General features: G+C 38.7%; 2 protein-coding genes and 2 pseudogenes across 2 annotated transcripts; 3 read left to right on the plus strand and 1 right to left on the minus strand.

The window, feature by feature from the left end:
- The first annotated feature begins 26,254 nt into the window (after positions 1–26,254).
- On the plus strand, positions 26,255–26,920 carry LOC138831404 (ankyrin repeat domain-containing protein 49 pseudogene; annotated as a pseudogene).
- Positions 26,921–34,934: 8,014 nt separating this feature from the next.
- LOC138831418 (U6 spliceosomal RNA) lies at positions 34,935–35,033 on the minus strand (annotated as a pseudogene).
- An 18,101-nt stretch (positions 35,034–53,134) lies between these two features.
- LOC138831405 (PRAME family member 8-like) lies at positions 53,135–54,259 on the plus strand. The gene has a single exon (XM_070028504.1). The coding sequence runs from the start codon at positions 53,135–53,137 to the stop codon at positions 54,257–54,259; it is 1,125 nt and encodes a 374-aa protein (XP_069884605.1).
- Positions 54,260–54,484: 225 nt separating this feature from the next.
- On the plus strand, positions 54,485–60,254 carry LOC138831406 (PRAME family member 12-like). Its single transcript, XM_070028505.1, has 3 exons — positions 54,485–54,492; positions 58,727–59,408; positions 59,523–60,254. The coding sequence occupies exons 1-3, from the start codon at positions 54,485–54,487 to the stop codon at positions 60,252–60,254; spliced, it is 1,422 nt and encodes a 473-aa protein (XP_069884606.1).
- The last annotated feature ends 9,043 nt before the right edge of the window (positions 60,255–69,297 follow it).

The following is a 69,297-nucleotide window of genomic DNA, read 5'->3' on the forward strand; positions in this document are numbered from 1 at the left end:
TATCTATCTATCTATCTATCTATCTATCTATCCTATCTATGTATCTATGTATCTATCTATGTATCTAGCTATGTATCTAGCTATGTATCTATCTATCTATCTATCCTATCTATCTATCTATGTATCTATCTATGTATCTATCTATGTATCTATCTATGTATCTATGTATCTATCTATCTATCTATCTCTATCTATCTATCTATCTATCTATCTATCTATCTATCTATCTATCTATCTATCTATCTATCTATCTATCTATCTGTCTGTCTGTCTGTCTGTCTGTCTGTCTGTCTGTCTGTCTGTCTGTCTGTCTGTCTGTCTGTCTATCTATCTATCTATCTATCTATCTATCTATCTATCTATCTATCTGCCTGCCTACCTACCTACCTACCTACATACATACATACATACCTACATACCTACCTAGCTATCTTTTTGCCTGTTCTTGGGTTGAACTCACGGCCTGGGCACTGTCTGTTACACTCTACAACTTGAGCCACAGCATCAATTCTAGCTTTTTATGTGGATGTGCTATTGAGGAATTGAACCCAGGGCTTCTTGCATGCTAGGCAAGCACTCTCTCACTACTCCACATTCCCAGCCCCCTCTTCTCTTTTTGTTTTTTTTTTTTCTTTTGTGAATTGTTTTTGGGTCTGGTCATAGGGCCTAAACTCTGGGCCTCGGCACTGTCCCTCAGCTCTTTAGCTCAAGGCTAGCGCTCTACCAGTTGAGCCACAGCACCACTTCCGGCATTTTTTTTCTTTTTGCTTATTTGGTTATGAGGAATCAATCCCAGGGGGCCTGGTACATGCAAGGCAAGTGCTCTACCACTGAGCCACCTTCACAGCCCCCCCCCTTATCTTTTTCTTAATGGTAGTTTTTACATAAGTATGCTACCATTTTACTTCTCCAAGTTTAATTTTCTGAATACTGGTTACTTCTGAGAAACCTGATATTTTCTTCCCCTGCCTGGTTTATGACTGTTCCTGCATTGGTCTCATAATAAAATGTAAATAAAGGCTGCTGTGTGTGACCTGCTTTTTCCAGATGGCTGCACAGATTTCTGTGTATGTCTTTTTGTTGCCAGTCCCAGACCATGGACGCAGGATCTGGGCACAGCCCATGAGCTATGTTTGGTTAAGGCTAGCCCTCTAACACTGGAGCCACATGGCTCTACTTCTGGCTTTGTTGGCACTAAAGTTGGACATGGGTCTCAAGGACTTTCTTGCCTAGAGTGACTTTGACAATGATCCTCCTATTACAGCCTTGTAAGTATCAAGGAGGACTGCTGAGAGCCACTGGTGCCTGCCTAATCATCGGTCTTGCTGTTCTTGGAAAGACCAATGAATTCCCTGTGCTCAGGTTAATGTGGTAGGAGCTGGAGCCCACAGTTGGAATCCTGGTCCTGCCACCTCCAAATGGCAGGAGATACTAAGAAATTCATTCATATGTGTAGAGAGCTGTGAGAGGCCACACCTGGAAGATGGCGCCTGCTTCTGCCCTCCGCCTTCCCGATGGCGAGTGCTCTCTGTGGTAAACAACTTCTTATATGGCTAAGGCAAAGAATCTGGCTTGCTTCCGCGCACCTGAACCTATTGGTGATTCCCACGTGGCGTATCAGGGTTGGCTACCCAGTGGGTACTTAAGGCTGTGGAGAATTCTCCCCGGGGTTGGGGTCAGATGATTGTTCAAAGGTCCTGAATAAACTGCAGAGAGAAGAGTTAGGTGTCGCGTCTTCCTTGGTGGTCAAGGCGGTCGTGACACACATGTATTTGAATACCAATGGAATGTGATGTATTTTATGATTGAATGGGCACTTCTTGAATGATTCTAGGATAAAATTAGTCCTCTTCTCACATTCCCCATTCCCTTCATGAGAATAATGCACAATGTAAGGAAATATGTTTTGGAGAAATAGGTTGATTTTAGACCAGTGTGTTACTCTATGTTGTATTTTGTTTTCTTTATATCCCTAAAAACTAAATTCTTACTTCATCATTTTACTTAAGCTTTATACTGATGGGTGACAAATAAAGATGTAAACATTTTTTAACAGTGGCTAAATTTAGGCTTAGTAATCTAGGTACAATGATACTCATACAGATAGGCCTCATCAGTCATGGGACCATGATATCAAAATGTTAACCAATGCTAACCTGTGTCATACTTATGAGATTTTGTGTATTGTAAACAATAGTTATTAGAATTTTTGTTATTAATATCATTTCATGGGACAGGAACTGAAGTGAGTCATTATACCCCGAACAAATTTTAAGGAAGCAGCCTAAATTAGTTACCAAGCTATACATCAGATATACAACATGTAACAGAAAGTTTTAAAAATGCAAGCTAACAGAAATAATTTATGAAAAAAATCAACATTTGCAATAAATATAGAATCATTATGACTGATTTTTCTTTTACTCCAGTTGCAATACTGCTTACATGATGACTTTTTGGATTATATGTTTAGTTAAGTCTTGATATTTAGTTGGAGAAATTCTGTTCTTTCATATATTCATTTGTCAAATTAAAGAGGAAATGAATTACATGCCAAAGTCAACATCCATAATAATGTTACAGATGTATCCTGTTACTTTGCCAAAGTTTCAAAACAGCTCGAGGAACTTGGGTCTTTTTTTTTTTTTTTTTGATCTATCTAAATGGGTATGCAATTTTGTCAGTATTAGAGAGATTATTTTCCAGAAACTGCTTCTTTATTTTCATGAGATTTTTAATTTCATTTATATCATGTGTTGATATTTTCCTTTAGATAAGCCACATTCAATCTTCTACAAAGTATAATTTGGAGTACTTTCAAATTATATACACTCATGTACACTGCTCAGATTCGGTTATTTGTATATTTTTTCTTCTTAAATAAGTAGGAATTAGTTCTCAATATGGATATTATTAGACTTATTCGTTGCATTTCTGAATTTTTTTAAGTATGTCATTATTTAGTTATTTTATTCTTTTAGATATGTGCAGGTCTCAATCCGCCTACAGTCACATTTGTTTTAAACAATTTGATCCATTCAATGGATTTGCTATGTTAGGTTCATTTTTATGAATTTAATTACAAATTAACACAACCGTATTTCTTAGACACAGTTATCTTTATGGCTGTACTCCAATGTATCATGTAATTGAGGTTTTAGTGCTTAAAAAAACTGGGCACATGTTTTTGTTCCTGGAGATATTCTACTTTGTTGGTTGTTTTTCCAGTTGTGGTGACTTAAACATATGTGTGCATTTTATTTCAATTGTTTTGTGTCTATATTTTGTTTCATATAAGGGAAAGTAAAAAAAAAAATCAGTGATTTAGAACGTTTCCAAATAGAATTCTCAAAGAGAGACTTGAAATTTTGTGACAACTGGGAATGGGCAGGTCTTCATAGTGGAGGGAGTAGCAGAATAAGAGAGTTATTTTGTGAAATGGTATGAATTCTTCCTCCTCTTGCCTCACTATTTCCAATAGTATTAATTCAAGGTCTTTAGTGTAAAGAAAATAATTTTGTCTGTATCAACTCTGAATTTTTGGTTCAATTGGGACACAGTACACATTCATATTTGATTTTAACTCTAAAATCTTCTTTCCTTCATTTAAAAAGCCCAGATATGAATTGATAATGCTAAAATAATATCTACTAATTTAACTCAAATGGTCCAAACTATTTTCACTTCAAACTATATGTAATATAGAGTGTAATAATAATTGTGAGTAATAGAGTATGTAATAATTGACTTTGGGGAAAGTCAATTACAGTGGATTTTTGTGAGATACTGAGTAATAGTAAAACATATTGGATTCTATTTAAAAATTCACAGTTACATATAAAAATAACTCATAGTTATAAACTAATGCTGAAAAAGTAAGATTATTTATTGGAAAAACAAAGAAGTTTTAATAAATTTTGTTTTTTTTAATTGTCTTGGATCTGCGCTTTAGTGGCTCATGCCTGTAATCCTAGCTACCCAAATGTCTGAGATCTGAGGATAGTGGTTCAAATCCAGCTTGGGCAGAAAAGTCTTTGAGACCCATATCTCCATTATATGTATTAAAAACTAAAAACGGCACAATGACTCAAGTGATACACTGGAAACCTTGAACTGAAGAGCTGAGGGACCATGCCAGGCCCAGATTTCAAGCCCCAAGACCGACAAAAAAAATTGACATGATTTTTACTTTATTATTTCATGATTTTTTTTAATTTTGAAACTACATACAGAAGGTTCACAATTACTTGACAAGGTAATGAGTAAATTTCTTATCAAGCATTGTTGTCTCCTCCTTTGTTTCTCCTTCCCATCTCCCCTTCTGCCCACCCAAAGCCACACCAAAGTTGGAAATTTCGTTTTTGGACATAACGTCTTCTGCATGTCATTGTTGCAATGGATCCACCTGTATCCCAATTTGTTTTTACCTTGCCCTCCCCAAATTATACCAACATCAAATACAGTGAAAACAAGGGTTATTCCATGGGGGACAAACATACAAATCAACAAAGAAATAATCTTATAAACATGCTAGAAACAATAGCAAGAAAGAAAAACCATTTGAGTCTGTATCTTGGTGTTCATTTCACTGAACATTAACCTGTCTGAAAGATTGCCTTTGTCTCAGACTTACGTTTCTTTGGGCCTGGCTTACTTCACTTAATATAATTTTTTCCAAGTCTTTCAGTTTCCTAACAAATGGGGCAATGTCATTCTTTCTGATGGCAGCATCGAATTCCATTGTGTATATATACCACATTTTCTTGATCCATTCATCTACTGATGGGCTTCTGGTTTGGTTCCATATCTTAGCTATGGTAAATAAAGGTGCAATAAACATAGTTGTGCTGGTAGCTTTAGTGTGGTCTTGTTTGTGAACATTTGGGTAAATGCCCCAAAGTGGAATTACTGTGACATCAGGGAGCTCTATGTAGAGTCTTTTGAGGAACCTCCATACTACTTTCCAAAGTTGTTGAATAACTTTGCATTCCCACCAACATCTTCTCCAGCTTCTCTTCTTATTAGTTAGATTATAGCCATTCTACGTGTGGTGAGGAGGTATGTCAGTGATTTTTAGATTTGCATTTCTTTTATGGCTAGGGAGCTTGAGCATTTCTTCATGTGTCTATTGGCTATCCTTCCTTCCTTCTCCTTCAGAGAAGTTTCCCTGTAAGTCTTTAGCCCACTTATTTATTGAGCAGTTGTTTCTTTGAGGATTTCTTGTTGGGGGATTTAATGTTTTGAGTTCCAGGTATATTTTAGATATGAGACCCATGTCTGTTGTATTTCTAGTGAAGATCTTCAACCAATCAGTGGCTTTCCTTTGAATTTTCTAGTTTTGCCCTTTGTCATGTTGTGTTTCTGGGTTGCTATTAAGAAAAATTCAGCCTGTTCCAAGGAGAGTTAGGATATCTCCTATTTTTCCTGTAATGTTTAGTTTTCTACAAATGATTAACCAATTTTGCCTGCACCATTTACTGAAGAGGCTGTCTTTCTTCCATTCTATTTTTTTAGCTCCCTTCTCAAAGATTAGGTGGCTATAGATCTGTGGGTTCATTTCTCGGATTTCAATTCTATTCCATTGGTCCTGAGGTCTCTTCTTATGCCACTAACAAGCTACTTTGATTACTATGGTTTTGTAGTAGAGTTTAAAATTTGGTATTGATATTCCTCCAGCACTGTTCTGTTAAGGATCATTTTTACTATAGGGCATCTTTTATTGTTTTATATAAATTTTTGGATTGCCTCTTCTATTTTCTTGACGAATGAATTTGGAATATTGATAGGTATCACATTGAATTTGTAAATAGCCTTGGGAAGTTTTGCCATTTTCACGATGTTGATCCTTCCAATTCAGGAGCATGAAAGGTTTTTCCACTTTCTAAATTCCGATTTGATTTCCTTTTTCAGGTTTTCATAGTTTTAATCATAAAGATCCTTCACTTCTTTGATTAAGTTAATTCTTAGGTATTTTATTTTTTGTGTGACTATTTCGAATGGAGTTGCTTTCCTGATTTCAGCCATGCTTTTCTAATTGTTGGCATACAGTACAAAATGTCATGTCAAAACCAGCTTTACAATGTCGGTGTGGAGGGGGGAGGGGGGTATAATTGGGTGGGGGGAAGGGGGTAAAATTGGGTGGGGGGAGGGGGGAGGCGGGGAAGGGAAGTGAAGGGTAAACAAAGGAGGAGGCTGCAATGCTTGGTAAGAAATGTATGCATTATCCTGCCCATGTAATTATAGCCCCTCTGTACAGTATGTTCTCAAATAAAATAAAATAAAATTAAAAAAAAAATAAAGAAAAGTCATTGTTTTTGAGAGTTAATTTTATACCCTGCTACTTTGCCAAAGTTTGAACCAGCATGAGTAATTTGGGAGTGGAGTCAGTGGAATTCTTTACATAGAAGATCATGTCATCTGCAAAGAGGGAGAGTTATACATCATCTTTCCCTATTTGGATCCCTTTTATGTATGCATTTTGTCTTATTGCTGTAGCTAGGTATTCTAATACTAAATTGAGAATTGGAGAGAGTGGACATCATTTTCTTGTCCTGAGTTAAGAGGAAATGGCTTTAGTTTTTCACCATTAAGTATAATCCTGGCTGTAGCTTTGCCACATACAGCCTTTATTATATTGAGGAATGTTCCCTGAATTCATAGTTTTTCCAGCGTCTTCATCATAAAGGGGTGTTGGATCTTGTCAAAAGCTTTTTCTGCATCTATTGAGATAACTATGTGGTTGTTTCAAACCGCTTGTATTTTTTCCTTGTACTTAGAATACTGACTCAAGCCCGGTGCCAGTGGCTCATATATATAATACTAGCTACTCAGGAGGCTTAGATCTGAGGATCACAGTTCAAAGCCAGCCTGGCCAGAAAAAGTCCATGAGACTCTTATCTCCAATAAACCAACAGAAAACCAGAAGTGGCACTATGACTAGCCTCGAGCTGAAGAGCTGAAGGACTATGCCCAAGCCCAGAGTTCAAGGCCCACGACCAAAACAACAACAACAAAAAGAATACTGGATCCAAAAGCAATAGTATTAAGCAGTCTTAAAGATAGGCTCAAGTCTAAAATTTAAGTATTATCTTAGATACCAACAGCCTTCTAGTCTAATGAGCCATGAGCCCTCAGAATGTTGACCAAATTTTTTAGTTTATTTACACAATTATAATAAGTAGATATTTGTATTTTCGCATCTATCTTTCTTTCATTTCACCACGGAATCTGTATATACCCTTTATGTCATACTTGAAAAGCAATACCAATGCCTTTGGAATATAATTCTTAATTGGTGTATATTAATTGTACGAAGAAATCTTATTGAAATACTTTACACACTCTCATATTGATCAAGGGCCTGATTAACCCGTTTCTGTCTTGCTCCATTCCCATTGCCCTTTATTTTTCAACTGTTTTCTGTGAATATTTTGTGGTATCTTCACACAAAGTCAAAAGGTATTAAAGTTCTGTTCACCCACCGTCATTGAAGATTATATAATGCTGAATATAAAAGCAAAAATCTAAATAAATGGAGACATATAATATTTGTGGGTTGGAGGATTCAATTGAGAAAAAATATAAATTGTCTCCTCCCCTTTTTTGGTCATTCATGGGGCTTGAAATCTTGGCCTGAGAATGGTCCCAATGCTCTTCAGCTCAAAAAGAGTGCTCTACCCATTGAGCAACTGTGTCACTTCTCTTCTGGTTTTCTGGTGGTGAGTTGCACATAAGAGTCTTATAGATATTCCTGTTCCAGCTGGTTTTGAACCGCAATCCTCAGATCTCAGCCTCCTATGAAGCTAGGATTACAAGCATGAGCCAACATTGCCCAGCTTCAATAAAAACACCTGAAAAGCACTCTTTAACTCACTGACAAAGGAAAATAAATATGGAATGTATTTCTCAGTCCAATATTAAACGGTAAATGTATAATTGTTATATTTGTAGAGGAAAGATTATGCGTCTCAATGGGTCTGTAGGATACGATTAGCTCCACATGAATATTATCAAGGAATATATAATAAGGCATAAAACTAAACATTTGTGGAATGACATTCTCTTTAATAAGTGGTGATAGGTTAGACAGTATTGTGGAGAATTAAAAAGTAAACATTGACTTAAACATAACAACTTATTCAAATATTAACTTGAAGCAGGATTAATACATGGCATATAAAACAAAAAGAGTGATGTAAATGTACAGCAAAGAAAGATGTCTTGACAATTTTGGAGAAGAAGCATTCTTAAATTTGGCATTAAAATCATAGACAAGGAAAACGATATAGTAGAACTCAATGAAAGTGTAAAAAAATTTGGTCTGTGAAAGCTCATATACAAGTAGTGAATAAAAGTTGGGAACAGGTGCCTCATGTATCTCATCCTAGCTACTTGGGAGGCTTTGATTTGAGTATTGCTGTTTGAAGCCAGCCCCCACAAAAAAGTCCCTGAGAGTCTTATCTCTAATTAATCAGCAAAAAAGCCAGAAGTGAGGTATGACTGAAATGGTAAATTGTTAACAAATTGCAACAAATCTCAGGGACCCTGAGTTCAAGCCCCAAGACCATACATGCATGTTAAAAAGTAATAGCAGTAATACTAATAGTGATGATGATGTTGATCATTATAATAATGATGAAGAAGTGTACCCATAGTCAAGGATATAATATTTGCAAATCCTATATCTGAAGAATGCCTCAAATCTAGATTCTACATAAAATTCTCAAAACCTAATTTTTAAAAGAACATCAATTAGAAACCAGCAAAATACATCTTGTGAAAAATAAGCACAAGGAAAACATCATCAATCATCAAATAAATGTATATTAAAACTAAAATGACATCATAAAACATGTATGAGAATTACTTCACATAATACAATAATGACCATACTGAATGCTATCTGGAAAATAGAGAAAATGGATCCTGGCAGAAATGTCAAATAGGAAAGCCACTTCTGAAAACAATTTTACAGTTTCCTAGAATATGAAATAAACAAATACCCACTGTATAGCACAGTAATTGACCTCTCCAGGCTTTGTCACATAGAAATAAAATGTAACATTCACCCAAAGGCCAAAACACAGAGGATTATAGAAGCATTATTTCCTCTAGTCAAAGAAATGGACATCAATTTAGGCCTTCTTCAGGTGAATAGGAAAGGAATTGTGCTACATTCTCTAATAACAGAACCAAAAGGCAACTCGAGTGAATACAATACAAGATTAAGGCATACAATAAATGGGAATAATTTACCATAGATTTGAAGGCAATCCTAAAAGTTTATTTACTGCATGATCTAGAAGTCAGAGAAAAAAATATATATTGGTTGCCAGGATGAAACAGGTTTGGGATGGGAGAAAGAGAAGTAGTGGGTTTAATTATAAAAGGGAAATACGAGTCAGACATATTTTTGGTAAATAAACGTATATGTAATTATTGTATATTCATATAGATTTGATAAAATTATATTGGAATTAATATGTGCACAAAATAATTAAAATAACTGGTCTGTATAAGGTACTTGTAACATATTAATGTCCTACTTGTAATATTATACTAGAAATATTTAAATAAATTGAAAAAAGTATTCAAGGGATTTATCTTATAACATCATAAAGATCCATACTAACCTCATATCTAGAAAATAGAAGTCAATACTGAATATTTATATTGACAAATAGTGTGGGTCCAAGCTTGAGATGAAATATACCTTGATAATTAGAAGGCAGAGATTTAGAAGACTGATATCAGGGCCAGTTTTGAAAAACAAAAATTCATGAGAAACTACAAAAACAAATAAAGCTAGATATAGTGTAATTTCCCTGTTTTCTCGCGTTTATGGAAGCCTTAGGTAAGCGATCATTGCTCAAGGTTGGCTTGGCCTGAAAAATAATTTTAAGTGGTTAGAGCCTTTGCAACAAAAATAAGTCTGTCTCATGCTTCCCTTTTATAATTAAACCCAAAAGCACTGGTTATTTTAATTATGTGATAGAGGAAAGTGGAAGTATATTTGTGTTAAGTGTGCAATTTTCAAATGCAAGTTTGAATCAACTTGATATAATGTAATTGTTAATCAATTTTAACAGTTAAATCAATAACTATTACACATTCCCACAGAAATATAATTGAAAATAAAAGAAATAATTGTTCTCCTTTTTCTTTTTGTTTAGGTCCAGTCGTGGGGCCTGAACTCTAGGCCTGGGCACTGTCCCTCAGCTCTTCAACTCAAGGCTAGCACTCTACAACTTGAGCTACAGTGCCACTTCCGGCTTTTTTATTTTGCTTATGTGGTTCTGAGGAATCGAACCCAGGGCCTTAGGCATGCAAGGCAAGCGCTCTACCACTGAGCCACCTTCCAAGCCTGCATAAGTGTTTTCTTAAAACAAGTAATAGAACCATTAATTTCTTGCAATTTACAAATCATGTTTTATATAACTTTAATTAGCAGACTTCTATGACTAAAAGTAAATCTATTAATTGTATACCACAAGAAGCAAGGCGATTATAGTTAAGAATAGATATGTCATCACAACCAGAAGAAAAGTTTTTGAGCATTCTTACTAAAAATAAATGTTACATGCAGAAATTAATAGATATGATTTAGCTTGATCATTACACAACATATAAATTAATGGGATTACCACTTAATACTTCATGAATATGTAAAAAATAATTATGTAGGTAGGCGCCAGTGGCTCATGCTTTTAACCCTAGCTACTATGGAGGCTGAGACTCATGGTTCAAAGCCAGCCTATGCAGGAATGTCCCTGATAATCTTATCACCAATGAGCCAAAAGAAAACTGGCAGTGGCTCAAGTAGTAGAGCACTAATCTTGAGCTGAAGAGCTGAGGGATTTCAAGCCTCACAACTGACAATAATTAATATAAACAGTTACAAATAAACAATATTTTGACATAAATGTTAAAATATATTCTAAAAATTTTCAAATCCTCACAAGATATACTAGTTTATATAAATATATAGAAGTGTGTTCTGGTTTTAGTTGTTATTGAATCAATTGTTCCAATCACACATTTCTCATTCAATTCATATTTGTAGGTTTATATACTTATATGACATAAATGTAATAAGTGATACATGATAGGCAGTGCTATTTTAGGAATCCCCCTTGGCATTCTAACATTAACCCTTCTACCCTAAAATTGATATGCCCTCCAACTTTGTAAAAGGTTTCATCTCATTGGAGCAGAAAAGTATAAGCCATAATCATTGTTTGGAACAACTGAAACATTTTACATGTATTACACTTAGTTTAAGAACCAAAACATTCAAGTCATTTTAACCATGTCAGAAATAGCAAAATGTCTTATGAGCTTTTCAGTCTATTAAAAGATGAAAATGTTTAGTTATACATCTATTTTTTTCTCCCTAACATCCCATATCTTAATCAGATTTTTTTGTGTGTAACCATGTGCTCCTTATTAGAAGACTGGAACAAAGGAAATAGTGAAGGAAAATACTTGAAAACAATTTAAAAAGCAATCACAGACACTCTTGTTTTCACCGGTTTCAATGAAAATATACATTAAAGTATGACGTTTTTGTTATCATTTAAAGAACAATAATTAAACTTTAATTAACAGTGAACTAGGGAACAGAAAACTGCTTAAAGACAGCTTGACTTTGAAAAATTCAACATAAGCATAATGGTTTTATCTTGTTTTTCGATGTAATTGCCAAAATAATAGAGAGCAATACCCAAAGGTAGGAAAACACCTAAGCTAAAGCAGTAAATCTTTGTCTATAAAATAATTGTGAGGGTCTGAGTATTTCAAAGTCAGGCTTGCAAAGAGGAAAAGTGTATTTGCTTTAGTGTGAACAATAAAAAATATAAAAATCCTTTATTAATGTTTTACATATCTTGACTAAGACTTCTTGTTTTGGAGAAGAAGAAAGGTATGAAAAAGTTCAAGACTGTTTGACTATTCCCCAAGGTAATTCTTAATTATCAGCTATAGCAATGGAAGTAGCCTTGGTTACTTTATTTTCATGCTTGTTTATATTTAGAAGCATTATTTGTTGCTGGGTTATAAGCTGCAAAACCTTGAGTATTAATAATGAATCATTTCCTAAGAGAGGAAAGTTGCTGTGTAACAGACTTAGCATAGTGGGGAAACTATTTTCTAGCTATATCACAATCTGTGGGTGTAGATTTTGTTTCCTGTTGTTCCCGGGGACCCATTTTTGTTATTTTCTTTTTCACCATCTCGTGATTCTATAACATCCTATTCCATCCTGGGATTGATGTATCTTTACTGGATTCTATAATTTCTGTTGGAAACTTAGGAAGGATGGAAAATTGAATTTCTGTTTCTATTTTACCTTATTTTTTATTACTTTAGAAATTGTAACTCAAAATGACAGAAATTATCTTTATAATATTAGGAGACAGATTTCATTTCCATATTCTTACCCTATCTTTCTACATAACTTTGGTACTTTGATCCTCAAATGTGAAAATAAAGATAGAGAGCTTGTTATTTAAATATTATGTAGAATTTGAAGACTTCATTAATGCAAGGCCCCCATTAGGATGTCCATCATACATGTGTACAAAGCCAGGGGCAACGTTTTCTTATTCTCAGAAAGTAGTATATATGGTGTCTCTGTGGTTGCTTTACTAAACCAAATCAGCTTTAACAAATTTCTACAAGTTAATTGACTTGAAAAATCTGTATTTATCATTTTACAGTTCTAAAGTACAGAAATCTAAAAGAAGTCTCACTAGATTAAAATCAAGGCACCTACAGAGCTAAAAGATTTTTTAGATGATTGTAGATGAAAAGGCATTTACTTCCTGTTCCATTTTCCAGAAATTCAGAATCTGGGTTGTTGTCATTTCCTTTATCTTCTAATGTAGCATCTTTACATCTTTCTGATGGTTCTTACCTAATCATGTCCCCTTTGAACTACAGCTGGGATTTTAAGTACTCATTTGAGTTACAATTTCCCCATCTGATAATTATTTAAATTTGTGCTCCTTGGGTAATGAAAGGTGATTATTTTACACACACACATATATATACATATATACATATATATGTATATATATACATATATATATACACATATATATTGCAAATCTACATTTGAGGGATTAGCCATTTGGGGACGACAGATATTTTTGGAAGGTATTTTACTGCTTACTACAATGAGTGTGCAGTATTCTTTCTACTGTAACCTCTTAGCTGTTCATTAATATTGAACAACATATTTCTTCAATGAAATATAACTAGAAACAATTAGTTCCTGAAAGCTATTAATCCTGATTAAAACATTGTCATGTACTAGACATCCTAAATGCCAAAGAGCAGTTCCTGAAGCAGTTCTGGCACTATAACTTTTTACACATTCTGCTTACAATCTTCTCTTTTCAAGAGCAGTTGATTGTTATTATTTTGGAATTATGCTTAATATTTATTTGACTGCTATTCTTAAAGAATGCACCAATCAATACTGATTCTTTTTTCATAACTTATTGTGTCTAATCTATTTCTGAAACACAGCTATTTGAATTATATGAACTGCTTATTGAATTTGAATCAGTGTGGAGAGGAAAGAAAAAAGATATCTCTGTGGGTATATCATGTTAAAAATGTACCTACAAGCTATTTATCTTAAAATTACCTACTTTTCATTATGTTTAGATTCTGATAAAATTTAGCCTTTCAACTCACACAGTGTTAATGCAGTTTTATTTCAGGCCTCCCCAAAGCAAACAACAAACTACTATTTATTTAAAATTTATTTCTTTTAAATTTCAAAACTATTATTCATTAAACAAACGCTTTTTTAAAAAAAGTTAGCCAAGGCAAATGGTTTATTAGATATTTAGAGTCATGTTCAGATTCTATGATGGAAGCCAGAAAGAGAAAATATATCATGTTTTTATTCATCGTTGAGCCACTCTGTTTTATTCACCTATTCCTGAAACAATGAAATTCTTCATTTGAAGCGTTTTGATATCCAAAATGTATCATTCTTCCTTTATTAATAGGAGAATTTGGACAAAGGATGAGAATTCATACTAGAAAAAGGAGAAGAGGAAAAGAGAAGGATAAATCTAGATATTTTGTTCTTCCTCATCTCATTAATTAGGTCTGGAGTGATTAAAACTATCTAGATAAAAAGATAACCTCACAAGTGATCACATAGAGAATATGTATTTATAAAAAATTGTAATAATTTCCAACAGGAAATGTTATCTATTGGTTTAGTTCTTGTTTAATATTTATTAAATTCTGGTGGGCAATGATCAACTATCATAAAGGTAAACAATAATGGTAAGAAATAAACATCTTAAGAAATTAACATCTTAATGTCATATTCTAATATTAGCTTAATTCTTCTTGTTGTTATATGTATAAGGTTGTATTTGAATTTTGTCTCAATTTCACATACTATATTCTTCCAGTATATAAGTTGAAAGGAGACATTCTGGACATATGCTATTTTTGTAGCTAAGTGAAAACAAGTCAGCTGTTAGACACAGACAGACATAAATCTTCCCCTAGAAATAGACTTTGACCACATCTGGTTCCTTTTTGTAAGATGAGGTAAGTCACATGACCCATCTTTACATTGCAGAGTAGAGGTAAATCTAACCTAAAAGAAGCTGATGCAGGACATAAATAATATGCCCAGATATGCAACACTTGAGATAAAGAGGAAAAAAAGAGAACTATAGTACAATCAATCATACTTGCTATCACAAGGCTCTGTAGGAATGAAGCTATTATGTACCTTTGTTTCTAAAAGTACTGAGATCTTCAAATCATGTCTTTTATGCTTGGATGTTACAAGAATTAGAGAACATTTTGATACTGAGACAGCATAAAATCTCAAAGAAAGCTGGAGTAAGCATTTCAGTTCTACCTTTTTTTCTCATGGACAAGAAACCATTTTATAGACAATACTTTATACTTTCTTACCTAGTATTTTTTCCAGAAATGGCTTTTGATAATATATGTGACTATCCACCAGAATAAATTTCTTTATTTACCTGCATCTTGTGCAGACAGTATAGTCAATTATATGTAAGTGGGAGTTCATCAGTAGCAGTTTTTAAAAATGCAAAAAATGTGGACAGGGAGTCAATATACATATTTTTCCACCATCACTTTCCACATCCTCCTTCTTCCTTCCTAGGAAACACTCCCTATCAACAAAAGGTTTAGATATATGGCTCTTAACCTTGAAAATGGAAGCAGAATGCTATGGATGTCAGAGATGACGGTTAATAGTGTTTTACATAATAATGTCACATGCAACAGCGGGTCTTAACACTAATTCCTTAGAGATGTGATTGGAATGTCAGCCTTACTTGACTTGTATTGTTTTCCAATTCCTTTTCTACCACCTGGCCTAAATTAAAATACATAACCCAGCATTTAAAATCAACAGGATCTGTTGAATTCATGGATCCAGAATTTTATGGCTTCACATTCATATCTCAAAATTTTATCACTATGACTTTCACCAAAACACTGTCCTTATTGAACTTGTCTATGTCCTTTTACTTTTCAAATCCAAATAGCCTATTTCCTTCAATATATTCCTGCAAATTCTTTCCTTGCTTTACCTCTGTAAACCTGTGTGTATTACTTTTTGGTTTCCTTATTTATCTCTTTCTTCCAATCTTGTCCACACTGGTGCTCACATTGCTCACACTTGTGTCAGAATTTTCCTTTTCCTCCTCCCTTTAATAGTGCCCGCTGATTTTATTATCCTTTTTCATATTCATGGTCGTGGATATTTTGATGATGTGTAAACAGACCTATCGTTGCATCTTTTTAACATAAACTTTAGAACTATCTGAGAGTTTTTTCCTCTAAATCCATCATTTCCACCTGTAGTCCTTATCACCAAGAAGGTAACTAACACAGCTGCCAGCCAGAGATGTGGTTGCACTTCAGATTTCTTCTTACCTTTCTACTCCCTCCCATTAGATAAGATGAATGATCAAGATTTTCTCAGTTTCTGTCACTAATACAATTTCTATGTACTTCTTTTTGTGCGCCTGACACCAGCCTGTTTCGAGTACTCATCACTGGTCACCTAGTCCTTTTTCATAGTCTTTTTCATAGTCTTTTTCATATTGGTCCTCTCCATCACCAAATTGCTCTCCTTTTAATCACACAGAGTGAAGAGCCCAGATACGAATTCTAGTATCATTATTTGTTCCCTACAGTGACTGTTGGTCTTACATTTCTCATCTGTAAATGGATGTAATCTACCAGAAATATTGAAGAATATTTGTTGACTTCTGGAGAAAGAAAAAGAAAAGTGAAGAGTCCTTAATTTTCCACCTTAGCTTACAAATAAGGAAAGAGTCAAATTCAGTTTGATGGTATAAAGTCACAAAGTTTTTCATGCAGAAATAAAACTAAATTTTAACTTCAGGCTCTACAGATTGTGTCCTTTTATGGTATCTATAGATATGTAAGTGGTATTATATAATTTGTATCATGTCTTTACAGCTGTACTGAAGAACAGACTCTTAACAAATTATTGGAAACATTGGTTATTGAATACTACCTGTAAGAGAGTGTTATTTGAACTAATCACACAAAGTTGAAAACTATATCTTAGTCCATCAAAATATGGAAATAAATTATTTTAGTTATAAGAAAACAATACCATCAAGAAAATTGAGTATACATTAGAGAGACTGCAGGAATAATATTAGGGTTTTTACTGTCTCTACCTGTTTATGCAATTTTATGTCTTGGTATTGAAACTCTCCTCTTGTTATTCTTGTTGTATGTAATCCAATGCTGTTTATAACTATGTGTTCAATGTGAGAAGTCTAGCTTCAAAGATGTCTAAAGTTTTTTCCTTTTCAATCACAACATTGTAATTATCAGGCTACACTGTGGTCATCATCATCATCTTCATCAAAATTATTATTAGCATCATAATTGCTAATTATTGAAAGTCAGATATGTGTCTATGATTTTGCTATTATTTTTCTTTTGATTAATAATTTTAATGTTACCACTGTGTATGCATCCATATTAAAATTTTTAACAAGTAAAGAAACACAAAAATCTAAATCATATCAGGTAGCTTGACTATGTGCTTATAACAAATTATGGAATAGCTTTTGAAGCATTGCCAATTCCTAACCATTATGAATTAACTTCTTCTCTTCCCCTCACTACACAAAAATATTTAAGAGTTTGGACAGAACTTTTTCAAGAAATATACTGTAAATATTACTACAATATCATGTCTATATATAAAATTCCCTTGAAAGTAAGAAGCTCAACTTTCTATTGAAATATTAGTTATTTTATTCTAGGAAACTTTTACAAAAATAGACTATATATCTTATCTTTGAAATGTAAAAGGTCAAAATAGTAGCAAAATATTTTAGAGGGAATCTGTACTCAGAAATATATATATATATATATATATATATATATATATATATATAAATGTAATGTATAGAATTACATACATTTTTAGAGATTGTTTGACATCAGAAATACATACATATATCTAAATTGAGGTGTAGAATGATGTACATTATAGTGAAACAAAGATCTTAAAACAATTAAAATTAAAAAATACATCAAACCAATGCCAGTGACTCACTCTTATAATTCGAGCTATTCTGGGTAATGAGATCTTAGAATTGTGATTGAAATTATCCTAGACAGAAAAGTACTTGTTATATTCTTATCTCCAATTAACCACTAAAAACAGGAATCAGCTCTGTGCCTCAAGTTGTAGATTGCTATCCTTGAGAATAAAAAGGCTTAGGGACAATGCCCAGTCCTTGCAAACAACAACAACAACAACAAAATGTATCATATTAATTTCACAAAAGCATCTTTTAACTGCTGTGAACATTTCTTAGAAACATGAATACATGCCCCTGGAAAATGTTAAGTAAAAAGTATAAAATATTACATCTGTGTTAAAGGCGTGACTATGTAGATTGTTTAAGATATTTAGGTAATGATTAGGAATTAAGAATAATGATAGGTAGGTAATATATTGGGACTGGTTTCTTATTCTATTTTACGATAGTAATAGAAGATATGTATAATGATTACATAAAATTACTCTTGCTTCGTGTTTGTATTATAATAAATGATAAACATTTTTAAATGTTTCCAAAGGAAAAGAGTATCAATTCTTACGTAATCTCAAAACAATTGAGAACATTATTCCAAGGCTGGTTTGCTCTAAGACTATATTTCTTTTCTTATTCTAGTTTTCATATGTTCATAAAAATTAAAAATTCCAAAAATTCAATGGATGTTGGCATTCAGGAACATCTTCATAGATACAAATATTGGAGTCCCGTAAGTGGAATTGTTTTATTTCAATTGTTATTTTCACAAATAAATCAAGACTATTGTGTATTTTGTTTCTTTTCACTGCTATTGGCTCTTATCTTGAGAATACTTTTTTTCCCTAGCATAGTAGAGAAAAACAATTGGATTGACCGAGTACCATATGGCTTTCATAAAATGCAGTTGCATAGATTTGTGTCTTCTGTCATTTGCCAAAAGTTTTCCAGAAAATGTTATCAATTATTTATAAGTGATGCATGATTCCTAGGTATTCCAGTTATCACATACACTTTGTGATTGAGTTATCTCTGAATAAACTCAAAATAAACAGACAAAAAACCTTAAAATGAACAGAAATCATATCTTTGCAGTTTATGAAGTTTTTAAGCCACCACCGACAACATATTTTTAGGTAATCTGCATTTTGTGTGAACTATTTTTAAGAATAGTTTTTTTACTGACAGTAATTCACTTGCAATATATTATCTCCTTTTATTGTATACATTTTAGTGCTTTGGAAGTGAATCGTATAATCATAGGTTTTCCAAGCTTAATTTTCACAAACTTACATTTCTTCAAATAGAAATGCTGTCATTTTAGAACAGACATTAAAATAGGTATAAAATTCAGTTACGGCAATTTGTCCAACATACATTCTCTATAGTGTGTCTTTTCAAAATTTGTTTTTGGGGATTATTTCCAGGGTCTCAAACATAGTATTGAAGTGCAAACAAGTTTTTTTTTTACTTCTCTTTAATCCATACATACAAGTGTAATGGATAGAAACTATACAATTCTCTTTGACCTTTTGAAAACTTGCTTGCTTTAATGATTGCAGTATTATACAAATTGATTTTCTATATGGAGTATATCAATTTCTCCACAACTACATTCCTATATTTTGTGTCATATTTTTATATTATGGTCTTACTAGTGAGTTTTCTTTTTATTTATTCTTGGATAATAAAGAGGAGCTTATTTCATATGCTCCTACTATTTACATATGTTCTTTAAAGAAATATCCTATTCAGGAAAAAAGTTATATAGAATTAGAAGATATAAAAATACTTGACTCAGAATCATCGTAGCATTAGCATTGTAGCATTAACAAATATGTTCCCTCAATCTGTTAGATATATTTTCACTTTTTTATGTTGTCTTCTGAATTATGAAAGGTTATCAGTTGATGTTTTCCAGTTTATTCTTGCTTTTCTTTACCTACTAATGCTTTCCATGTCATTTTTTAGAAACTTTTACTGATCCAACATCATTAATTTTTACATTTATGTTTTATAGGATTTTAGATCTCACATTATGAAAATAATTTCTCATTTTAAATTTTTTATATGAGGATTGAGGTAGTAGTTTAAGATCTTTTTTTAAATCTAGGGAAGCAATAGTGCCAATAAACTCATTTAAGATTCTATTTTTATTTCATAAAGTCATGGCATCCTTTTCAAAATCTATTGACCATAAAACTGAGAATTTTTTTTATTTTGAAAATACTGTACAGAGGGGTTACAATTACACAACAGTATTAACCAAAGCATGCTATTTGCAGAGGAGTATTTAAAACGTGTAATTTCCTATAAAATTTTACTTTTAATCCAACAAAATGAGTACCAGGAATCTATCACTTGGAAAATGTGAGCAAAAGTCAAAGAGAAGGAATGAAGAGTTATGGTGGAAGAGAGTGAAGGCATAATATTCAATGCAAATAGTATGAAAGTAGAAAAAATGAAAGTGGGGTAAGATTTGGAAGGGTGTGGGAAAGTTATGTAAAGATCCATTGTACTTATAAACTGATTTGTGGAATGGAAATTCTTTTGAACAACTATTTGATAAAAATATAAGTAAAAACAATGGAGACATCTGATCTTAAACTGCATTCTCTTAAACCATGAGTCAACATAGTAGTTTCCTCTCCAGAAATTTTCTTTGCAGGTATTTTCCTCATAATGTCAGAAAACTGAGCAATGCAATGTATATCAATACATCACATTGCATATTCAAAATAGACACAATATAAATATCACAGTAAAAATGTTAGAATTCATCACATGATAAAATAACAAGTAGAAAGTGTAATAAGAAGACCCCTTCTCAGGCAGGCAAGCCCACCTAGTCATCCGGAGTGACAGAGCCCACCGCAACAAAGTTGTTATTAAAGAAGCAACTTTATTGAGCAGGTTCCTACACTGACCGGCCAGGGCCGCAGCATAGGCTCGGGAGCTGATACTGTGACTCCGAGCAGCCAACATACTTAGGATTTTAAAGGCAAAATTCACAAGGTTGTGCCTGGTCATGCACAGGTGACCAATGGGATTATAACTGTAACACACACAAAGGATTGTATGGTCATACCAGACCACACACAGGTAGCCAATAGGTGGAGTCACCAGTATGAGCCAGATTACAACCCATCTGTTTAATCGGTCAGTATTTAACAGAACAATGAAAGTGGGTTAAGTTGTAAAGGGGAGGGGACCTAGAGGCATTCTTTCCATTCCAAGAACTGGGTTGGTTGGAGCCAAGGTCGAGTTAACCTTGTTTAGAGTTTTTTTTTTTCCCCCCTAAAATCCCTAAAACAAAGGCAAAGCCTGGAAAGAAGCTGAACTCGATAGTGTCTCCTCTCAGGGCCTACTTCAGAAATTATCAAATGCTGATTGATTGTTTTTCCAAGTACTTTACCTATGGTATGTAACTTTATCCTCACAATAATCCCATAAAGTGGAACTACTTGCATTTTTAATTCTCAGATGATGTTATTGTGGTTGGAATTACTAGTACAACATTATACACATGGTAAGTGTTAGCCTGAGGTCCATCTCATACTGTATCAAATAACCTCATTCTATTTTGTGACTAAAATACCAGAACTTAGTCTACTAATTCTCAGAAAATTTCCCAGAATTACTGTGTACACTCTAATAATATTTTGACTTTGTCTTTAACCTTATTTTTTAGAAAATAGGTAGCTATAATATGAAAACTCTCAGTTCATATTCAATTTATACCTCCCTGGTGAAAGGAACTGCTAAAGTGTAACATTTTTGATTTCTAGCTCAAAATAGTAGAAATCATATTCTGTCCCATGACTCAACACTGCATTGCCTAGTGGACCCTATCTCTGTTTATCACAGTCTTACTGAAAGAAATGTTCTGCCCAATTCTTGATGGAAACAGACTGCATGTCTTATGGACTAATCATTTCCACATTGTAGCTCACCTAGGTTGTTTACCATTAGAAGTATTTTGATTGCTTTTTATACCCAACATTCTGTACAACTTTAAAATGTTATTAAAGCAAGACTGATTTAAAAACCCCCTTTGAGAGGCTGGGAAGGTGGCTCAGTGGTAGAGCGCTTGACTTTCATGCATGAGGCCCTGGGTTTCATTCCTCAGCACCATATAAGAAAAAAGAAAAAAGCCAGATGTGGTGCTGTGGCTCAACTGGTAGAACACTAGCCTTGAGCTGAAGAGCTGAGGGTCAGCGCCCAGGCCCAGAGTTCAGGCCCCACGACTGGACACACAGACACAAAAAAAAAGAAAGTTAAAAAAATCAACTTTGATCCCAGATAAATATTTTACCTTTTATATACTCCAAAATGCACTCTGAACTACCATTAATGTTAAGAACGCGAGGTTAAAAATCATAGACACCAAGATAAAAGAATGAATTAAAGACACACCAACTTGTGAATACAATTGGTTTAAAAAGTCATCAATACTACTACATTTAAAAAAAATTTCCTATGATACTGAAGATTCAATCGTAAACTAATACTTGAAAATAAATCGTTTTCTTGGGAGTAGGACACAAAGCTCAAGATTAATCCTTATCATTTTAAAAGACCTTTATTTATACTACAAATTCACTTGCCTAACTACAAAGATTCGAAAAATAACTGAAGTACAGAGACACAAAGGAAATAATTTAACTGCATCATCTACATTCAAAGGACTGTTTTAATAGAAAACCAAGTTAAACTAATAATTAATTAGCTTACCAAATTCACTTAAATTATTTTATTCTATTTCATTTAGTTTCATAAAAACTGGATTTTCATAAAATGATGCATAAAAAAGCCTATATATCCACTTAGATTTTCAGATCTTAAGAATATTTATATCAGAACTGTCTTTAGCTCTATACTCAATGAACTGAAATAATACTAAAATATTTAAAGGGTTTTCAGAAATTGCAAGACTCCCTCTGGGATGTTATTTATATTGGAAAAGATAGTTGAAAAGCCTTATTTCTTAACATGCGATAGTTATTCCCACAAAAGAGCCATTAGTGAAGTTCCCTTTGCATGTACAAAACAACTTCAAATACATCCACTATCTGGGGATGACTCATGCTTTTTGTTTGTTTTTGAAAGGAATATCTAACAAGCATATCAACAATACCGATTTTCAGTCATTATTATGGGATATTCAGACTTAGTAAATATGGGGTTGATGACCTCTTAGTGTGAATAGATATGATCTTACAAAGAACGTTATTTTCAACTTGAAGCCAGAAAGAGTTTATCCAGCTTGTGTTTCATGGGAATAACCAGAGAGTAATAGGTCTTTTGTCCAGTTGATCAAACTCAATCCATGAGTGTATCTTAAAAGTATAAACAATTTCAGAGGTCAAATACATATTTTGTACTGACAGTCATCTTACAGCAATAACTACCTACATATGTGTGAATATTCTCATCCAAAATATAATAAGAGCTGAAAGTGGTCTCTTATCTAACTTAATATTGTAAATGCTTTGATTCTGATGCTGGTATTATTGAAAGACCCTAGTCCCCTAGGATACTTTCGTCAACGGGAGGGCGTCCCAGAAAACTCAGACTCCAGGCCGGGAGATGCAATAAGCAAGAGGAGTTTATTTGACGTTTGTGCAAATGGACTCTCTGTCCCGAGCAGACAGGGAGCTCCGAGCAGCGGTTACAAGCCTTTTTAAAGGCAAAAACCACAAGATTAATGCATAACACAAAGCATCCCATGATTGGTCCATTTAAAGGTCATCATATACACCAACAATCACGTTGCCACGCGGGAAATTTTGTAACATTCTTTGTAAAATGATTGGCGCGGGGGACACAAAGGGGGTGGTTACTTTGGACAATAAGGGTTAGGGAAGTTCCACATAGTTACAGACTTGTGATTGGTTGACCTTTGGCCCAGTTTGTGGTCTGGCCAGGTGGTCATTGTCAAGGTTTGTCCCAGGGATGGCTTAATTAATTTGGAACTGAAGAACATGTGCTATCTATAACCGCTGTCCTTGTCCTGGGTAGGCTGATATCCGGACATCTGGGCCGGCCAATACTTGAGTTACTGCCAATTTTATCTCCCAGGCCAAAGGGGGTCTGAATGCAAGCATATTTATAGAAGCAAAGTCAGCAATTAGCAAGTTAATAATGGTAATGGTGAAGTGAGGTTCCTAATTTTTAACTCTTCATTATTTGACAAATAAAATGTACAGAAGGGTTGTCCAACTGAAATGACATGACAGAACACTGATAAATAAAAACATTGCAAAACAATTAGCTCTTTTCAGCATCACCCTGTCCACATTGGCAAGCAACATTGCACATATATACACATACACACATGTGCACACATGTACACACATATACATGCATGTTAAATTCAGGGTTTATTGTACAAAAAAGTTCAAATAAAATACTAATGACTAGTACAAATGATAATTTGCCTTACTACAAAATAATACACATTCCAGTGGCCACGTGTGAACACTTAATTTATTTGTAATTAATTAGCTAATTAATTAAGTCATTTGTTTGGTGCTAATACTAGGGCTTGAACTCAGGTCCTGACACTGTCCAAGGATTTGTTATTTTTTTGTTTTAGTTTTGTCAAGGCTAGCATTTTACTGCTTGTACCACAATGCCAGTTCTAGCTTTTGTTGGTTTCTTTCAAATCAGAATCTAATGGAATTTTTTTTTGTTTGTTTGTTTGGTCTGGTTTCAAACTACAATTCTCAGACTTCGTCTTTCTGATTAGCTAGGATTAATGACATGAGCCATCAGTGTGGCTTCTACTTTTTCCTCTATACTTATCTAATACATATACTTAGATAGTAATTTAAAACTGAAGGTATAGAAGCAGGATATACAGTGATGAAATTGTCCTGTCAGAACTTCAAGTGAATAATTTAAATTTCTTGTAAAGACCATAAACTGAAAGATTAAAAATTAAAGTTACATTTTACAATTGCTAACTGCTGGTTTTGCTTCCGTAAACTTGCTTGTGCTAGCACTGACCCTTCCCCTCCCTGGAGATAAATAAAAAGTTTTGGAGTCTAGATGTTGGCCCTGGGACAAGCTCTGTAGTTGTAAATAAAGAACTAACAAGTAAATTCCCCAGGTGGCCAAATGGGACCCAAGATAAGGAACAAAGATTATGTTCCTCTGCATTCCTGTGTAAAAATTCTTGGTTTAGAGGGCTCAAGATAAGGACCATCTGGTGAGCCCAGCAAACTAGGCTAAATGTTAATCAATCATAAGTCTGTAACTCTGTAAACTCCCTAACCCTTATCTCCCAGAGTGACTACGTCTGTTTGATCATCCCCGCCAATTGTTTTATTACAAAGAGTGTTCTAAACTTCCCTGTGTAGTAAACTGAGCAAATCCTGGGGAGCCTGGGGTCTTATGCTAATCCTGTGGCTTTTGTCTTTAAAAGTGCCTGTAACCTCTGCTCGGGGCTTCCTGTCTGCCTTTGACAGAGAGCCCATTTGTGCAAATGTCAAATAAACTCCTCTTGCTTATTGCAACTGCTGGCTTGGAGTCTTGGTTCTTGGGGTGCCCTCCCATTGAAGAAAGCATCCCAGTGGGTCTGGGGTCTTTCAAAACAAAAAATATGATGATATAATATAAGAGAACTCACTATTTATTGGACATAAGAGCTTTGAGAGCTTTCTAATAGATCCATTATTTATTGGTACCCAACATTAGAAAAAATGTATAATGCAGTAGTAAAATAGAAGTCTTTTGCATGACTACTTACATTCCTTGTTTTTTTTAAAGACACTTGTTTTTATCTAAAAAAGTAGGCCTGTCTTTTGTCTTCATGTGGTTTCAATGATTGAAGGTACTTACTGAGAAGTCAAAATGTGTTAGTATTCCTTTGTTATCAATTAAATCTCACTTTTTCTTCTTGGAGATTATAATCATCAAATCAATAGTTGAGAATCAGCAAGCAATTGTTCAGAATCATGCTTCCAGTGCAAGTGGATCAACAGTAAGTAATCCTCGATGTCATTTTCCACAAAGTTTTGTCACAGATAAAATTGGCCTGCCTTCTCTTGTTGCATTCCTAGACTGGACCTATTCCTTCAATGTACACGAAAAGTGTGATTCAACTAACTTCATTCAGATCTATTTCTAGAATTATCAAGGATTTAGATTCTTGTCTACAATTTGATTAAAGCTATGTCTTTTTATGGAGGCTGCTAAAAATTTATTTAACAATTTCAAGTAAATACACAAAGTCTATTTCCATCTTTTTTAAAACATAAAATTCTGCTTGCTCTATAAATTGATCGGAGGCATGCATTGCACATCTGTCTTTCTCTTCCTCTCTCTCTTTCATGTTTCTCATAGATACTATGATTGCTCCATAATTATCCTAATTTATTTTGCTTTTATATTTTTGGTTGCATCATTTCACTTTCTGCTCTGCCATTTCCATATAGAAGGTATTATTTCATATTTTCTCATTCCTAGAATCAGCTGTACATGAAGACACCACTGTTCCTTATTTTCAGTCTGTATCTTTGAATACAGAGGAACATATTTCCTCTGCTCTCCATCAATTCCCTACTCTCCAGTTAGAATAATTTCGAATAGTAAAAATGGAAAAATGGAAAATAAATCATGTTGAAAAAACAGATGCATAAAATTCACCAGATTTTTCTGAACAGTTCAACTAATATGAACTATTAGGGAAATACATGGACACCTCATTCCCACTTTCACTCAAAGGCTCTGGTTAGGCAATTCTGATGAAGACGAGGAACACGATGAAAAAAATGAGGAATGGTATCAATTGCAAGAAGAAAATGGAGAAGTATCCATGCAAATTTCTTCTTTGGGCTGCTGAAAATAATCGGCCTACTACAGTGAGGAGACTACTTTCCAAAAAGGCCACTCATGTGAATACTAGGGATGACGATGAGTATACCCATCTTCATCAGGAAGCCTACATTGGACACTTAGACACTGTCCATGAGTTGGTGGCTCATGCGGCAGATATTCATGCAATAACTGTAGATGGCTGGACAACCCTGCACAGTGCTTATAAGTGGAATAATACTAGAGTGGCTTTTTTCTTACTTCATCATGATGCAGATACCAATTCCCAAAGTAAAGACCTCTTGACCCCTTTGCATCTTGTTGCTGGGAATAGAGATAGCAAAGACATATTGAATCTCCTTCTGTTGAACGATTATGTCAAATCAGGTCTTAAGAACAACTTGGAAGAAACTGCATTTGATATTGCCAAAAGGAAAAGTATGTATCACTTCCTCTTTGAAGTTTTGGAAGGCTGAACACATTGTTCACCTTAGTCATAATGGTTCAGTTAAGTTTCATAATTTTCAAAAATACCATTGCATTCTTTGTTTCCATACAAACTATTTTCACAATCCAAATAACAACAGTATCTTACTGTAACAATTCATGGATTCCATGAAGTCTTCAAAGTGAATTGCCTGACTTTGATGTCAAAATGTATTCAAGATTTATTTGTATACATCTATAATGATTTCCGGAGGGTTTTGCTTTTTTGTTGTGATTAAGTGGTTACATAATTTCCCAAATTTCACAGTATTGTGTGATAGTGATGCTCAGTTAAAGTCACAAACACATTCTAACTTTCATGGAGCAAATAGTCTATCATGATCTATAACAATTATGAGTTCAATGAGCTTTGTGATACAGTTATTTCTTCCACATTGATTGGTAACTACATTTCTTTTGTTTTGCAAACATCAGCTGTTCCCTCTTTCCACTTGTTCCCTCCCTCCCATCGCTGCTGTTGAGTTGCTTAGTTCATTTTGGTCACTGTCCAGTGCAGCTGATGGGTCCCGCTGTTATATGTTTTTTCCTGATTTCCTCTAGTTCTGGGTCTTCTTCCTGGTTCCCCTCTGGTGTACACATTTATACCATCCATGTGATCAGCAGCATGAGGTTATTTAGTAGTGGTTAGAACAGATGAGTGGAAGTTCTTTGTTTCTTAAGTCCTGTTAATTTTGTCATATCACCTAACATTTTGGATTTAACATCCACTTATCAGGGAGAGCATGTACAGTTTGTCTCTTGCTCTTGGCTTACCTCACTCAACATGATTTCTTCTAGCTCCATGCATTTCCCTGCAAATGTCATTATTTTGTCATTTTCAATGGCGACATAATATTCCATTGTGTACAGATACCACAATTTTTGGATCCATTCATCTGTGGTGGGACATCTGGGTTGTTTCCATAACCTAGCTTTTGTGAAGAGTGCGGCAATAAACATGGAAGTGCATGTGTCCTTGTATACTGGTTCCTGTTGTTCAGGATAGATGCCTAGAAGTGGTATGACTGGGTCATAAGGGAGGTCAAAATTTAGCTTTCTGAGGACCCTCCAGAATGCTTTTCAAAGTGGTTGTATAAGTGTACATTCCCACCAGCAGTGTAATAGGGTTCCTCTTTCTCCACATCCCCTCCAGCATTTGTCGTTGGCTGACTTGAGGATTTGGGACATTATGATTGGGGTAAGGTGGTATCTCATACTTGTCTTTAATTACATTTCCTTCACAACCAGGGATGGTCAACATTTCCTCATGTGTTTCTTTGCCATTTTTATTTCTTCTTCTGAGAAGTCTCTCTTTAGTTCCCTTGCCCATTTACTAATTTCTTTGTTAGTTTTGGAAGGGACTATTTTCTTGAGTTCCCTGTATATACTGGACATTAACCCCTTCTCTGATATATTGCTGGTAAATATTTTTTCCCCAATTAATTGGTTGTCGTTCTAGCTTGGTTGCCATAGTTTTAGTTTTGCAGAAGCTTTTTATTTTAAGGTAGTCCCATTTGTTGAGTCTTTCTCCAATTTGTTGTGACTCTGACACTCTGTCCAGGAAGTTCCTTCTTGTGCCTATAACTTCAAATATCTCTCCTACTCTGTCCTGCAGTAGTTTCAGAGCTTCAGGTTTAATGTTAAGGTCTTTAATCCATTTTGAGTTGATGTTGGTGTATGGTGATAGGCTGGGGTCCACTTTTAGTCTTCTGCATGTGGCTGCCAGTTTTCTCAGCACCAGTGTTTGAAGAGGCTGTTTTTGTTCCATTGTATGTCTTTTGCTGCTTTGTCTAATATCGGCTGACTATAGGCATGTGGATTTATTTCTGGATCTTCTATTCTATTACCTTGGTCTTTGGGTTTGATTTTGTGCCAGAACGGTGCTGTCTTTGTTATTATGGCTCTATAGTAGAGTCTGAAGTTTGGCATGGATATCCCTCCCATGTTGTCTTTATTCCCTAGAATGTTTTTGACTATTCTAGGTCATTTGTTGTTCCATATGAATTTTTGGACTGTTTTCAGTATTTTAGAGATGTACATGATTGAGATTTTAATAAGAATTGCATTGAATTTGTATATTAATTTTGGCAGTATTGCCATTTTCACTATATTAAATCTGCCTATCCAAGAACATGGGAGGTCTTTCCATTTCCTAGTGTCTTTTGTAATTACTTTCTTTAAGTTTTTATAGTTTTCATTAAATATTTCTTTTACATCTTTGGTTAGGTTATTTCCTATATATTTTATTTTGGGGGGGGGATTTGTGAATGGGGTTGCTTCCTTTATTTCCCTCTCTGCTTGTACATTTTCAATGTACAGGAATGCGACTGATTTTTGTAGGTTGATTTTGTATCCTGCAATTTTGCCGAGGGGATTTATTACATCTAACAGTTTGGGGATGGAGTTTTTGGGATTGTGAACGTATAATAAAAGGGATAGTTTAACTTCTTTCCCTATGCGGATCCTTTAATCTCTTTTTCTTGCCTTATTGCTCTGGCTAAGGGTTCCAGGACTATATTGAAGAGGAGTGGAGACAGTGGGCATCCTTGCCTTGCTTCTGATTTTAAGAGAATTGGTTGTAGCTTTTCCCCATTAAGTATAATATTGGGTATTGGTCTGTGGTAAATAGCTTTTATTGTTTTAAGAAATGTTCCTTCTATTCCTATTTTCTCCAGAGATTTTAGCATTAATAAATGTTGAATTTTATCAAAAGCCTTTTCTGCATCTGTAGAGATAATCATGTGATTCTTGACCTTGGCTCTGCTGATGTGTTGGATTACATTTATTGACTTACATATGTTAAACCACCCCTGCATCTCTGAGATGAAGCCTACCTGGTCGTAGTGTATGATTTTTAAAATTTGTTTCTTGATTCTGTTAGCTAGAATTTTGTTAAGGATCTTTGCATCTGTGTTCATGAAAGAAATTGGCCTGTAATCCTCTTTTTTGGTTGTGTCTTTGCCTGGTTTGGAGATGAGTGTGATATTGGCATTTTAGAATGACTTTGGGATAGCTCCTTCCTTCTCTGTTTCTCTGAAGAGCTTGAGGAGTATGGGTATTAGTTATTCTTTAAAAGGTGTTATAGAATTCTGTTGTAAATCCATCTGGTCCTGGGCTTTTTTTTTGTTGGAAGACTTCTGATTGCTTCCTGTATCTTGTAGGATATTGGCTTATTTAATTGATTTACTTCTTCTTTGCTCAGTTTGGGCAACTTGTATTTCTCTAAAAATGCATCCATTTCTTCCAGGTTTTCTTACTTTAGAGAATATAACTTTTGAATGTAGTCTGTCAAAATTGTTTGGGTATCTTGGGTACATGTTGTGATTTTTCCCTTGCCATCTCTAATCCTGTTAATATGGGTTTCCTCTCTTCTTTTTTAAGTTAATCTTGCCAATGGTCCATCAATTTTATTTATTTTTTCAAAGAACCAGCTTTTTGTTTGGTTAATTCTGGCTACGGTTCTCCAATTTTCTAATTCATTAATCTCCTCTCTTATTTTGGTTATCTGGTTCCTCTACTAACTTTAGGTTCCATTTTATGTTATTTTAGCAGTTTTAATTGCAACATGAGATTATTTACTTAGTCTGTCTCTATTTTCTTGATGTGGGCACTGAGGGCAATACATTTGCCCCTCAGGACTGCTTTTGCAGTTTCCCACAAGTTTCTTTGTGAGGTGTTTTCATTTTCATTGAGTTGTAAGAATTTTTTAATTTCTTTTTAATCTCTTCTGTTACCCAGGCATTGCTTAGAAGTGTGCTGTTCAATTTCCATGTATTTGAGTACTTTCTGCAGTATGCTTTGTTATTTAGAACTAGTTTGATTCCACTGTGGTCAGCTAGACTACAGGGGATTATGTCAGTCCCCTTGTAGTTGCTTAAGTTCCTTGCATGAACTATGATATGGTCTATTTTGGAGAAAGTTCCATAAGCTGGTGATTAGAATGTGTACTGTAATGTTTTAGGGTGAAATACTCAGTAGATGTCAATTAGTTCCGCTTGAAGTTTGGCCTCATTTAATTCGGTAGCTTCTTTGCCAATCCTCTGGTTGGTAGACCTGGCCTTTGGTAAGAGTGGGGTGTTAAAGTCTCCTATCATTATTGTATTGGATCTATTTTATTCTGTAAGTTTGAGAGTATTTGCTTAACATATTCGTGTGCACCAAAGTTTGGGGAAAATAAGTTGATGATGGTAATATCCTCCTCTTGGATTGTTCCCTGTATTAATATTTAGTGTCCATCCTTGTTGTTTTGTATTGATTTTAATGACAGGATTATTTTGACATATATCAGGATTGTTAAACCTGCTTTCTTACTTGGGGCATTTGATTGGTAGATCCTTTTCCAACCCTTCACTCTGAGTTTGTTTGTATGTTTGGCTGAGAGGTGGGTCTCCTAAAGGCTACAGATGGATGAGTCATGTTTTCTGATCCAACCTGCAGTTCTTTTTCTTTTCATTGGTGAATTAAGCCCATTAATCTTAAGAGATAGCATAGAGAGATGAATTTTGGTCCCTGTCATTTCCTGTTTTCCTCAGTTTTTATTCTTTCCTTTCCTCCTGTGCTTGTTCAGTTACACCTCTATTAATGCCTGTCTGGGTGCAGGTCCCTGTTCCTGGTTGCTTTCTTCAGCTTGTGTTCCCCCTCTTAGTATTCTTTGTAATGCTGGTTTAATGTTTATGTATTCATTTAGTTTTTCTTTGCTATTAAAATTTTTCAGTTCTCCATTGACTGTGAATGCTAGCTTTGCCGGGTATATCAGTCTGGCTTGGTAGTTATTGGCTCTCAGGGCTGATATGTTACTTTCCCAGGCCTTTCTTGCATTCAGTGTTTGTGTGGAGAGATCTGCAGTGATTCTAATTTTTTCCATTGTAGTGTAGCTCTTTCTTCATTTTTGCTGCATGCAAGATTGTTTCCTTATCATCCAGATCTATCATTTTTACTATAAAGTGTCTAGAAGTGTTTCTCCTGGGATCTTGCTTATTAGGTATTCTATATGCTTCTGTTATGTAGCTAAGATGTTCTTTTTGGAGATGGGGAAATTTTTCACCAATTATCTTGCTGAATAGGTTTTGTATTCCCTTGATTTGATATTCCTCAACTTTGTCTACTCCAATTAATCAAATGTTAAATTTCTTGGCACTATCTGCTTGCTTTTGAATTTCTCTTTGTCATAATTTAAGGATTTTTCCATATCTGTCATTTTTTGGTCCAGTTGGTGTATTCTGTCTTTTGTATCTGATACCTGCATTCCATTTTGTTCACTCTGTTAATTGTGGCTTCCATTGTGGTTTGCAAGGAGGAAATGGACTCATTTATGGGTTCGATGTTGGTTCTCAAAATACTAATCTCACTTCTTAATGAGGTGTGCACAGCCTCTATTTTGGCACTAATCTCACTTCTTAGTGAGATGCGTGCTGCCTCTATTTTTGCATGCATATCCTGTTTGATATCCTGCAACTCTTTCGATATTTTGACCCTGTGTTCTTTCCATTTCTGGTCTATTTCATGCTTTATTTCTTGAGTCATTGCTTCCAGCATCTCTTGGATGTACCGTTTGTTTTCCATTCCTGCTTTGCTCCCACTGGGGCTTTCCCCTGGGTGGCTGCTGGCTATTGGAGATAGCTTGCTATCCTGGGTGTTGATAAACCTTGTAATTATTCTGTTATTTTTGCATACTAATTATTGCACACTAATCTGAAATTTTGATTTGGTCAATAAGTGTCTGTCTTTGCTTCGTTACTGTTTCTGTGTTGGTAGAGAGAGTCTGTACATGATCTTGGTTTTGTTGGGGGCCAAGCTCCAGCTGCTGGTCTGACACACACAGGGTTCTTGGCTTTCTGCTATAGATCACTGCAGTTCCCACCTTATAAGGGTTGAGCAGCCTAGACTGCTCCTGTTTGCTCCTACAGGTGCTCTTGGCAAAATCAGATGTGCTGGATGCACTCTCCCAGATTCTGGAGACTGCTATGGGATCCTGATTTATTTTTTGGGCCAGTTGTGGGCTTGAACTCTGGAATTGGGCTGTGTCTTTCAGCTCTTCAGCTCAAGGCTGCCACCCTTCCATTTGAGCCATAGCACCACTTCTGGTCCTTTCTGCTTATGTGGTGATGAGGAATCAGATCCAAGGCCTCATGTACCCAAGACAATCACACTACTGCTGAGCCACCTTGCCAGCGTGAACTCCTGACTATTATCAGCTACTGGCAGCCTGTGTTTTCCAATTCCCATCCTAGAATATATGGGTCAGGTTCTTGTGGGGTTTGGGCTTCTCTTGTCCTGAACCCCAGGGTATTTTGCTGTCACACGCATAATTCCCAGGGGGTACATTTCCCTGTTTTTCTCCCCTCTGCTGAGGCATATGCTCAGCTTTTGACTTCCGTTGGGAGGAGTTGGTTGTGCTGCTCAGGCACCGAATCCCCAGGCCTGGTCCTGGCCCCTTGCCTGGGGCACACCAGTTGGACCTGTGCTGCTGTGTATCCCACCTAGGTTATGCATCCTGTGTACAGAGTTCAAATTTCTTCCACTGTTGGGTGTCTTGACCCAGGGGCTCTGTTCCTGCTTTGGGCATTTAAGCTCCCTTCTATGGGCTCTCTTGCTCTAGCGTGGCCAGCTGGATGTGTTCCACAGGCTGGTGGAGCTCTCGAACACTTTCCAGTTTTAGTGGGTCCTGTGGTCCAGGTTTTGGGTTAGGGGGTCTGGGGTTTTCCAACAGCTCTGGTCTCCTTTGAGGAATATACCATCCCCTGCAGTGTACTCACCTGGATTTAGTTGTTGTTTCTGTGTGATGTAGGTCACTGGTTGCCGTTGCTGTCAGAGCTCAGTTGAGGTGGTTGTGGACTGGGCAGTGTGGTGGTGGCTCTGTGTGTTTCTCTTCTGTCTCTGCCTCGGTGGACCCGGTTCCGGTCCACCCCACATGATGGGCCTCTCGCATCCAACTGAGGTGTGGGGGAGTGGCCTCCATGCAGGTTCTGAGTGCCGGCGTTTTTCTCTGCACTCTCTTGATCAGCACCAGTTCCTTTAAGGTTTTCTGCCCTGGTGTTCTGTGGGCATCCTGTGTAGCTCTGGGGTTCCCACTGTGGGGCCGAATGGCTTTGGTCGGATGGAGCCTCTCTGCTCAGATGGAGAGCGAAGGATGGGTATGGGATCTTTGTCTAAGCTCCAAGCTCAGAGGTTTCTCCATTCCTCACAATCAGCGGGTCTGACACCGGTACCTCAGGGGGCTTCAGCATGGGTAATCTGCAGACAGCCCCCTGTGTCTCTAGAACTCTGGCAGCCCCTGCCGGGCCAGGATGGCTGCAGCTTGGTGTGCTGCCACACGGTCAGTAAAAATTGGGGGAGGGGTCTTTGTTCTTCTCTGTTGTGAAATTCTTCTTTATCTGTCTTTCTTTTTTGTTTTTTTCCACCTCCTGTTTTTTGCTGGGTGTTAGACTTTTTGTTGTTTTAGGTCTCTTGGTGAGATTATGCATTTGAACTTGTACTCTCTTGGTTGGGGAGAGCTGTGGAATTTCTCTACTGGCCCGTCCCCATCTTGGTCCCCCTCAAGTTTTTGCTTTTTTTAATCAGAAATAATTTTAATTTATCTGTCAAAATGAGTAGTACAGAAACTAAAGATATTTCTGGTGCTTGTCTGAAAAATTATAGTTTAAAATATTCTATATTCTATGTTTGTATAATGCCCATAATCTATTTTATTTTTTCCTAGATAGAAAACTTTGAATTGTACATTGTTTTATAATATACAGGTTCCTTAATAAATGTGTCCTTTCAGATTCATTCCATATAGAAACAGTTTAAGATTCCTTTTTCCTAGGTCCTTATAGTATATTTCTTTGGAATAAAATGAAAAGGTTGCCTAATTTCAAAAGTTTTGTAAAGATTATGCTATGTAAAGGCCTTTCTAAGGGGAAGATTTAATACACTCATGTCAAACCAACTTTTAGTTCTATGAATTACATATATTGTTACAATTGTAATTTTGTAATCAACATTTAATAATTGTTTTTCATTTCTTGCATCTGAAGAATGCAAAATATTGAATATTTCAAAAATTTTCATATCATCCTGTGCAATTGCCATGTTAATCTCTGTATTGTTGTAATTTGGTTATATGTGCTGCTGAAGCATGTAGTGTCCTCTAAAATTAAGTAGTTAATGATACAATGTTTTTTTTTTTTTGTCAGGTCGCAGGGCCTGATCTCTGGGTCTGGGCGGTGTCCCTTAGCTCTTCAGCTCAAGGTAGCGCTCTACCAATTGAGCCACAGCATCACATCCAGCTTTTTTCTTTTTTGCTTATTTAGTGCTGAGGAATCGAAACCAGGGCCTCAGGCATGCAAGGCAAGTGCTCTACCACTGAGCCACCTTCCCAGCTCCTAATGATGCAATCTTTATACAGGCTTATATCTTTGGGTGCCTATTTATAATAAGGAAATTTAATTGTTCCTAACAATGCTACTGATTTTATTTCCCTAAAATTCTCTGTATAATGGAAAAAAATTATATTGTTCAGTCGATTGCTCACATTTGCAAGTTTTTGTCAATGATTATTTTAAGTCTTTTTCATTCTAGATTTAATCATACTTTGAAACATTTGTTGCTAAGTTCAAAGCCGATAGCTTTTTCAAGTACTTATTTATCCAACTGAGTTAGCTTTGTGGAGCTAATGGATTCAAAGTAAGCCTTGTTTAAGAGCTACTTCTAAACTTCTGCAGCTTAAAATTTCGCAAATGAGGTCTTACTGGTACAAATGTCTGCCTGAGCCTTTACCTTTCTTCCATGTAGGAATAGACCAACAAGAATATCTTACCCTGACAGCATAGATTGTCTTACTGAAACAAAACGAATCTTAGTTGCAAGGGATCATAGAGACATGAACACTTCAGACAGAACTGTTCAGACTAGAAGGTAATTTATCAAAATAGAATTGTTTACTATATCTACCATTTCAAAAGTAGCTAAAGCAAAGAAGGTGAAAAAATTGTTCATATGCTTGATTACCTAATATCCTGACCTGACTACATTCCAACCAGATAGGAACTTACACTATTGCCTTTCTAACACCAAATATTTCCATAGATCCAGAAGAAGGCCATATGTTTCTTCTCAATATTAGGCCATATTATTTTTAATACCCCTCCCCTAATGATTAATGTAAGATTTCACTGCAGCAGAAGTGGGTCCAAAAAATAGTTCTTGGAAGGATAGATCCATGATATGTCTACCAAGGCCAGGAAAACTTGACTTAGAGGTCAAATGTAATTCAGAAAAACATTAATTGAGAAGATCCTTAGTGCTTCAAAACACTGGCATTTTAGTACAACATGGTACTGTGGTATAAAAATGTTGTCATTCTAAAATCAATGATAACCTACATTTAATCTTAAAGTGTATTCCTTTTCAAATGAACTTTTTGAAATCACATTTGCCAAAATAACATTCGATAAGTAGATGAAACTTAGTGACATTACAAGTTTTTCAAGTGTAGGGAGAAAGTTACAATAGAGTTGATTTATTTACCCAGCACTAATGCCAAACAGGTTCAACCATTAATTAAAGTCTAGAAATAGTACCTCGCACCATTTGTGTTGTTCAGTAGGTGCCTTCCAGAAATGTGTTAAATAGATCAGCCTCCCATATTTCAAACCCAAACGTTAGCTAATAAAGTAAATTTCATCACTTAATAAGGGACATTTTAAAAAGTCACAAATACTTGCCTTATCATATGTTGTTTTATGTTTTCCCTATCTGTCTAACATAGTAAGAAATATGATTTTAAGTCTTGAATATGGGTACTCATCTGAGATGTGACAAACAAAATCAATCTTCTATTTTTCTTATTCCTCTATAGTACTAAATCTTAGTTTTCTTCTTTTTCCAAACTGTATAGGTAGTAGAAAGTATTATCCCATGTGAAATAAAATAATCACACACTATTTTACAAAACCATTTATAAAAATTAGTAGTTAGGATTACATTCTAAGTCATTTTTAAACTTTCTTTTTGACTAAAGATTAATCTTCTAAATGGATGAGATTATAATCATGTCTAGGTGCTTCAGGTCTCCAGTCTTGCAAATTGTTATTACAGATGAATGAATTATGGAAATATAAGCTGACATCAGTTCAAGTATATGCAGGATTGAACTCCATGGAATGTATATAAACTTTTCAAAGTATTGACAGTTTAAGAGAATGACTATCAGGAAGTTGAAATCAGAGAGGAATAATAGTAAAGACATAGAATGAATTAAAAAATGGAACAAGGGGCAAGTACAGCTAGAATAGTCAATGTACACATGTGATAAAGGAAGTCATAAATCGGAAATAAGTCTTGGAGAAGGGGTTGTTTGAGAATGATAGAAGGAGCCACTGTGATCCAGGAGAATTAGATTATTAGATGGATATATTTAATTGTACCACACTTGCACATCCTTTTGAAACTCAGTTAAAAAACACAACAACAAATAAAAACACACAAAAAACACAACCAAACAGCAATCTCTAGAGAGTGTGAATATGACCTCTAAAAATTTTTAAGCAGTTAATAGAGGGCAGTCTTGGTAAAAGCAAACAAAGCTGCTCAAAGAGGGCAGTTTGGGGTAGGGGAGGATTATGAAGAGGTTTAAATAGATTGTCTAAGGTTATAAATCACCCACATCTGCTGTAAATATTATCTTTCTTCTGTGAGTTCTCTTTTTCTGAACTGCATACTCCTGTCCTGAACCACAATTGATATCTTGTGAAGATAGAATGTAAGAAACAAGGTCAAGAACCCATTACTCCACTGGAGAGATAACAATCATCTACGTTTTCTCTCATCTCTCTTCAGTATTTTTTTTTCATACTTTTAAGTCAGTTTATTTTGAATTACATTTTCCTTCTTTGTTATGGCAAAGTAATTGGTCAAATAATTCACTAAATATTATTTGCCATTTTTTTCTATCATGCTGTTTAATTGACTAAGCGAGTCCATTAAACTTTTCTTTTGCATTTGGTTGCCATGAAATAACATCTATGTTAATGAAGACAAATCTAATGTAAAATTTGTCTCCAGAAAACTAGTCCAAGAAGCTGTAATCACAAATATTTGGCTATGTTTTTCTTTTTTCTTTTACCTTGAAAGTCTCGTTGTGTCTAAAGTGCTCAGAAATAAGTACTCCATCATTTTTTGGTTCAATCAATTCTAACCTCAAAGATATATTTTGCTAACAAGATGCATAGAGGAAACTGAAAAATACTCCATTTTTATCTTCTCTCTTAAGACTCTCCTTAGATACCATATTAGGAACAGTGAAGTTATTTTTGCAAAATTATTTCAATAGATTATTTTTCTCTTGGTCTTCTATTTGCTCAACAAGATGTATGACGAATAGATTTAAATCACCCATATCTAGGATGACAGTGTCTGTGACAAAAGGACAATGATTCTGTGTCCTACTTCAATGTCCTCTTTTTAGCTCTTGCCTGATTTCTAATTAATCATAGCTTCGTGGCTTAAAGTCTGGTGAAGCTGAAGGACTCTAAGCGCTCAGCCACTGCTACATCTTCATAGTTTCTCTTTTAAATCTCTTTTAACTTGCCACATTTGGATGTGGAATTTATTTTCATGTCTTCATTCAATCAGTTCTGCATTGTAGTGAGCTAAATCCGCTGTGTAAAATCACGTTAGGTAGCAAAAATTTTAAGAAAATGTATATCAAAAAGTTTTAGCCTCCCTTCACTGCTGAAGCCAATACACTTACCCAGGGCTTCTAAGAACATTATTTCCTAATCTTTTCCATTTGCTCAATTCTTTTCTAAACCCAAAACTTTTTGCTCATGTAATAAGAGAATTCTTCACTATCTCATGTTAATAAGGATATTATATTTTGTATTTAATTTTTTGGGGGTGGATATTATATTTTGTGAGCCAATTAGAAATATGAAATCATTGGTTTCAAATACCCAATCAGATTTTTTTTTCTGTTTTACTCCTTCACGTGCAAAGACATTGGGGAAAGTATTACAAACAGAAAAGTGTAAACCCAATACCTTCTATCATTGTGGAGGGAATTTTCTCCCTATATATTTTGACCCAAATTATCTTTTTTTTTAGAAAATAACTGTTTGATAAACAAAGGTTAATTCACAAATTTTGATGCCTTCTTTTTTAAGAACTTTGTATTTAAATTCTACTAAAACCTTGTTTCACACAGTGAGAGTATATATCCTGGGTAAGGACAATTCGCAAGGGAATCTATAGGATTTACATCAAGTTTTCTGAGGTTTGTTTGTTTAGTATGAAAAAGAGCCATCTTCGCCCACATTGCTTCCTATCTACTACGTCTCCATGGATTTCTTTGCATGAAAGCCTAATAGCCCAGGCAATTTTAAATTTTCTTAATAGGCTTAGTTGTTAAAAATTTTGAACAATTAAAATTTACCTATTATAAGTTAAAAACTCTTTTGGAATTCTTTTATCAGAATGGCAAATTCACCAATCCTAATTCAACCTTTACCATAAAAATTTAACATGTTGTTTTCATGATTTTGTGTCCATGCAACAATTGTTTTCCAGTGGCCTTTTTATGTGTACATATGACTGTATAAGCTGATGCTTAGCAAAATGAACTCCAAGACATGGAAACAGATTTTTTTATTTGTGGTTGTTGTTTTTGATGTACTATGTTATTTCTATTTTCTTTGGGATTTTCCCTATGGTTTATCCCTGCTGTATTTGATTTTGTTACCCTGTGTATTGTGTATACATTTACCTTAATTAGGGAAGGGAAGAGGAACAACAAAGGGGCGAGGCAAAGGACAAAGGGCAAACCAATGCAACAGCAATACTCACAAGACAATATTTTGGAAATGTACATTACAACTTGTGAGGGGTGAAGGGGCGAAGAAAACTGAGAAAAATGAGGGAGGGATAACAAGTTTTAAAAGTTATGTATTCACTACCTTACAATTTCTGTTACCCCACTGTACATCATTTTGATCATAGAATTTAAAAAATAAGCTGCATAAAATATAATTTCACTGTATTGGTACAGTAATTATTATTGTTTATATGTTACTATTTTAAAAATCAATGCTGTTTGGCAACTAATTTGAATTAATTACCCCTTCTTTATCAGAGGGTCATCAACTTGAATGTTATCCAACTAGACAATATTTTCACAATACAATTGCCAATATTTTGAAAAAAGAATAAATTTAGTACTTTCTCGTACTAAAACTGAAAACAGATTAATTCTATGGAAACCCATAACTTTTAAAAGTAAATAAGTTTTAAGAGGACAGAATATATGTGTTCTTCAAAATTCTTATGACTAATAACTACTTCATTTTAAAATTCTCAACATTCCATACCTGGGATATTCAAAACAGTACCTGTTTGCATGTTATGAAATTCTGCATTAGATACAGTTTCCAATGAGGCGTTGCAGATTGAGAAGTCAACAGAAAAATAGCCACATTCTGGTAGAGGATAAAACTATGAAGCATCTGTAATAATTAATTCTTCAAGAGTAAATAATTGTTCATCATAGTAAGCAATTATTCCTATGACCATCAATCCCAAGATTTATGCCATAAAGTCACCCTAGACAAACAGTTTCCAACTTGTAAGGTGCACCTTAAAATTTCTTAATTCACATCATGAATAGCTTATCTCTATTGTGAAAAAATAGTACATCTCTGCTAATGTGATGCCCTCCTTGTAATGGAAAGAACACCACAATAAACTGAGCTGCATCATTTTTCCCCCAGTGGTATTCTTGAGATCAGAACACTTGCAAATATTATTTATATTTATACTTTTTAACTATCATGGATATTCAGGATGCTTAGATCAGAAAGTTATGGTTCAAAGCCCACCTAGGCAGGAAGGTTTTTTAGATTCTTATCTCCAGTAACCTTCTCAGAAAAAGCCAGACACAGGAGGCACTGAGGATGAAGTGGTAGGGCACGAGCATTGAGCATAAATAGGCTCAGAGACAGTGTCCCAGCCCAGAGGTCAAGGTTTAGGACAAGGCAATAAAACAAAAACAAAAATGAAAACAAACCCCAAACCTAACATTTTTACCATTGTATAAAGAAGCTCATAAATAAGGAAATGGCTTCCTGTGTTACATTTAGGAAGAAGAAAGGAGATGTCACACAATTACTCTCTTCATAACATATTATATTACACCCTCAAAAAATTGCTTGTTCCAAACTTATAAATTGCTGTCATCATTTGTTGGCAACTCTGTCTAGATTATTCACATTATCATGTTATACATGAACTGTTGGAATTATCTATTAACTAAATTCTAATTGTAACTCTTGAAAGTTTTTTCTAGGAAAATCATTTGTGAATTTTTCAATTAAACTGTCTACTTAAAAAGACTTTTGTGGTAGCCTATAAAACACGAAATTACAAATAAAACAAAAATATTTACTTTAAATCTCAATTCTAATTTAGCATGGTCTATAAAGTCCTACATTACATAACTGTGCTATTTCTCCAGGCTTAATCTTTTGTAATCATTCATCAGTTCTTTGGAATCCAACAGAATGATGCTTACTTACTTTCTCATTTTTCTGCATGGGAATCATGAGCATTTTGCATATAGGAATATTCTGTAATGAAGAGAGCATTTAAAACAAGTGAGGATTATATATGTGTTGCATTTCAATAGGAAACTTGACTTCTTAAAACTTAGTGACAAAATTAGCCCAAACTTCCAACTGTGTATTCCTTTCTTGTTGTTTGGATTGTTTTATTGAGACAAAACGATCCTACCTATTCCAAGGAAGGTATGACTATGTAATTCCACTCTCTAATCTCCTGTCTTAGTCTGAGTGCTCCAGTCTTGTATCACATTGCCCTGGCATAGTTTGTTGGTTTATTTAGTCTAGAAACATACTATTAATTCTGAACTTCTCTGATGATCTTATCCACTAGACTGACTGCTCAAAGTGTTTCTATACAATTTTCAAAGATGTTCTAACATTTGTCACAGAATATAAACATTTTCAGATGCACCTACAAGGTCTCTGATTCATTCCTCCATGGATCCGATCCCTTTAATAATTAGTTGACTCTCTTACTATATCTGGTCCCTACCTATGTAATATTCTCAATATTTTGGATAGAAAGTTCACTTGAGGACTTTCTAATATTAAAAATTGTCACTTGATTCTAGTCTTAATCAGGACATATTTTCTATTATTTTCTAACTTTTCTACGTATTCTGAGAATTGCTTCATTTTGTATTTGTGTGTGCACTCATAAGTGCCTCTGTGTGTATGTGTATGTTTATATGTATGTATGCAAAAGCCTCAAGCTCTTATTAGCAATCTTGCTCCTGACTGGTATTCTAGCATTTGGCTGGTTAATTATAAGTAGTGTCCCAAAGCCTGTTCAGCCCAGGCTGGATGCAAACTGAACTTCCCAGACTCCTTTACATCCTTAGGTTTTATTTTTTCCAGGAGTATCAACTTTTCAGCTACTAACATGTTTGTGAGTGTAAAGTCTAATATGTATCCCACATATTAAACTGAAGAATTCATATAAAGTTAGATATATATACACATTACATATCCTGAGTTTACACTGTTAGTAATGTGATTGTAAGCTGAGTGGTGATGAGATCTGAGAATTAGGGTTCAAAGAGAGCTCGGGTAGGAAAGTCCAGGAGACTATTTTTTCCAATAACTACCAGAAAACTGGAAGTTGCATTGTGGCTCAAGTGGGAGAGTACTAGCCTTGAGCTGAATAGCAGAGGGACAGCACCCAGTCCCAGAGTTGAATTGCCATGGTCAACAACAGCAAAAAAGAATATAAGAAAAAGAAAGAAATTTAATGTGATCGTAGCCACGAGGTTCAGTGCTAGGATAATCCCTGTTCTCTCAAGATAGACTCTTTTTTTCCAATTAAGGCTACGATCATATATCTGACTTGCATTGGGAACAGAATCATTCTTCATTCTACTTTTTACAAATTTATGTGATTAGAAAGCATGATTTAGAAAGGGAGTGGCCTCATGCTTCATGTTCCACTTAGGAGTAATGCTTTCTTTATATCACTCCCATAACTCTACATGCTGGACTTGGCTTCATTGTTTCAATGTTGTCTTAATTGTAGACTCTTCTATATTGTACTGAACCCTTATACTTAAACACAGCACTTTTCTTTCTCCTATTATTGCTATTGTGTCTCCTACTGTTCACTCATGACACTTGGAAAATTAATGCACAGCACATACACTCACAAAAAATGATCAGAGAACCTTCTTACCATTTAAAATTCGCCTTAATTTACAGAGCACTTAAGAAGCTTGAACAAAATGTTCTCATGGATAACGTATTTATAAGCAATTTAAATTTCACATTTACTCTTTTCTAAGTTTTCTCTGAAACACGTGTTACCACATGTCCAAATGTGTCCTTGTGCTATTTCAATTAACCCAGAAATCATTCATTTTATCTTTAGCAGCACCATAGATTGTTACTGGAAGTAAGTGGAATTAACTGTTACTGGAAGTAGAAACTTATCCCAGGAGAGGAATTGAAAATAGAGGAATGACAAAGTTCAAATTACCTTTTGCTTTCCTTTTTACTGTATAAGAAAAGAATCAAAGATTTGGGGAAACTCTGTCCCTTTTTTGAGTGTGTTCTTTACTCATATAAAACTTGTCGGTAAACTTCTAGTTGAGAGTATTAAAAAAGGAAACAATATGCCATTTGAAGGCCAGCATAGAACAAAGGAAATAACTTTGTTTTAAAAGTTTTCTACTGCACAGAAACAAAGCTATGGAGGTTTTAAAGTTTCTTATGGATGGATGTCTCAAACCTGAGATGAATCTCTTGTTGCACGAGTTAGTTATCAAACCCTTTATTCTGGTCCTGAGTTTTCCATAGCAATAAGGATTTCAAAAAAGCAGGTCCAGTGAGTATGATCAATAAAAAGATCCTATTCTCAAACCATTACTCCTTTAAGGAGGTCTCAAAGAAATACCTGAGGTTTATTTTATTTGCTAGTTTGTTCAGTTTGTGCTGGTTCTGGGGCTTGAACTCAGAGGTTGGAACCGGTCACTGTACAGTTGCCTTTCCTGCCCACCTGCTAAAATCTAAATACTCTACTGCTTGAGCCAAAACTCCACTTCTGGGTTTTTGGTCTTTAATTACAGATAAGTGCTTCATGGATTTTCCTGAGCAGGCTAAGTTTGAATCACAATCCTCTGGTCTCAACCTCCTGAGTAGCTAGTATAACAAGCATGAGTCACCAGCACCCGGCTACTATTTGCATTTAGTGCAGTTAATGGCACTAAGTAGAAAGAATGGAAATCAGAATCAAATTATGTGACATTGCAGCTTTTCAGAATAATTGAGGTAGCAATAAATATGTACTCCTTTTCCATTTTGTCACATTAATGACTCATGAGCTAGGAACCCTTACATTAGCATCCTCTTCCATCTGTGTAGGTGTATTTAGTATCAGGAAATATTCATAGAGAAATAGAGAAAAACAGATTTTTAGAAAGCAAAGGAGATTAGGTATGAAAGGACAGCATAGAAGGAGATACATTTATCACACAGAGATTAAGAACTAGCCTAAGAGATCTAGAATGCTGAAAGCAAAGAGGAATAAGACTAGTTGATAACCAGTTCTTCACTAACCAAAAATGGTTCCCTAGAATGTTTTCTGCTATACTTTAGTTACTATCATTTATTCCTTCCATCTGGAGTTATTCCTTCCCTTTTGTCCCAACCGTTAATTAGCCTATGCCTTTTTGTGCCATGACTGTACAAAAAGGTTTCAAAATCTCACTTAGACTACCCTTCTAATTGTGATTAGCAGTGAACACTCAAAATCATGGAATCTTTAAATTTCCATAATTAATCTTCACCTGACATCTAAGCACATTCCTGGCATTAAGTGCTGTGACCTTATGAACAAAACTTTTTTTTCAACACAGTATCCTAATATAGATAAAGTGCATGAATTAGGGACTATTGTCAGGTATCAGTATGGAAGGAGCAATTATATATTCCAAGTATGTGTTCTTTATTTTTCATTTGCTAACTAAATGTTGTTGTTGTTGTTGTTGTTGTTTTGCCAGTCCTGGGGCTTAAACTCAGGGATAGGGAATTATTCCTCAGCTTTTTTCCCCCGCAAGGATAACCCTCTACCACTTGAGGCACAGCACCATTTCTAGTGTTTCTTTTTCTGTTTAGGTGGTACTGAGGAATTGAACCCAGGGTTTCACACATGCTAGGCAATCACTGTACCATGAAACCACATTCCCAGAGCCCTAAATGAGTTTCTTAAGATGGCATTACACTTTCATTTTGTAACTATGTATCATAAATTTGGCCAGAAATTTTTGCTAGTAAAGGACATTTAACAGAATACTGAGTCTAGTATGTCTAGATGGACAATGAAGAACCGTCATGGTCTAGCCAGGCACAGAGGGGCTTACCTCATGGAGCTAGTACAACAGACTGAGCAAGAAAACTCCTGACCCACAGCCCACCTCCAGAATGGGAGGACCACCTTTGTTCCAGCCACATGGGGCGCTGGATCACCTCCTCCAGCACCTATCCAATCATTTCATGAGAGAAAGGAAAAAAAAAAGGTAGAAGGTCAAAATTACACTTAAGCCAGGTGTAGGTGGCTCAGTCCTATAATTCTAAGTACACAAGAGGCTGAGATATGAGGATCATGGTTCATAGCCAAACCAGGCAGGAATGACTGTGAGACTCTTATCTCCAAAAACCACCAGAAAAACAGAAGTGCTGCTGTGAGTCAAGTGCCAGAGCACGGGACTTGAGTTGAGGAACTCAGGGACAGCGCCTGGGCCCAGAGTTCAAGCCCCACGAATGACAAGAAGTGGACTTCCCACCACAAGAAGTGGACTGAATAGCACCCATTGTCTTAGGGAGCATTAATAACATACACCCTCTGAGCTCTTTCAGGGTATCTTCCTGTCATATGCTCACAGAATTGCTGAGAATCATATCTGAAGGCCCTCCCTCTGTGCCTGGCCCTGCTCCAGAGATCCCTCTGTATTAATCCCTTGTTTCCTAACAACTGTCACATGAGGAGATTCAAGTCCAATTGTCCAGGCCCAACCCATAGCTTCACCTGTGGTCAAGAATCGGCTGCTGTAGACTAAGAGTTTGGGACAATCCATCTAAAAAAAAAATGACTGAGCGTGGAACTATATGTCTACCATCCTAACTACAGAGGACACGGCCTGGTGGTGCATGCCTGTCACAGAGAGGAAGATTGCAATTCAGCCCAGGCTGAGCTTATATTGTCTCCATCTCAGAAATGTCCAAGACATAAAAGCTTGGCTCGCATGGTAGAAGGCCTGACTGACAAGCCTAAGGCTTTGATGTCAAACCCTAATATATAAAAAAGAATCAGAGGCCCAGTGCTGGAGGCTCATGCCTATAATCCTATCTACTCAGGAGTCTGAGATCTGAAAATCACAGTTCAAGACCTGGAGTGTGACCTATGTTGTTGCGCTCCATACTAGCAAGGCTCATATCCTTACTAAGTCTTGGCCATGGTCTCTGTCCCCCTGGGAAACCACCCCCTGTGGGCCACACTCCCATGTCCTCCCAAGCTCCCACTATCACTAACCCGACCCAAGAGAGTACATAGTTTCAGGGCACAGAGATCCCTTGTTCTTGTAATTTAACAAGGCTGAGTCCCCACAGAACTCAGCTGTGAAAAGCATCCAGCCTCCTTGTGATAACCCATTTCTACACACACACACACACACACACACACACACATCCAGACCGGTGATAGAACACTCGTCTTTGTAGCACCTGCAATTTGCCAACCGACCACTCAACTGAGTGCTGTCAATCTGTACAAGGAAAAGATGATCTCTCTTTCTCTGTCTCTGTCTCTCTATCTGTGTCTCTCTCTGTCTCTCTGTCTCTGTATCTCTCACTGTTTCTCCATGTCTGTCTCTGTCTCTCTCTTTCTCTTTGTCTTTCTGTCTCTCTCTGTCTCTTTGTCTCTGTCTCTGTCTTTGTCTGTCTGTCTGTCTGTCTCTCTCTCTCTCTCTCTCTTTCTCACACACACACACACACACACAAACAGACTCAGAGCTCTGCCTCTCCTGAGTTTGTTCAAGAGCAGAAAGACCAGGATCACCAGCGGAAGCTGGCAGAGCTGGGAAATGTGATCACCCTGTGAGAACTATTGACAGCTGGGGTGGGGGCGGCGGGAATAGGCTAATCTTATGTGCGTGTGGGGGGGAGTTCCTCCCAGATATTCACCTTCTGTTCTGACCCCCAGCATCCTCACCTCCTACTGGGATTTCTCTGGGACCCTCTTCAGGTGAAAAGGGTGACCAAGCACAGAATACAAGGGCTCACACAACAAGGGAGGGTCTATCTTCTGCATCCAACACCCCCACCCTCAGAAAAAAGGAAAAGAGCCCAGAAGGCAGGTGTAGACATGCTGCTCCCCACCTCTGACTAAAACCCCAGGTTCCCACCAGGGAGAAGGGTGCAGATGCACCACTGTTTGGCTCCCACTGCTCCAGGCTAGGGGCTCTTTGGTGCCCACTCCTCACCTAATCCTGCATCTCCCCGTTTCCTAGGACATTGGCCACTAGGGATGGGAGTGGGATCCTTGGTCAACACCCACCCCCACCCCTGGGGCACATTTGTGACAGGGCCTGGACCAAACTGTGGGGCATGGGGGAGGTGTGGCTTCCAGGTCAGGAGGGGTATGAGAGGGATATGGGGTCCCGGGGCGTGGGCCTGTGTGGCAGCCATTCACACATGCTGCTGGGAGAAGCTGTTGGGAGCTGCTCTGGGTTGGGTGAGCAGTGATGGCAGAGGTGTGGCAGACACTCAGGCCCAGAGAAGAGGACAGGGGTGCCAGGACCAGGTCAGGGCTGCAAGCCAGCTGGTGGCACACTGTGGCACCATTGCCTGAGGATTCCAAGAGGCACCGTGGGTCTGAGACAGCAGCACCAGGTTTGAAATGCTGCTCCTCAGGGAATGGGGGGAGGGAGCCAGGGCCTAGGCAGGCATGTGGTGGGGCTGATCAAGGCCTCTCCTCATAGGCCTCGAGTCTCTTGCTCACCACTCAGCCACCTCTACCTTCCTCAACTACTGGTAGTGGTATCAACCAACAGAGGGAATCCTGGTGAGACAGAGCATCATGGAATGTGGGCGTGGCCTATATTCGTATATCCCATTGGACACAAAGAACCATGAAAGAATGGGTTGTGGCTGGAATCCTGTGATGCAGGCAGAATTGGTGGAGTCAAGATGACAGCAGAACCTTTCCCAGGGAACTATGTACAATCCAGTTGGGGACAAGAGGGTGACCTGCTTTAGCCGGATGGATGCACAGATTCTTGTGTATGTCTGTTTGTTGTCAGTCCTGGTCCTTGAACTCAGGATCTATGGACAGTCTGTGAGCTGCTTTTGTTCAAGGCTGTCCCGGTACCATTGGAGCCATACGATTCTCCTTCTGGCTTTGTTGGCACAAGTTGGACAGGGGTCTCAAGGACTTTCTTGCCTAGGGTAACTTTGACCATGATCCTCCTATCACAGCCTTGTAAGTATCAAGGAGGATTGCTGAGAGTCACTCATGCCAGGTTAATCATTGGTCTTGCTAATGTTCTTGGATGGACCGGTGAGTACCCTATCCTCAGGTTAAAGTGTAGGAGCTAGAGATTACAATCCGAATCCTGGTCCTGCCACCTCCTAATGGCAGGAGATCATAAGAAACTCATTCTTATCCTTATGATTACCAATGGAATGTGATGTATGTCATGATTGAACGGGAAGTTCTTGAATGATTCTAGGACAAAATTATACACAGTTATATTATGGTACACTGATCGATTTTAATTAATACTTTATGAAGCATTTAAACAATCACATTCATTAAATGGAGGCATAATGAAATACCTGAGAATTGGGTGTCACATAATATAAAGGTGTCATTTTTTCTGCCAGGACTGGGATTTAGACTAATGGACTGGTTAACCCTGTTGCACTTTGTGGAAAGGGGAAGCTTGCCTCCTTGAAGTCTAAAAATTCAAGTCTGCTCCTTAGGCCTGAAATCAATCCCCACCACTAGAAAACGTCTTATTTGTGCACATTTTAAATATATGATTTATATTTGTGTACATATTTTGACTACATATTATGCTCACTGTAGTTATTCACTTTATTTTTTGTTTTAGTCATGAATTGACTGCTCATTTTATTAACTATTATGACATTTAGAACAGTGATTACATTGATTACATAGGATCCTCAGCTCTCCGCCTCCTGAGTACCTAGGATGATAGGCACGAGTCAGCAGCGACTAGCTTCCACTTCAAGTTTCTAAGTGGTGAATAGGAGGTAAAAGTCTCATGGGACCTTTTGTGTCTGGGATAGTTTTCAAACCAGATCCTCAGATCTAAGCTTCCTAATTAGGCAGGATGACAGACCTCAGCTACTACACACCTAGAACGTAATACTCTGTTGCTTCACGTAGTATGGTGTTACCCATGATCCCCACAGGTAAGTGTCAGTGCCTAGGCCCTGAGTTCAAGGCTCATGATCAAGAAGCATAAACCAAAACAATTTTCTGCAGGAGACAACTTACTAGAGTTAGGTATATATATAATTTTGGCCCTGACATGGGACATATCTGAGCCACAAGTTTCTCATCTGCACAATCATCTTACTTGTGGAGCTCTTGCAAGAACCAGATGAAAAAATGCACCCCGTGAAGGACTCAGCACACAACAACCCATGAAGGACTCATCACATACCTGTATCCCACATAATGTCATTAGAATTAGTGTTTTCATCAGTATTACCATTCTTTCAGAAACACACAAACAGACATGGAACCAACCCAGATGCCCCTCAGTAGATGAATGGATCAAGAAAATGTGGTATATATGCACAATGGAATTCTATGCCTCCATCAGAAAGAATGACATTGCCCCATTTGTTAGGAAATGGAAAAACTTGGAAAAAATTATATTAAGTGAAGTAAGCCAGGCCCAAAGAAGCATAGGTCCCATGGTTTCCCTTATTTGCAATATCTAGTATAGGTATGAGTCAAGCGGAAAAGGTCAGATAATGTGATGTTAGGAAAATGAACCCTTAAATATGTATTTTAATGTTTTCTTTTCATTCATGCATATGTTTCTAACGCATTTATAAGATTATTTCTTTGTTGCTTTGTATTTCCCTCCCCCACACTGTAACCCCCGCTTTCACTATATCTGATGTCAGTATAACATGTGGAGGAGATGGGGACAAACAAGTCGTTTAAGGATTCAGGTGGACCTGTTGCAACAAAGAGAAGTACAAAATGTCATGTCAAAACCAACTTTACAATGTCGGTGTGTGGGGGGGAGGGGGGTATAATTGGGTGGTGGGAGGGGGGAGGCTGGGAAGGGAGGTGAAGGGTAAACAAAGGAGGAGGCTGCAATGCTTGGTAAGAAATGTATGCATTATCCTGCCCATGTAATTGTAGCCCCTCTGTACAGTATGTTCTCAAATAAAATAAAATTAAATTTAAAAAAACAACAACAAAAAACTTCATTCTTATGCAAATGGCCCAAACCAGGCCACATTAAAACAGCACAACCCTGATCTCTGCGGCATTGATACCCTAGCTAAGGTATGGAGCCAACCCATTTGGCCCTCAGTGGATAAATTAATGAGGAAAATATGGTATATATATCCCATGGAACTTTATGCTTCCATCAGAAAGAATGTTATTTCCCTACGCTTGTGGAAATGGAAGACTTTGAGAAAATTACACTAAGTAAAGTAAGCCAGACCCAAAAAAACAGAATGCACGGTTTCCCTCATTTGTTATCATTCAAATGTGCCTATAAATTCTACGGTAAATCCAAAGGATAGTAAAAGACTTGAACATGATTAATCAAACAGCCTTGTAAATACTCACACAGTGAGAAGAAAGGAGGATATGCTTAGAAAAGGATCACAAGGTTTCAATTTGCATGATGGGATCATATAAAATGATGCTAATCAAAATGAACTCTAAGAAATGGAAGCTAGCCCGATTTTATTGCCTCTCTGTTCCTTTTATTTCATTTTTCTTTCTTTTTTTGCCTCTTTTCATTGTTTTTTATTTCTGTGCCTTTGTCTTGTATGCACATTTATCTCATTTGGGAGAGGATGGGGAAGCATGGAAATGGTGGGAAATGAACTTTACACTTTGGAGGGGAGGTCAGTGGGAAGGAGAAAAAGTGGAAGGAATGAAGGACACCGTTTTAGAGGAAATGTACTCAAATTGTAATCCTTCTGGATATCATCTTCACAATTAAATTTAAAGGTTAATAGAAAGCTTCTCAACGACTTTCTGGTCAGACTGGCTTTGAACTGCCATCCTGACATCTAGTCTTCCTGACTAGGAGAATTAAAGGTGTGAACCACCAAAGTCCTGTGTAAGTCAATATTCTTTCTTTTTCCCTCCTTTCCTCTCTCCCTCCCTCCCTCTCTCCCTCCCTTCGTCCCTCCCTAACTTCCTTCCTTCCTTCCTTCCTTCCTTCCTTCCTTCCTTCCTTCCTTCCTTCCTTCCTTCCTCCCTCCCTCCCTCCGTCCCTCCCACACCTCTCCTCTCCTTTCTTTCCTTCCTGCCTTCCTTCGTTTTGGTGTGCTAGGTGAACAGGAGGTGAATATTTTTTATTCTCAAGTCATGTTTCATCAAATCGCAGTGACTACAGTTTAACTACTGAGAATTCTCATCCAAGAGTACGCATGAGCTTAAGAAATAAATTTAATGTTCTCATGAGGGAGCATTCAGTATTTGATGGAAATTCCCCTACACAACATCTTTTCAGCAAAATTAGATCTATGTATGTTGGACCTTGATGCTGGTTTGTTTCAGGTTTTTTTGTGCCAGTTGTGATTATCTGTTAAAATCTTAGAAAAAGAGAGGGCCTCTTTGTCTTGTCACTCAAAGGAAAATTAGCTGCTGCTGTCCAGTGTATCACATCTGTAGTCATACACACTCAGGAGGCTGAACTCTGAGGTTCATGATTCAAAGCCAGCAACACAGATGAGTCCAAGGGACTCTTGTCTCCAGTAAATCCATCAAGAAACAGAAGTGGAGCTGTGGCTTGAGTGGTAGGCCATCAGCCCTGAGGGAAAAAGCCAAGTCAAAACAAGAGGCCCTGAGTACCTTCATATAAGGAGAGAGACAGGGAGGGAGAGGGGGGGAGACAGAGAAAGAAGAGAGAGAGAGGAGAGAGAGGGAGGGAGGGAAGAAGGACGGAGGGTGACATAAGAGAAGGCAGACAGGAAGGAAGGAAGAAAGTGAAGAAAGGAGGATGGAAAGGAAAGAAAGAAAAAAGGGAAGAAGACAGAATAAAAAGAAGGAAGGAGGGAAGGAGGGAAAGAAGAAAGGGAAAGAAATAAGGAAATTTGTAGAACTCGTTGTGAATGCTATAAGGTTGGACTGAGTGATTTTCTTTGAGCCTTTTGCTGGCTCAGGGCAGAGTAACATTGGTGGAAATGTCTGGAGGGAACAAGATATAAGGGAGGGAAGTCTCTGTGTCCATTTTATTTCAGATTTGAAAGAGAAGCTTGACTCAGTGGGTCCAGTCTATAATGCCATTGGTTTTGTCCCGGAATCCCAGTTTGAATTAATCTGGAAGGTGGCACCTTTCCAGATGTGCTGGATGTGTCTCAGAAATCCCATCAGAGGCTGCTCTCTGATTAGTGGATCTGCAGTGCTGTGGGTGGGGTTGGATTATAAAGATGCACAGGGTCAAGAAAAGAGCAGAGTACTCTGGAGTCTGCAGTGGGTGCCTGGCCGTGCTGGGAGGCAGAGAGCCCCCCACAACTGGCCCACTTCTAATCCACATCTCATCCATCAAGATGAGCCTCAGGAACCCACCCTCCTTCCAGCATCTGGCCATGCAATGCCTACTGAGCAACCCATCCTGGGCCATCTTTGCCATGGAGACTCTGCCGGTACTGGTCTTCCTTTCACTCTTCATGGAGGTCTATGCCAGGGCCCACACAGAGGTGCTGAAGGCCCTGGTCCAGGCCTGGCCCTTCCACTGCCTCCCCCTGGGGGACCTGGCAGAGTCTCCAGACCTGGAAACCTTCAAGGCTCTCCTGGATGGGCTCGACCTGCTACTAGCCAAGAAGGATAGCCCTAGTCGGGGGAAACTGCAAGTGCTCAGTCTGCGGAAGGAGCACCCCAACATCTGGACATGAGGGTACCCTTCGATGGCCCGTATCACTTCTCCAGACATCCTGACTGACAAGCCAACAGAGAGCCACTGCTCAGGGATGACTAAAGAACAGCCCTTGATGATCACCATGGATCTGACCATCAAAGATGGCACACAGGATGCTCTCCAAGTCCACCTGTTCCACTGGGCCAGGGAGAGGAGAGAAAGAGTTCAGCTGTGCTCCAGGAAGCTGCAGATTTGGTCTGACTCCATCTCTGAAATCCAGAAGGCTCTGCATGTGGTGAGGCTGGACTCCATCCAGGAACTGGTGGTGAGTGAATTCTGGAATCGAGAGACTATGAAGATCTTTGCCCCTTATCTCAGCCAGATGAAGAACCGTCACCTCCTGAAGCTCTCCAAGATGCGTGCCGACTTCTACACTGCCAGCCAAAAGAACTCTTGGTATTCCTGGAAAATTAGGGCCCATCTAGGCCAGCTGCAGCATCTCTGGGAGCTTCATGTGCACGAAGTCCTCTTCCTTTATGGAAAGCTGCCTGCTGTCCTCAGGAGCCTGAGGCCTTTGAAGGCCTTGTCTCTGAGCACCTGTGCACTGCAGGAGGCCGACCTGAGGTGTCTGTCCCAGGCTCCCTGCACCAGGCAGCTCCAGCACCTGCAACTGACCAGTTTGTTCATGGATAACTCCAGTCCTGAGTCCCTGCGAGACCTGCTGGAGCAGGTGGCCAGCACCCTGGAGACCCTGGCCCTGGAGGACTGTGCCTTCACGGATGCCCATCTCTCGGCCATCCTGCTGGGCCTGAGCCAGTGCTCCCAGCTCCGCGTCTTCAGTGTTTATGGGAACCACATCTCCATGGCTGCCCTGTACAACCTCCTGAGCCACACGGCCAGGTTGGGCCACTTAAGCCGAGGCCTCTATCCTGCCCCTCTGGAGAGCTACCGCCCTCAGGAGTGGGGGCTAGGGAACATCGACCCTGAGAGACTTGCCCTGGTTCTGGCAAGCTTGGGGCAGGTATTGAGAGACTTGGGGCCAACCCAGAGTGTCCAAATCTGTACTGATTTCTGCCATCACCAGAACAAGTGCCAGTTCTACAGCCTGGGCCCAGATGGTTCCTGGGTGCTCACAGAGGAGGGGCTTCCCAGCCTTTCTGCTCTGTCTGTGTAGTCGGGCTCCTCTCTTCTGGAATCTCTTCTCAGCATCAGAATAAAAGCCATGACATAAGAGCATTCTCCAGGGCCACAGACCCAAATGTTCAGCGTGGGTGGAAGAGACAGGGCTTATTGAGCAACCTGAGCAACTCCCTTTTTACTTAAGACCCCAGCTCAGTTCTGCAACTTAGCCCTTGACCTAAGCCAGCCACAGACAGTCCTGGGAACCCTGGATACCAGGATGTCGAAGTATCTGAAATAACCTTGCACAGACAATCCTGGGAACCAGAGATGCCAGGATGTCAAGGTATTTGAAATTCCAGAACAGCCCTTCCTGGGGTCTGGTGACCATTCTCTGAACTGGACACCCTGCAGTTTAGCACGCATCCTCTTGAAGACTCCCATGTGCAAGCCGACCAGTGCAAATTACGTCAGCCCCCTGGATCTAACCAACAACCTGTTTCTGGTCCTTTCTCTCTGTGTAGTGTGCCAATCATACTATGGAGTTGTTTTATGATTTTCCCGGGGAGTGTAGTGATTTGTTACAAGAGGATATGATTATGCAAAGCCCCTGCCTTCCCTAAAAAGTGTACAACAGGTGCTGTAACCCTGGGCTTGGGGCCTCTCAGCATTGTCAGCTGCTGACTTGTACACAGCGGGACTGGGGAGAGGGGTTGAGAGGGGGAGGGGAATAGCGAGACCAAGCTTCAGTTTGCAGTAAAGACTCCTTTGCTTTTACATTGGTGATGGTCTCTGGTGGTCTTTTCGGTAAGGATTTCCGAATCAAGGTTTCCCTTATGATCCTGAGATTTTCAGGTCAATTGTAGCTCTGGAGCCCCAGGTGTCTGTGGGTACTTTCGGGGTACATGTTTCCTGTGCACCAACCATCAGAAATCTCAAATGAATTCTGCCTAGAAAGAACTCAAATATAATCTAGTCTTTCTAAATCGTTGTAAGCAAACATCTGACTGTGTACAGTTTTCTTTTTTTTTTTAATTTAATTTTATTTTATTTGAGAACATACTGTACAGAGGGGCTACAATTACATGGGCAGGATAATGCATACATTTCTTACCAAGCATTGCAGCCTCCTCCTTTGTTTACCCTTCACCTCCCTTCCCAGCCTCCCCCCTCCCACCACCCAATTATACCACCCTCCCCCCTACACACCGACATTGTAAAGCTGGTTTTGACATGACATTTTGTACTTCTCTTTGTTGCAACAGGTCCACCTGAATCCTTAAACGACTTGTTTGTCCCCATCTCCTCCACATGTTATACTGACATCAAATATAGTGAAAGCGGGGGTTACAGTGTGGGGGAGGGAAATACAAAGCAACAAAGAAATAATCTTATAAATGCGTTAGAAACATATGCATGAATGAAAAGAAAACATTAAAATACATATTTAAGGGTTCATTTTCCTAACATCACATTATCTGACCTTTTCCGCTTGACTCATACCTATACTAGATATTGCAAATAAGGGAAACCATGGGACCTATGCTTCTTTGGGCCTGGCTTACTTCACTTAATATAATTTTTTCCAAACCTTTCCATTTCCTAACAAATGGGGAAATGTCATTCTTTCTGATGGAGGCATAGAATTCCATTGTGTATATATACCACATTTTCTTGATCCATTCATCTACTGAGGGGCATCTGGGTTGGTTCCATGTCTTAGCTATGGTAAATAATGCTGCAATAAACATTGTTGTGCTGGTAGCTTTAGTGTGGTCTTGTTTGTAAACATTTGGGTAAATGCCCAAAAGTGGGATTGCTGGATCATAGGGGAGATCTATGTGAAGTCTTTTGAGGAACCTCCATACTGCTTTCCAAAGTGGTTGAACAAGTTTACATTCCCACCAACAATGAAGTAAGGTTCCTTTCTGTCCACATCCCCTCCAGCATCTGTTGTTGTTAGAGTTCTTGATTTTTGCTGTTCTAACTGGAGTGAGGTGATATCTCAATGTTGTTTTGATTTGCATTTCTTTTATGGCTAGGGATGTTGAACATTTCTTCATGTGTCTATTGGCCATCCTTCTTTCTTCTTCAGATAAGTTTCTCTTTAAGTCTTTCGCCCACTTATTTATTGGGCAGTTGTTTCTTGACCCCGAATAGCTAAAACGCTCCTCAATGGAAAGAACACTGCTGGAGAAATATCAATACCAAATTTCAAACTCTACTATAAAGCCCTAGTAATCAAAACAGCTTGGTATTGGCATAAGAACAGACCTCAGGACCAATGGAATAGAATTGAAAACCCAGAAATGAACCTACAGACCTATAGCCATCTAATCTTCGATAAGGAAGCTAAAACAATAGAATGGAACAAAGACAGCCTCTTCAGTAAACGGTGCTGGCAAAATTGGTTAACTACATGTAAAAAAACTAAAGCTAGATCCTTATATATCACCCTGCACCAGAATCAACTCCAAATGGATCAAAGACCTTGCAGTCAAAGCAGACACTCTGAAAACATTACAGGATGGAATAGGAGAAACCCTAGGTCTCCTTGGTTCAGGCCGAAATTTTCTGAATAGAGACCCGGAAGCACAACAAATCAAAGAAAGGTTGGACGAATGGGATTGCATAAGGTTGCAGAGATTCTGCAGGGCAAATGACAAGATTTTTACTAGCCATACAACGGACAGGGTCTCATATCTAAAATATACTGTGTACAGTTTTCTATGTCTACACATCAATTAATTCATTTCCAAAGAAAAGAGAACAGTAAGCAGAAGGATGTCATTTCTCAGAATCCAAAAATCAGAGTACTGCTTCTGCCCAGAATTCTAGCTCCTGAACTACTTACAAATCTGAGAATCACAGTTCAAAGACAGCCTGGTCAGGAAAGTCCACGAGACTCTTATCTCTAGTGAACCACCAGAAAATCAGAAGTGGAGCTGTGGGTCAATGTGGTAGAGTACTGGCCTTGAGCAAAAGAGCTCTGCATTCAAAGTCAAGATCAGTAACAACAACCCAAAGAGATTAAGTCACCCCTCAGGCTCAGGCTGGTGTCTCACAGCTGTAATTATAACTAGTCTGGAGATCACAATCTGAGGATCCTAGTTCACCTTCAATCTGGGCAAGAGCCTCTTAGACTCATATCTCCAATTAGCCACCAAAAGCTTGAAGTGGAATCTGTGGATCATGTGGTAGATTGCCAACTTTGAATGGAAAGAGCTGGGGGACAGACAGTGCCAGACCATGAGTTCAAATCCCACTAGAAGCACATACACACAGACACAAACACACAGACACACACACAGACCCCCCCACACACACACTGAAAGAACAAAGAAGAGAAAACCAGAAAGCATGAAAAGAAGAAATAATATTGCCTTCTTAGAGACTGAAAGCATTTTTTGAATGAATAAATAAAATAACTGAATTAATGAATATGTGTGTCCTGCTATGTGAACGATACTTACAAAGAGCAGTCAAATGCCCTTTTTATCTTCCAAATCTGATACTGAACCACAGGGTTGGTGATATCAGCTGTTCCCAGCATGTACTGAACACAACAGGTTGAGACCTTAGAAAGAGAGAGGGCCTCTGTCCTGTCCTACAAAAGAAACTAGCTGCTGGCGCCTAGTGTATCACTCCTGTAATCCCAGGCAAAGAGGAGTCTGAGCTCTGAGGTTCATGGTTCAAATCCAGCGAAGCAGATGAGTCCAAGGGATTCTTGTCTCCAGTAAACCCACAAAAACAGAAGTGGAGCTGTGCTTGAGTGCTCGGCCATCAGCCTTGAGGGAAAAAGCCAAATAAAACAACAGGCCCTGAGTACTTGATACAAGGAGAGAGAGGGCAGGAGGGAGGGAGGGATGGCGAGAGAGAAGTTGAGAGAGAGCAGAAAAAGGATAGAAAAAGAAAAAAGAGACAGAGAGAAAGGGTGAGAGAAAAAGAGCAAGAGCAAGAAAGAGGGTGAGAGAAGAGAAAAAAGAGAGAAAGGGCAAGAGGGAAGGAGAGGGGCAATGTAAGCAAAGGAGGACAGGAAGGAAGGAAGTGAAAGAATTTTCTAGAAAAGTGTTTGTGGATGCTATCAGATTGGGCTGGCTGATGTTCTTGGAACATTTGCAGGCTCAAGGCAGTGAGATATCTGTGTAACTTTCTCAAAAGGTTAACAAATAAGGGCCGGAATTGTTGTGTGTGTGTGTGTGTGTGTGTGTGTGTGTTGTGTGTGTGTGTGTGTGTGTGTGTTGTGTGTGTGTGTGTGTTACACATTTGAATGGAAGGCTGGGCTCAGTGGGTCCTGCCTTTAATCCTATCAGTCTGGGTAGAATCTCTGTTTAAATTAATCTAGATGATTAGATCCAGACAGGGTGTGGTGGGTGTTACTCAGGAAATCCCATCAGAATCTGCTCTCCATTGGTAGTTACACAGAGGGGGAGGGTGGGGCTAGGATATAAAGATGCCAAAGAGCCAGAAAAGAGCAGAAGCCTGGAGTCTGCTGTGATTGCCTGGCCCTACTGAGATTCAGAGTGTCCTGCAACACCTGGTCCATATCTACTCCACTTCTGGCCTGTGAAGATGAGCCGCAGGACCCTACCCTCGCTCCAGCATCTGGCCAGTCAGAGTCTGCTGAGCAACCAGGCTCTGGCCGTCTCTGCCCTGGAGGATCTACCAGTGTTGCTGTTCCCTTCGCTGTTCATGGAGGTCTATGCCAGGGCCCACACAGAGATGCTGAGGGCCTGGTGCAGGCCTGGCCCTTTCCCTGCCTCCCCCTGGGGGACCTGGCAGAGTCTCCAGACCTGGAAATCCTCAAGGCTGTCCTGGATGGGCTCGATCTGCTACTGGCCAAGAAGGAGCACCCCAATCGGTGGAAACTGCAAGTCCTCAACCTGCGGAAAGAGCACCCCAACATCTGGATACAGGGCTACCCTTCAATGGCCCAAATCTCATATCCAGATGTCCTGACTGACAGGCCAACAGAGAGCTGTGGTAAAATGACGACTGTAGAGCAGCCCTTGATTTTACTCATGGACCTGACATCAAAGATGGTGCCCAGGATGCTTTCCAAGGCCCACCTGCTCCAGTGGGTCAGGGAGAGGCAAGAACAAGTCCAACTGTGCTCCAGGAAGCTGCGGATTCTGTCCGGCTCCATCTATAAAATCCAGAAGGCTCTACGTGTGGTGAGACTGGACTCCATCCAGGAGCTGGTGGTGAGTAATTCCCATGTCCAGAAGTTCTGAAACATTTGTCCCTTACCTGGGCCAGATGAAGAACCTTCACATCCTCACCTTCTCCAAGATGTGTGGCAGCTACTTCACTTCCAGCTCCAGGAATGGCTGGTGTTCCTGCAAATTTGGGGCACAGCTGGGCAGCTGCAGCATCTGCAGGAGCTTTATGTACACGATGTCTGCTTCCACTATGAAAAGCCGCCCTCCATCCTCAGGACGCTGACGTCCTTAAAGACCTTGTCTCTGAGTTCATGTCTGCTGAGCGAAGCTCACCTGAGGTTTCTGTTCCAGTGTCCCTGCACCAAGCAGCTCAAACACCTGCGTCTGAGGAGCCTGTCCACGGTCTGCTTCAGTCTTGAGACCCTGCTAGACCTGCTGCAAGGAGTGGCTGGCACCCTGGAGACCCTGGCCCTGGAGGACTTAGCCTTCACGGATGTCCAGCTCTCGGCCTTGCTGCCCGCCCTGAGCCAGTGTTCCCAGCTCAGGTTCTTCAGCTTCTATGGAAACCATATCTCCATGGCCGCCCTGCAGATCCTCCTGAGCCACACGGCCCAGATGGGCCATTTGAGACGAGGACTCTATCCTGCCCCTCTGGAGAGCTACTACCCTCAAAATCAGTGGCCATGGGACATCCACCGGGAGAGATTTGCCCAGGTTCTTGCTGTCTTGGCACAGACTTTGATGGACATGAGACCAAGCCATAAAGTCCAGATCTGTACCAAATTCAGTCATTACCTGAACAAGTACCGATTCTATACCCTGGAGTCAAATGGCTCCTGGCTGCTCACAGAAGAGCATCTTTCTGGCCTTTCTACTCTGTCTTTGTAGTTGTGCACCTCTCTCCTAGAATTGATTCCTAGCAGCAAAAATGAAAGCCAGGAAGAGCATTCTCCAGGGGGCACAGACCCCAGTGTTCAGTGTGGATGGAAGAGACAGGGCAACTGGTCCTGACTTTGTCAGTTCAATTGTAACTCTGGAACCCCAGGAGTTTGTGAGTGCTTTGGGGTTCCATGTGTCCTGTGAACACAGCAGCAGGAATCTGGAGTCAATTCTGCCTGGAAAGAACTGGATCATGATTTTGTTTTTCTGAATGGTTGTAAGAAAACCCCTAAGTTGTGGAATAATCCCTTACCATCTATAATTTTTTGTATCGATCAAAAATAAAAAAGTGAAAAAGCATGAGTAGAAAGATATCATTTCTCAGCACCAAAGAATGAGGCGAGTGTGCATACCTAGAACCTTAACTCTGCAAGTCGGAGATCTGAGCGTTTCCATACATAGGCAGCCTGGGCACAGATATCTTTGAGACTCTTATCTCTAGTGAACCTCCAAAAGTGGCCAGAAGTGGAGCTGTGGCTCAAGTAGTAGAGTTCTGGCATTGTGAACCAAAACTCAGAGATAGCACCTAGATGCAAGAACTGGCACAAATACACAAACAAATAAATCCTTACCCGAGGTCTAGGATTGGGATTAAAAAGAAACTTGCAAGAAAGGAAGGGAGAGAGGGATATAGGGAGAGAGGAAGGGAAGGAGGGAAGGAAGGAAGGATGAAGAAGAATAGGAAGGGATTCAGAGAGGGAAAGAACTCCAGAGAAAAGATTTCCTGCAGGCTTTGTGGATGTTATCAATTCGGATGACTTCTCTCCTCGCAGGCTTTGCAGTGGAACATCTGTGGGAATGTCTGGAGGGATTAAGGAATAAAAGTGGAGGTCATTTTGATAAAGTGTGATTTACAATACAGAGAGAAGCTGGGCTGTGTGGGACAGGCTTTTAAACCTCTCCCTTTTTGGTTAAAATCAATATTTGAATTAATCTCAAGTGCAAAAGCCAACCAAGGTGTGCATGGTGTGTCTCAAAAATTCCATCAGAAGCTGCTATCTCATTGGCAGGTATGCAATGGTGAGGCTGGGGTTGGGTGTGAAGGATATCTAGGGATCAGAGAACAGAAGAAGAATTCTGGATTGCACAGTGAGTGCCTGGCCCTGCTGGGATTCAGAGAGCCCTGCACACCTGGCCCACATCTGGTCCATCAGGATGAGCATTGGAGCCCCACCCTCACTCCAGCATCTAGCCATGCAGAGTCTGCTGAGCAACCAGGCCCTTGCCATCTTTGCTGTAGAAGATCTTCCTTTGCTGCTGTTCCCTTCACTGTTCATAGAGATCTATGCCCAGGGCCACACAGAGGTAGTGAAGGACCTGGGGCAGGCCTGGCTCTTCCTGGCCCTTCCCCTGCCTCCCCCTGAGGGATCTGGCAGAGTCTCCCATCCTGGAGACCTTCGAGGCTGTCCTGGATGGGCCGGATCTGCTACTTGCCAAGAAGGAGCCCCCAGGCGATGTAAACTATAAGTTATCAATCTGTCAAAACCCCCTTTAGAAGTGAACCTTGGGCTTTGAATGTGACTTATTGGTAGAGTGCTTACTTAGCACACACAAAGCCCTGGATTTGATTCCTCATTACCACAGAAACAGAAAAAGCCAAAAGTGACACTGCAGCTTAAGTGATAAAAGTGCTAACCTTGAGCAAAACAAGCACAGGAACATGCCCAGACCCTGAGTTCAAGCCCCAAGATTGGCAAAGAAAAGTGAGCATCGTGAGACATATTCATCTGGGACTTAGAGGAGGGCCAAGGTTATGGGTAAGAGGTAGAGGGCAGGTGCTGATGGCTCACCCCTGTAATCTTAGCTACTCAGGAGGATGAGATCTGAGGATCCCAATTGCAAGCAGGAAAGACTATATGAGACACTTTTCTCCAATTAAACAACCAAAAAGCCAGAAGTAGAGCTGTGGTTCAAGTATTAGAGTGCTAGTCTTGAGCACAAAAGGTCAGGGATAGCCTCCAGGCCATGAATTCAAACCCGAGGACTGGCATGCATACACACACACACACACACACACACACACACACACACACACACACACACACACACACACACACACACCAAGATAGAACATTTGACAGTCAGCCTGCACAAGTTCCATCTCTAGAAACTCAGTATTTTTTTTAAAGAGGGAGAATTGAAGGAAGGACTTGCTCCAGGAGATGATATAATCAGTGCCAAATTTCCACAGGAATTCTAAGATGTGAAATAGGATAGAGAGCCACAGGCAAAAGTTAAAGCATGGAAAAAGGTCCTGAGGTGTGGTGTAGAGCAAGTGGTGTGGATGGTTCTGTGGTTTCAGAAAAGTCTGGCAGAACACTCAAGGCTGGGACAAAGTTTGTACTTGAGTCACAGATAGGGCAGAGGGTGGGGTCAAACAATGGGGCCCAGGGTAAGATTAGCTTGACTTTTCACCAAGGACCCCAGCCATTTTCTGTGGCTGGATGTCTATTTTTCACAACTCCTGACCCTCAAGCCCCCTTTGCATGGAGCAGTCAGGACAAATGCAGGGAAGAATGCTTGCTTAAGTAAAGCTTCTACCCCAATGCCACCAGTGGCTCAATTCCCATAAATCCTATCTACTCAGGAGACTGAGATAAAGATCGTGGGTCAAAACCAGCTCAGTGGAAGAAAGTTAGTGAGACTTTCTTGTCCATGAACTAACAAAAGCCAGAAATGGAGCTGTGGCTCAAGGGGTGGAGTGGCCGCATTGAGAGAAAAAGCTAAGAGTCTACAGGACATACCTTGATTTCAGGCCCCAGTACTGGACAGAAAAAAATAAAGAACATCTTTCAGGGGCTCCTAGTCCACTGTGGTGAAAGACCAGATCAGCCAGGCACGGCTGGCTCATGCTGGTCCTCATAGCTCCTCAGGAGGCTGAGATCTGGGGATTGCCGTTCAAAGCCAGCCTGGGCAGGAATGGGCAGGATCGAGCAGAAAACTGGGAGTGGTGCTGTGGCTGAAGTGGTAAGCTGAAGATCTGAGAGACAGTGCCCAGGTCCAGAGTTAGAGCCCCATGACCAATACCTGGCCTGTTTTGACCTCATGCTGTGGCTCTAGGCAGAGTACTTTCCAGTGGGCTCCTGATGGTCTCACAATGTCTAGGTGTCCTTCAAGTCTTGAGAACACACTCCTTTGAGGCCTTTGCCTACAGAGCGGGCCACAGTACCAGGTAAGGATCAAGCCTTGTGGCATGGAGGTCAATGGCCGGGTAATCAAAATGGCATTTGTCATGTGTGCAGTGTGGATCTGAGCAGTAAATCGACATCTCAGATCATGTTTCTGGGCCAGAAGGGGTAGACCAGTTAATGCCCGCTCACAGGGGAATCATAAGAATGCAAATTTGTCAGGCACACCTTGGGCAGTGTTGATTTGGGCTCATGAAAGCCTTGTAGGCTCAGGAATCCAAAGCTGCTGGCTGCTGCTTGTAGCAGTCGCTATATCCCAGGAGTCCTGTGACTCCGAGCCCTGCTTTCCTCACCAGTGCTCAGGGGGCAGATGAAGGTCTGCAATAATGAGCCAAGTACAAACAAGCATCCATAGTGTCCTTCCCTTGGTCCTGTGGCCCCGTGCTGGGATGGAGGGGCAGGTTCCATAGTACTTACTGCCATGGCCCAGACCCCTCAGCCCAAGAAGGACTTAAGGAGAAACAACTAATGTGGCTTGAGGGTTTACTATGATTATGCCTGAACACTGCTCATGGTTCTAGCTCAGCTTATCATTACCACCTTCCTCTGTGTGTGTTTGTGTTTGTGTGTGTGTGTGTGTGTGTGTGTGTGTGTGTGTGCAAATGGGCATGAGTGCATCTTTGTAGTAGGGCTTGAACTCAGGGCCTGGGCTGTGTCCCTCAGTTTTTTCATTCAAGGATAGCACTTTACCACTTGAGCCACAGCTTTTCTTCCAGGTTTCAGGGGTTCTTGGGAGAGGAGAGTCTCACAGACATTTCTTGCTGGGCTGCCTCTGTCAATCCTCAGATCTCAGCCTCATGAGGGAGCTAGGAATATGAGAGCATGAGCCAGTAGCATCTGGCCACACTTCCCTTCTTGGAAAAACAGAATGCCTCTCTCCTAGCTGAGCACCCATCTACAGCTCTCCTTCCTCCCCCTCCTCCTACCCCTCCAAGCTTCAGAGGAAATATAGCCTCCCCTGAGGACAAAGAAATGGGATGCAGCGACAGGTTTGAGCATTATGTTCTCCACCCAGTCAGGGATTGCTGGGAGCTGATGTAGAGCTCAGAGATCTAGGCCAGGGCAAGTAGACAGCTGTTAGAACAGAAAATACGAAAAGACATCCATGCAGCTGGTTGCCAGTGGCTCATGCCTATAATTCTAGCTACTCATGGCTGATACCAGAGGATCAATCAAGATTCAAAGCTAGCCTGGGCATACTCTTATCTCCAATAAATCACCAAAAAGCTGGGAATCAGAGCTATTATAGTTCAAATGTTAGAGCACAACTTTGTACAAACAAGCTAAAGGTTACCACCAAGGCTCTGAGTTCAAGCCCTGGTAAACACACACGCACACACACACACACACACACACACACACACACACACACACACACACACACACACACACACACACACACACACAACACATATACATGCAAAATCAGAGATTTCTAAACTGCAATCTTTGGGTATTCTCTACCTTTTCCCCAATAAGCCTGGTGGTTGTTGGCATAGGAGTTTAATGCATCCAACACCACCTGTAATCTATAATTTTGGGGAACAAAATGGCTAGAACATCAGCCTTCCCCGATCTCAGCTCCTTGATTGGGTCATGGTCTATCCAGACCCTTTGGGGTTCCTTTTACAGACTCACAAAGATGCTTTCAAAAGGCATCACATGCTAGGCACTTGTGACTCACGCCTGTCATCCTAGCTACTCTGGAAACTCAGATCTGGCTTCCATGCCAGCCTGGGCAGGAAAATGTGTGAGACTCTTATCCTTAAGGATAAGAAGTGGCCATGTGGCTCAAGTGGTAGAGAGCCAGCCTTGAGTAAAAGAGCTCAGGGACATCACTCATGGACAACAACATGGAGTGGCATTGCGTATTTGCTTTGGGATTGGCATGGGCCAAATATAATTGGAAATTTCAAGTGCGCCAAGATAACGTAGTACCTCCTTTAGTCCTGTTCTCCTGATATCTTGTCTCACCCCCTGTCCTTGGCCGTGCTTTGAGTCAGGATGGCAATGGCTAGATGCGAGGGCTCCAAGGAGGAAGATCCTAGACCAATTGTCCCGGCTCTTTCCTCCCTGCTCATCCTGCTGCTTCTGTTCTTTGCCATAGACCTTCTTACTAGAATCCATCCATGAGATCATTGACACCAACACAGTGGTGAGTGGGGGGTCCAGCCTAACTAAGGTCAGTCAGAGATGGGAGTCAGTCTGGGACTAAGAGCTTCTACCCTGGGAATGGGCTGAGGCCAGAACTTACCTTTATTTCATCCTGAGCCTTGCAGGAGTGGGGAGACAGTATAGACTCCACATTGAGTCAGGTAAGATGGGAATCTATAGGACCACTTGTGTGTGGGAGGCTGTAGGGCTCAATGAGCCACTGTCCTTGGTACTCCTCTCTCAGGATTTCCCTCTCGCTTTGTCATCCCCTAATAGTAAAAGAGAAACTTTAAATAAGGGTGATGAGGAGGGGGCAGGGGAGTGTTTCCATGTAAACCAGGTTTGTGCTTCATATTCATCCTAGACCCTAGTTCCTATTTATCTGAGGAATGGCTATATGGGTTTGAGGGTGGGGGATCATCCTAGCTGAGAATGTGGCTCAGTGATAGAATGATCGCCTAGCAAGCTGGAAGCCCTGGGTTCAATTCCACACAGAAAGAGCTGGAAGGAGAGGTGAGGCTCAAAAGGTAGACCACCATTCTTGATCAAAAAGAGCTTGAGCTCAGGGTCAGGCCCTGAGTTCAAGCCCCATGACTGGAAGAACAAATCTTTGGAGGTTTTTGTGTTTCCCTTTGAAAACAATTTATTCTTTTTTTTTCCAGCACAACTATGTTTATTGCAGCATTATTTTTTTATTATTTTATTTTACTTGTGAACATACTGTACAGAGGGGTTACAATTACATGGGCAGGATAATGCGTACATTTCTTACCAAGCATTGCAGCCTCCTCCTTTTGTTTACCCTTCACGTCCCTTCCAAGCCTCCCCCCTTCCCCCAGAACCCAATCCTTCTCCTTCCCACCCATTCCCCCCCCACAGACCGACGTTGTAAAGCTCGTTTTAGACATGACAATTGTACTGCTCATTGTTGCAACAGGTCCACCTGTATCCTTAAACAACTGGTTTTTCCCCATCTCCTCCTCAAGTTATACTGACATCAAATATAGTGAAAGCAGGGGTTATACTGTGGGGGAGGGACATACAAAGCAACAAAGAAATAATCTTATAAATGCGTTAGAAACACATGCATGAAAGAAAAAAAAACATTAAAATACATATCTAAGGGTTCATTTTTCTGACATCACATTATCTGACCTTTTCCACTTGACTCATGCATATACTAGATATTGCAAATAAGGGAAACCATAGGACCTATGTTTCTTTGGGCCTGGCTTACTTCACTTAATATAATTTTTCCAAGTTTTTCCATTTCCTAACAAATGGGGCAATGTCATTCTTTCTGATGGAGGCATAGAATTCCATTGTGTATATATAAAACATTTTCTTGATCCATTCATCTACTGAGGGGCATCTGGGTTGGTTCCATATCTTAGCTATGGTAAATAATGCTGCAATAAACATTGTTGTGCTGGTAGCTTTAGTGTGGTCTTGTTTGTAAACATTTGGGTAAATACCCAAAAGTGGGATTGCTGGGTCATAGGGGAGTTCTATGTGAAGTCTTTTGAGGAACCTCCATACTGCTTTCCAAAGTGGTTGAATAAGTTTACATTCCCACCAACAATGAAGTAAGGTTCCTTTCTGTCCACATCCCCTCCAGCATCTATTGTTGTTAGAGTTCTTGATTTTTGCTGTTCTAACTGGAGTGAGGTGATATCTCAATGTTGTTTTGATTTGCATTTCTTTTATGGCTAGGGATGTTGAACATTTCTTCATGTGTCTATTGGCCATCCTTCTTTCTTCTTCAGATAAGTTTCTCTTTAAGTCTTTCGCCCACTTATTTATTGGGCAGTTGTTTCATTGAGGATTTGTTGTTGGGGGGTTTAATTTTTTGAGTTCCAAGTATATTTTAGATATGAGACCCTTGTCCGGTGTATGGCTAGTAAAGATCTTCTCCCAATCCGTGGGCTTTCTATTGATCTAGCTAGCTATGTCATTTGCCATGCAGAAGCTCTGCACCTTTAGGCAATCCCATTTGTCCAACGTTTCTTTGATTTGTTGTGTTTCCGGGTCTCTATTCAAAAAATTTCGGCCTGAACCAAGGAGACCTAGGGTTTCTCCTATTCCATCCTGTAATGTTTTCAGAGTGTCTGCTTTGACTGCAAGGTCTTTGATCCATTTGGAGTTGATTCTGGTGCAGGGTGATATATAAGGATCTAGCTTTAGTTTTTTACATGTAGTTAACCAATTTTGCCAGCACCATTTACTGAAGAGGCTGTCTTTGTTCCATTCTATTGTTTTAGCTCCCTTATCGAAGATTAGATGGCTATAGGTCTGTAGGTTCATTTCTGGGTTTTCAATTCTATTCCATTGGTCCTGAGGTCTGTTCTTATGCCAATACCAAGCTGTTTTGATTACTATGGCTTTATAGTAGAGTTAGAAATTTGGTATTGATATTCCTCCAGCAGTGTTCTTTCCATTGAGGAGCGCTTTTGCTATTCGGGGTCTTTTATTGTTCCATATGAATTTTTGGATTGCCTCTTCTATTTCCTTGAAGAATGAGGTTGGAATTTTGATAGGTATTGGGATGAATTTGTAGATAGCCTTGGGAAGTATTGCCATTTTCACGATGTTAATCTTTCCAATTCAGGAGCAAGGGAGGCTTTGCCATTTTTTTTAGTTCTGTGCTGATTTCCTTTTTTAAGATTTTAAAGTTTTCATCATAGAGGTCCTTCACTTCTTTAGTTAAGTTAATTCCTAGGTATTTTATTTTTTGTGGGGCTATTACAAATGGAGTTGCTTTCCTAATTTCAGCCACACTTTTCTCATTGTTGGCATACAGAAAAGCCATTGATTTTGGGGGGTTAATTTTATAACCTGCTACTTTGCCAAAGTTTTGAATCAGCTTGAGTAATTTGGGAGTGGAGTCTATGGGATTCTTTAAGTACAAGATCATGTCATCTGCAAAGAGGGAGAGTTTTATTTCTTCTTTCCCTATTTGGATCCCCTTTATGTCTGCATCTTGTCTTATTGTTGTAGCTAGGCATTCTAATACTAGATTGAAGAGAAGTGGAGAGAGTGGGCATCCTTGTCTTGTTCCTGAGTTAAGAGGAAATGGCTTTAGTTTTTCATCATTGAGTATAATGCTGGCTGTAGGTTTGTCATATACAGCCTTTATTGTATTGAAGAATGTTCAATTGATTCCTAATTTTTCCAAAACCTTCATCATGAAGGTGTGTTGAATCTTGTCGAATGCTTTTTCTGCATCTATTGAGATAACCATGTGGTTCTTATTCTTGCTCCTGTTGATGTGATGAATACTATTAATTGATTTGCGTATATTGAACCAGCTTTGCATCCCTGAAATGAATCCTGTTTGATCGTAGTGTATGATTTTTTGGATGAATTGTTGAAGTCGATTGGCCAAAATTTTGTTGAGAAGTTTTGCATCAATGTTCATCAAAGAAATGGGTCTATACTTCTCTTTCTTTGATGAGTCCCTGCCTGGTTTTGGGATGAGGGTTATGATGGCTTCATAGAATGTGTTCGGTAGTGAGCTTTCTCTTTCAATTTCATTGAAGAGTTGGAGGAATATTGGTGTGAGCTCTGCTTTGAAGGCCTTGTAAAATTATGCTGTGAAACCATCTGGTCCTGGACTTTTCTTAGCTGGGAGGTAGGTCTCTCATTGCTGT

Source organism: Dipodomys merriami, unplaced genomic scaffold (assembly GCF_024711535.1).
Source record: "Dipodomys merriami isolate MVZ:Mamm:240054 unplaced genomic scaffold, mDipMer1.0.p SCAF_195, whole genome shotgun sequence".
Lineage (NCBI taxonomy): Eukaryota > Metazoa > Chordata > Mammalia > Rodentia > Heteromyidae > Dipodomys > Dipodomys merriami.

Excerpts from the sequence above, each read along its gene's own strand:
- LOC138831405 (XM_070028504.1), top strand. The coding sequence starts at position 53,135 with ATGGCCCGTATCACTTCTCCAGACATCCTGACTGACAAGCCAACAGAG.
- LOC138831406 (XM_070028505.1), top strand. Across the intron at positions 59,409-59,522 it reads ACTCCATCCAGGAGCTGGTG|CTCCAGGAATGGCTGGTGTT; the intron begins GTGAGTAATTCC and ends CTTCACTTCCAG.